At 41.4% G+C, this 71,148-nt stretch overlaps 3 protein-coding genes across 3 annotated transcripts in view; all 3 read left to right on the forward strand.

Annotated features, from left to right (window-relative positions):
- Window positions 1-13,002: 13,002 nt before the first annotated feature.
- On the forward strand, window positions 13,003-43,795 carry LOC310880918 (nuclear pore complex protein Nup153-like). Its single transcript, XM_083797458.1, has 18 exons — window positions 13,003-13,232; window positions 15,704-15,914; window positions 18,039-18,287; window positions 19,491-19,630; window positions 19,713-19,838; window positions 22,017-22,127; window positions 22,265-22,303; window positions 22,404-22,457; window positions 25,261-25,419; window positions 26,522-26,574; window positions 29,258-29,384; window positions 31,009-31,455; window positions 32,697-32,789; window positions 33,025-33,115; window positions 35,094-37,303; window positions 41,816-42,011; window positions 42,538-42,583; window positions 43,402-43,795. Exons 1-15 carry the CDS (start codon window positions 13,011-13,013, stop codon window positions 35,522-35,524), a joined length of 2,553 nt encoding a protein of 850 aa, XP_083653584.1. The 5' UTR covers window positions 13,003-13,010; the 3' UTR covers window positions 35,525-37,303; window positions 41,816-42,011; window positions 42,538-42,583; window positions 43,402-43,795.
- Window positions 43,796-64,119: 20,324 nt separating this feature from the next.
- Window positions 64,120-68,002, forward strand: LOC310880707 (uncharacterized protein; the record flags this gene model as incomplete). Its single annotated transcript, XM_083796909.1, has 4 exons — window positions 64,120-64,240; window positions 65,861-66,334; window positions 67,576-67,668; window positions 67,904-68,002. The coding sequence occupies exons 1-4, from the start codon at window positions 64,190-64,192 to the stop codon at window positions 68,000-68,002; spliced, it is 717 nt and encodes a 238-aa protein (XP_083653035.1). The 5' UTR covers window positions 64,120-64,189.
- Window positions 68,003-69,993: 1,991 nt separating this feature from the next.
- The window catches only part of LOC310880923 (tRNA selenocysteine 1-associated protein 1-like), an 8,736-nt gene continuing 7,581 nt past the window's right edge, over window positions 69,994-71,148 (forward strand). The window contains exon 1 of the mRNA XM_083797462.1: window positions 69,994-71,148. This exon is cut by the window's right edge and continues 1,053 nt beyond it. The gene's annotated coding sequence lies outside the window, so the exon portion shown is untranslated.

Genomic DNA, 71,148 nt, shown 5'->3' on the forward strand with positions numbered 1-71,148 from the left:
GGTACGGTTGATGGGTTAGCGGCTGTCTGCAGGATTGGTTTACAGGCACTTCAGAGGTCTCAGCCCAGGTTCCAGCCTGTTGCATAAATTGAACTGATTGTGAAATGTATTAGTACGGAGCTGGATCAATGCAGATACCCCCGGCTTTGCAGCTGGTGAGGGAAGATGGCTGAAGTGGGTGACTTAATTTAAAAACAACATAGTGATTTTTCACTGGCGAAAATGAGAACTCCATAGAAAGAGTTAAAAATTAGTGTTTTTCTCTTTCAAAAAATAAGTAAAAAAAATTACAGAATGTGTCCAAAATGCCTCTACTCACCGTTTGTATGTAATTGAGGGGAGATGTGAAGCCAGATTTCAAGACAGTGTAGTCTTAACTAGTCTTAAGCTAAAGCAGAGAGATGCCTATGAAGGTCAGTGGTAGGCTTCAAGAAAGCGAGTGACCCGCTGGGTAACTTCTTCAGGGCAGTACTGGGTTGTTTCCCATTGTGTGTGACCGTAATTGATTTTGAGCGTGGTTGTATTGTTTTTAAAATACGATTCTAATTCTAACTTTGACTCTAAATGTCATTTAACATGCCATTACATCGAAAAACACCTGTGCAAATATATTGTGGAAGAAACAAATTAAGATGGACTAGACCGGGCTTTTGTAATCATCCTGTGCGGTAAGACTGAAATTTCATGAGGTAAGATAATGGATTTCAGACAGAGTTGATTCTCTTGGACTTCCAACCTCTGAGCGGTCAGTCGGCATCTTTGTCTGAGGCTCTTGCCATTGCAAGGAGGAATTTTGGAAATGAGGGGTTTACTGTGACCATGGTGCAGTGAATTGCACGGTTACGTTGCACTTGTCAAGAGGAAGAGCGATGCAAGTAATACTAGGATAAAAGTTTTCTGCGTGTGCTGTGGAAGGGAAGAGCCATTCTTGTCTTTCCGGTTTTGAATTTGAAGCGTTATCTTCTGCTTCTCTCTTAAAAGGCACCTTTTTTTTAAAAGGCACCTGTCAGGCCTCTTTATGGAGGTTACACTGTGGTCAACAGCAGCAGAAGCTTGTGTGCTGAACAGAGTTGTGTGTTGTTTGGAAGCTTTGAGTTCCACTCTGGTTTTTTTGTTTGTTTGTTTGTTTCTTTGTGGGTTTTTGGTGGCTTTTATTTTTTTCAGGGGCGGGGGGGGGGGGAGTTGCGGAGTAGTTTTGAACATTTCTGTGGGATTTGACAAATCAAATTTAAAAGTTAATGTTCATTTTATAGTTCATGTTCAAACAGGATGGTTAACTGTCTTGTTTGTCTCACAGAGGGTCCAACACCTGTGACCAGTAGCAGTGCATCTGCATTTTCTGCTCCTTCTGGAGAATTTCTGGATTTAGACAAATTCAAGAAGCCTGAAGGAAGCTGGGATTGGGAGACCTGCTTGGTTCAAAACAAAGCAGAGGCCACGAAGTGTGTAGCCTGTGAAAGTGCAAAGCCAAGCACCAAAGCAGAGCTCAAAGGTAATCCTTAATGATTAAAACGAGGATGCATATTCTGTGATTTATTTTTTGGTTTGCTCTGATTTTTTTTATTTTCTTACCTGTTAAGCACAATTATTTTTTCCTTTGAGGTGTGGCAAAATTATTCGTTTTTCCTGTAGGAATATTGCCTAGATAACATCTGTTTCCACACTTTTCCCCAAGAATAAGTTTATCCTTTTTAGAGAAAAGCTTTCATTAATGACGTGCTTGTTCTTTACATGCCCTACACGTTGTTCATTTGGAGTTCAGACTAAAAACATGATCTTTCAAAGAAGTTCGTATACTTTTTAAAGCCAGGTGGTGGGCAGAAAACACAATTGTGAAAAGTTTTATGTAGAGAGGAAGCATGGGGTTTTCTTGTTTGTTTTACTGTTGGTGGGTTGTTTTTTAAACAGTTTTGACTGGAAAGATCAGGACTAGAATGTAGTTCAAACCTTCATGTACTTCAGGTAAACAGAATATCTTTTGTCTTCACTTGTGCGCTTATGTCCATCAAGTAAGACCTCTGAAACCATACTAGAAAAAATCTGCGGGATTTGATATGTTCATGTACTAGAGCTTTAGAAAAAGTTTAATTCCTATATGCAGCATGTCTTCTGTCCTGGTTATTGATACGTACGCAATTAGTAGCAATCCCTTTTTTGATCTCAACACTAGGTTTAGACAAAAAATTGCGACACCTTAAGGAACCTGTCCTGCATCTCATACAAGCACAGAAGTTGCAGTGTCTCAATGCTAGCAGTACAGTTGGTGGTAAAATCTTTAGTAGGGTGAAATAGAGGCCTCACACTTTTCAGAGAAAAAAAGAGATGAGAGAGAGTATCTTATTCCCACGTACTTGCAACTATGCTGCAGAGTGTACTGCTGTTACTCTAGTGCTACAAAGGTCCAAAAATCACTGAACAGTTATTAGCCAGTTTTGTATTCCTTTAATTTGTTGAAAGACTGCAGTAGAGGATTGAAGTTTTTATTGAGGATCACTGTGTGGAAAAATTCTGATTGTTAAATGTCATTTGTATGACTTAAGAACCGCGTTTTGGAGTACAGAATTCAGTATTAATTCCAGAAGGGGTAAGGGGAAGGACATTAGCTAGTAATCCCAAACAAAAGCAGTGTATAGAGCTATACTGATTTTAATCGCAGTATTCTTACAGTTGGTCTGTTACTGAACAGATATGTTTTGGGGAGATATGGTGGCCAGGGAGGCGTGTGTGTTTGTGTGCTTCCTCTTCTAGTTAAGGTTCTGGGGTTTGGTTTAGTCAGGAAAATTCGATGAGGCACCTTGTGTAAAAGGAAATGTTAACCAGCATTTTTCAACACGGTGTAGTCCCTTAAAAGTGTCATAGATGAAAAGAGGCCATAAACGCTGGGGGAAAAAGTTAGTGGGAAACTGAGAGCAGGATCACATTCAGTAGTGAGAGAGCAGCAGCCTAGGGAAAGCTGATGAATGACTGTAACAGATAGTTCTATTTTAAGTGTAAAACAACACTCAGTACTTTATAATGGTGGTCTTACCAGAGGGTTCTTCTCCATGGCTCCTAAAAGCACGTCTTGAAGGCATTCGAGTGCAGTGAACTTAAGCTGTAAGAGTTGGGCTGGTAAGCTTGGCCTGATTTGAAGCTGTAGGCACGGGGCTATAATTTCTGAACAGGCTACAAAAGAAACTGTACCACTGTGCTTTTCAGTGCTCCGTTTAGCAAAGCCATCAAATTGTTGCAGGCAATTGATGTTGTTCTTCTAAGAGCACCTGAAAGATATTTTTGTTTGAAGAGTTCAGAGGTACCGGTTAATACTGGTTCAGATAATTACAGCCAGCTCTTGGTGTTTGTGACCAATAAAGTTTGTGGCTCCAAAAGGAGTGGGTTAGTGCTAACTGATTAACTGCTGTATATGCAGAAATATGGAATCTGATTACTTACGCAGAGAGCACTTAAAATGTATTGTTTTGCTGGCTCTCAGTGAGTTGCATCTTAATGCTACCAAGGAATAAGCTTTTTGCTCCTGGCCCAAGTTTTTTAATTTGGTGAAAGCCTTTTCTGTGCACGTGCACATGCCAGAGAGGTTGCTTAAGTAATAGAAGCTATAGTAGCTGCTATCTTCTGTTTTTTGTAGAAGACAGAAACTGAATTCGTTAGCTTTGTAACTGTTATGCATACCAGAATTGGTTTTCTCCCTTTTGAAAATAGTAGAGGGTATGCCTATGTCAGATTTGGTGAGCAAGGTGATCAGATGAGGGCACTGCAAGACTGCCAGAACGCACCAGGTCTGGGGGGAAAAGGAATCCGGCTGAGCATAGGAATTTCTAAAAGGTAGCCAAGGAGTTGTGCATTGATACAGTTATTCTAAATAATCAGATTCTTGTAGCTCTGCCTTTGGAAAGTCTGTGGCCCTTGCTGTAGTGGCTGCACACAGGATGCAGTCTACAAAACCAGAAATGCAGAAGTCCTATGTTTTGACTCCCTGGATTCATCAACCTGCTTCAGGATGGCTGGGGGAATCCAACTGTTAAGTCTAGCCAGACAGCGCAACTTGGGCTTAGCTGCCATTGTAACCAGCCTTGTTTCTCAACAGTAGCAAAGCTGAATGCATTGGTAAATATTTTCAGGTTTGGGCCTGCATAAGGTAGAAGGGACAACAAGTGGTTTTATATGCTAGGGAGTTCTTGTTCTTAGAGCTTTCCCTCTAGTTTGAGAGAAGCACATAACTAGTTTTACAGTGGGTTGACAGGAAAGAAGTGGGGGGGAAAAATGGGAACGCAGGGAGAAAGCCAAAGGCGTTATTACTAGAACAGGTTTAGAATGCTATTCTTTGCTTTTCATGAGCTTAGGGCAATGGGGAGTTTAAAGCTTAGCACTTCCTGAGAGGGTTTCTTACTCTACCGGCTCAGTTCTATCACTTATTTAAGGCAATTCAGGTCTCTGAACGGTTAAAGAATTGATACCAAATTTGATGAACTTTGATCCAGGATACTGACAAAACAGGACTTCATATAAACAATTTCAGTATGTTCATGAGGTTAGCTTGTGTGTTCTGTTAAATAGTAAAAAATGACACTTCTGTTTCTGTTTACCTAGCATAATTCTGCAAATGTTGCCTCCTTCTGCTTTAGAATGGAAATGCTCTTCTCCAAGAGAGCACTGTCCAAACTTCTTTGCCAAAATTTTTTGATTAAATTAATATTGTTTTATTTTGAAAACAAGAATAAGCCACAAACATGTTTTCTTGCTTCGGCTATCCAGAAGAACGTCAACAGTATTTTCAGATTTTCCTTCCCTACACAACTGTATGTAGGAAGAGTGCAGTTGGAAGCAGAAGACCTAAGATGATGTATCTTCTGTTTGTTTACTACAGTAACAAGACAATGGATTACCTCTTTATTAGAACTTGTGTAGCTTTGCAGTATTGAAACAAATGTAGGTATTAAAATACACATCAGTAATACGTTTCTGAATGGCTGAGTACCGTGCTCTCTTAGCATTGAAATACCCAGCCATTGGATTAGTTTGTCCCTCATGTTTGCTTAGTTTGGAAGCTATTTCAGAATGCCTTCAGCTTGTATTCTTCCCCAAAAGCATAGAACTCACTTCTCTGCATCCCCAATTCAAGTCAGAGAAACTGGGCACTGCAACCACAGGAGGTCTGCCTGTACAGAATCAGTGAAGACAAGTCTAAACAGCGGATTTTTTTGAATATGCAGCTGGGTTATCTGAATGTTCTTTATGCAGTGTACCTCAGTTTTAGTACAGATAGCACTTGTCTTGGTTCTTGTCATTAGTCTGAAGCTGCCCCTGAGAAAATCTTGAAAGGGAAAGTAGTGAAAGCTAATCAGCTGGCCCTTTCTTCTTAAGAACCAGTGTATTTTGTAATTCTCCCACTAATAATAAGGCGTCACGCTGGAGAATCGCGATTGTGTTGTTAAGCAAGACTGACTTCACCTGAGCGGTATAGTTGGCAGCTGTTGAATGTTTAATGGACTTTAAACAAACAAAAAAACTGAGCAGGTGGAGGTAGACATGGCAAACTGACAGGCAGCGTCAGATGCTTCTTTGAAATGGATAATCTGACTCCATTCACTTCTTTCTGGAAATAAGATCTAGTAATTAACCAAACAAAAGATAGAAGGGTTAAGACTGCATCTTTAAAGCAGCTGTGCTTGATAAATGTCTCTGGTCTTAAATCAATCTTTAGCAAAGCACAGAGACTTAGCAGCAGCTTGCTTATGCCAACGCTAAAAATACTTGATGTGTACAGGTAACCATGTCAAGGCTCTGGAGTTAATCCATGAGAACAATTCCTTCTGGTATTGGCAAAGGTGAGGATGCTTGCTTCTATAGAAATGAGGTTTTGAGCTGTGACTTAAGCTGTCACTTAGGTGACTGTTTAGGAAAGCTTCCTTTTAAGTTTTGAAGTATGTAAGCTGACAAATTGTTTAAGTTCAGAACTGGGTTTACAGTTTCTGTTCTCTGACTGTATGCAACTTCTCATGTTTCAGACTGAAAGCAGAATTGCAGCGGTACCAGTCATGCAACTATAATGCTTATTGCCAAGATTACCAGAACTACCACTCGCAGAGGAGTTACGATGCTTACGCTGACTACAACTACAGCTCCTATGCTCCCTATGACAGCATGCAAGCTGTTGGAGACTGCTCTTTAGGAGATTCTTTAATGGCTCCAGCTGTTTTTGAGGTAAAGATAGTGCACGCTTGCTGTAAAGAAAATATTTCACAGATAATATGTTGTACAGATTTGTGTGAATCAGCAAAAAGAATCCGAAGTTGAAAACATGCTTTCTGCTTAGTGTGAAGTTAAAAGAGCAGATTCCATTCAGAGGTGTTTGTATTTAAGTGCTTAAATAGTAAATCCATAGAATTAGTGATTTATACACCATTATTTGTTCACGCATACCAAAGAATGGTTTTGACAGCATAATTGCGTACGCTTCTTCTGTTCCTGTTCTTCTGATTTGCTTTGCTTAAAGCAAATTAAACAGTTGTTGTAAGTGGTCTTATCGTGGTCAATGTATTAGTTGTGACCTCCGGAGGTCCCTTCCAACCTGTACTGTAATATTGGCTTTCTTCTAAAAATAAGTAGATAAAATGCCATCTATCCTTGTAGTTGTAGGAAGAAGGAATGGGTTGAGACTGCAGCACTTTGAATCTGTGATGCTTTCTGAAATGAGTTATGATTAAACTTAGCCTTTTCTGTCTTTCAGGAATCTTCAGTTATGACTGCAATCGGTGATGACCTAATTACTGACGGTAATAAGGGTTCTGTCATTGTCACTTGAGTTTAGCCATACTTGTGCCTTTTAACAATACAAGCCAACCTCTACTGGATGAAGAACATCTTGAAAATTCAGCTGAGGTCAAACCTCTGTGGGGTTGATCTGCAATCAGCTGGGGTTTTAAAGCTGATACAGCATACACTGACCGCATCAAGTAAAACGGGACACTGTCAATGCTTCGCAGCAGGTTTCTTGTACCTGTGCCTTCATTCCCATTTGAAAATGGTCTAAGACAGAATTTTGTTCTTTGTATTGGTTCCGCTAAACAGATTTTATATTAGAAACTCAGTAATATGCAAAAGCTTTGTTCTCCACCCTGAGGTAAAAGCTTATGTTGCAGATTCCAAAAGGAGGATTCAGCTTGCACTTACAAATACGGTACAAAACATATTTGTGTCCTGGAAGGTTTGCAAAGTTCCTCACGTGGAGGCATTTTGTGTTAGTGTTTAGAAACTATCCTATGTAACGTGTATTGCCGTAGAAGTGAATTAAATGACTCTTGGGAGGGTTTCATGGCTGATTATCCGTAAACGTTATCTTTACTATCTTAAACATTGTCTTTGTCTTTATCTTGAAAGACAGTTCTAGTCCCAGCCTTCTAATATACAAATTCCCAAAAGTTGGAGCTGTGAGGCTCAAAATTTTAGAGGACTAAATACCTCACTAAAATTAGTAGATCTAATAGCTTATTACACTTAGCTTAAAATACATTTTGTTAGCCATTTCACGTGAAGTTTTTTTGTGCGCATGCCTCAGATTTGATACTTGGACTTACCAGGCTTTTATTTTCAGATCCACAGCTCTACTTGGATGTTGATGAAATGAACAGACAATTCACGGAGACAAGCGAAGAACTCTACGATTCACTCATGAATTGTCACTGGCAACCTCTGGATACGGTCACTTCTGAAATCCCCTCTGCTATTTAAGCGTCTTCTAGAGCATGACCGTTAGGACCAAAGTGCTAAAACTACATTTCTTCTACATTATTCTAGCTCATAAGTTTTAAAGCACAATGATAGGTTGGGTTTTTTTTGCTATGCTTTTGACAGTTTCTGTAATCTTTTTGTTCATCACTCCCTTCTTGGAGCATCATGAAGTCATGTAAATATTCGAGAAATGTAAAGAGGTAAATGGGGTCTAAAGATAGACTTGCCTGTGTAAATAAAAAATTTGTTTCTGCAAACCTGCCAGCAAGGGATTTTACTTGTACCTGTGTGCAGCATGTTCTCTTCCGGCTTATGGAATTTAACAAGGTAGTAAGGGTATTTCATCTGTCTTTATTTTTATATGGGCATTAGGACACAAGCAAAATCTAGCTTCCCCTTGTTTTCCTGGTTCCTTAGGTAAGCGACAAGCCAAGCCTTTCATGTGCTTGCTTAGACTGGAAGTATGTATGGGAGACACTCACAGGCCTTGCTATGGAAACACCTGTGCCCACTTTTTCCTGCAGGCTGCTGGCTCTAACTGTACTACTGATACATGCTAGGTCAGCTAAAATTGGCTTATAAATAGGGTATGTTAAGCATATGGAAGTGTAGACTTCAACTGCCATAGCTACAAACATCCCGTGGAATGAGGATGATGTCTGCTGGCACTCTCTGCATCAGCATTCAGTTTTCCCTTGCCCTTCTTACTGTTAGACTTCTCAGCTGACGCTTTACAGCGAAGAAATTGCTACAACATAATCCGTGTTCTTAAACCTAAAAAAAAAAAATCTTGGAGAAAACAACTTGCTGGTTTTCCCTCCTTGCTGGCAAGGAGAAAAATAGTCCACCAGGAACAACAAAAAAATCCTAGTAACAGCTCCTTAAGTTATACCCTCTGCTACCCTCTCTGATTGCTCTGGTCTTCCTTCATTCGTGGTAATGAAGTTTTTAAAGCTCTGGGAGAAGGATGACAGCACTCAAGTCAAAGGAGATGAGAGCAATGAGGAAAGCTTTGCTTTAAGCTAGAGCAGTCTTGCGAGTTGCTGCCTTTATGCTGTTCTTATCTTGAAGGGTACAGAGTCTTTTCCAGTCATAGGGACTCCATAACCCTATGAGTATGGAGAAATAGTTGCTAATTAACAGTGTGTATAATAAGTAAGTGAGGCTGGAAACAAAAGAATATTCCTCCAAGAAAAAAAAGGAAGCAGAAATTACTGTACTTAATAGCTGGGGAAGCTGTTAAAGCTAGTTGACACAGTTCTGGTACTGCCGTGTGTGTTTTGGGGGCAACATAAACCATAATTGCTGTGATGGCAGGTAAGAATCCAATTCTTTTTTATGGCTTAGTGTAGTCAGTGAAAGCAGTGGTCCTAAGCTGCATGCTGTTCTTAAATGTAATGCAAATTCTCTTTTGTGACTCCTCAGTACTTCCAGGTTACTTGTAGCTGATCACCAGCAACTGCTTCTGTTAGCTATTAGCTGTTGGGTTTTTGCTAGGAATACTTTCAGTCCTGAATTGAAATGATGACATCCTGAAACAGAAGAGGCTCTTGGAGTATTGTAGGAAGCACATTCTTCCTGGTTCTAGTGCAGGTGTACACGTAGGAGGAGACAGAAGGCAAAGAACCTCACATAGGTGGAGGGGGTGAGGTGGCATCACAGTTAGAGCTGTTGCAGTTAACTCTTCCCAAAGCATGAAAGCAACGTGGCTGGGAACAGGGATTTGTTGGGTTGCTTCTTTGTGTGAGCCAGGGAGTCTTTTGAGGGGCAGATTAATAAGAATATGACACAAGGTAGAGGTGGAATAGATGAAGCAAAGAATTTGGGTGGGAAAAGGGTTGCTTGTACGTGTCTATGGAATTGTTTCAGGGGACTGAGCTGGGGCAAATTCAAGATAATAGATGCAGCCTCCTTGAATTTGGATGGCAGTGCTGAAGCTTCAAAACCTTACAAGGTTTGATGCCACTGCAATTGTAGTGCATAGCTGTGGTACTTGAGCTCAGAAGTGCAAACTGCACAGGATTTTTTTATCTATTTTCTTCAACGTGAGCAGCAAAACATCTTCCAGGAATGTGCCTGGGTGCTACGCTGCTTTGACACGGCTTGCTTTGCATCACCAAACACAGTAGTTAGGTTGCATCGAGTACTTTGTGGAAACATTCATTGTGTTGTCACCCAGAAATGGGATGCTACAGATATGTGTTGGCCCGGCAGTATCAGTGCTGGTTTTTGGCCTTTGAGAGGTTGGTCCATAACATGTGACCTGTGTAACGAGAGGCCCACATAGATTGGTGACTTCATTAAGTCTGATGCTGTGGTGGTGTGTGACCCAAGGCCCTGAACGTCAGAAAATCAGGCTGTGGCCACCTATTTTATGCAGACTTTGCCTATTAACAAGGTCTCTACACTGTACGTTAGAGACGTGCGCCTCCTTTTCCGGACTAGATAGCGAAAATACCAGTTTTGTAGTTCAGTGAATGAGATTGGTTGGGCTGTTTGTTCTCCAGAGCTGAAAAATGTTGGGAGTGTATTCTCTTGGAGTCCACAGAAATGAAAATGATGAGAGGAAGAGAACGTTGGTTGCAGCCCGCGTGCTGCTGTTATAAAGTAGTTCTCTGATGTCTTTTTCCCTCTGCTGAGACTTATCAGCCTATCGTCCTTTCCTGTTAGGAGCGCATACCTGGCTTGGGATGGTGTGCGCAGGGCAGATTCTTTACCGTAAGAGCACAGTGAATGCCAGACTTCTTCCTGTACTGCCGTGTTAACCGTGAGTCACAAATTCAGGAAGCAGTGATTGCATCGGAACTGCTAGAATGCTTTGCGGAGTCTTTTTACTGGGTAAACTTCACAGCTGCAGTTACAACTTCCAGCCTGTGTTAGCTGAACACATCGTACTGGTGCCCGCCATCAGTTTGACAAAGATGGGATTGCAGTAGGAACTTGCTTTCTTCCTTCTTTTTAATTAAACAAGTCTTTGAAGCAACTTTTCCAACACCGCCATACTTCACTTCTTCCAGTTATTTTCTGTTTTACTTAGCTGAAATGTTTTTTTTTCTTCCAAGCTTGAGGAAGTTTTCTACAAGAATGTCCCGTAATGATTTCATAAACTCTTTTCGTTGTACCTAGCTGCAACAGAGAGTGGGGGGAAGATTGATCAAATGGTGATGATCGCTGTCATTCTGCTGGACACGCAGATACTTGCCTTTCGTTTTGGCTCATTTCTAATACCAATTAACTTCAGTGCCTCGCGTTAATAGACACCGTTTGACTGCATCGGCAAATGTTTCTGAGTCGTGAGTGTCATTAAAGGCCTGTCACCCTATGGAAATCCTTCTAAATAAGAAAAATGGCATTCAAATAAATAAATAAAGCAGCGTTTGAACTTATGAGCAAACCTAGCGTAGCTGCCTTTGACGCTGATCTGGAGGAGAAAAATCACGTTATCACACTACTATGGTTGCCTTAATAGGTTTGGTGTACATGAGGGAGGGAAGTATTATGTGATGTTTGCCTAGCTATTACATGGCCGATGCAGGAGGGGTTTTAGTCAGTTCCCTGAGCACGTATTGTTGCAGAAGTCGGTGATTTCACTGCCCAATGTCTGTTATTAAGGGCACGATTCATGTCCCGTTATCGTTTTTATTCTTTATTTATGTGTTTATTTTCTGGGGCGGCGATCTGTCACGATGCCCATCGTTCCCCTGCCGTGGGGTAGAATTTAGCGTGACGACTGCCTCCCGGACCAACGGGGCCACGAATCCGGCCTAAAACACTGCTTGTGCGTTGGTTGTCGGCGTGGGGGCTGTTGGTTGTCGGTGCGGGGGTATCGGTTGTCGGTGCGGGGCTTTTCTGACGAGCACTGTGGGCTCGGGGCGCCGTCCCACGCCCGGCGCGGTGCTGCGGCACACCAGCGGTCGGCGCCACGGCGCGGGGAGGCTCTGGAGGTGACTCCTAGCCCCGTGCTTACGGTGGCCGGGCCGGGGTTCATTATGGCGGCCGGGTCCTGAGGGCGGGAGCGGGAGGGCGGCGGGACCGGGACGGGACCGGGGCGGGGCGAGGAACGGGAGCGGCAGCGGGAGGGGGGGGCGCGCGTTCCCGTGAGGGGAGGGGGCGCGCGAGGGAGGGAGGGGGAGGGTGTGAGAAACACTCCGTAGCCAATAACTTGGGCTCAGGCGAGGAGCTCGGCGAAGCAGGAATTTATTCGCGATCGCAGTGGCGGGCGTCCCGTCCGTGCGAGGACTACCGCACACCAAATTTCCCTGGTGTATTGCCAAGCACTTCCCCGTGCAAGGGCTTACCATACACCACATTTCCCGAGACTCTTCCTTTCTCTCCCTTATCTCACGCTTCGTCCGTCTCCGGCCGCGCCCCTCGCGGAGCTGCGGAACCGCGGATCAGGACTCCACACTCGCTCCGTACAAAAGTACGTCTCAATCACACGGCACACAGAGTCTCACCCGACCCCCAAGGCAATACTTCCTATTTCTTACCTTGGTCTGTGCACAGAGTTACCGGATCAATTCTCAAAGCCGGAGTGCCTGCCTTCTTCCCTTCCCCACTCCTTCACGGATCCTGCCTCTTTCATCAGTCTCGGGCCCTCTGTCAGCTCTCCGCAGAACCGCCGCCGTCGATGCACAGGACCGCTGAAATCAGCGGGGCATGCCTTCCTGCTGCTGCGGCGGTGGGGCTCCCCAGTAGGCGACTGGCTCCCGGACGAGCCCCCAAATTGTGAGAAACACTCCGTAGCCAATAACTTGGGCTCAGGCGAGGAGCTCAGCGAAGCAGGAATTTATTCGCGATCGCAGTGGCGGGCGTCCCACGAGCAGGAGCGCCCCTGCTGGTTCCAAAACCCAGTTTATATACTTTTTGATGACGGGACCCTCCCCTGTTTCCCCACTGAGGGGGTGATCCAGGCTCACAATCTGTCTGATGCTTCCCAGACAATGCATGGCCTTCAGTTGCCGGCCTGTTAAATTTCGAATTTCTTTCGACTTTTTTACTGGTTGAAGCGGTAATGGTTCTTCACTTACCTGACTTGACTCAACACCGTGATTTTCCCCGAATTGTTCTACGGAGTCTGGTTGTCTGCATTTTACAAGGTCGCCTGCTAAGCGTTCTTATCGCTGCAAGCACACCTCGATACCCCATTCCTTACCTTTAAACAACGTAACTCTGCAAAAACAACATTTTTATTCCCACGAGGGGCAGGGCAGGCCCCGCGGCGCGTGGCGGCGGGGGGCGGGGGGGCCCCGTGACGGCACCGAACGCGGGGGGGGGGCGGTATGGCCTCGGGCGGCGCGACCGGTAGCGGCGCGACCGGCAGCGGCATGGCCGGCGGTGGCAGGGCCGGTGGCGGCGGGGCGCCGGGCGGCAGCCCAGGAGCCCGATCAGGAGGAGGAGGAGCAGGAGGAGGAGGAGGAGGAGGAGGAGCGGCCGGCGGCAAGGTGAAGAGGCGGCGCCACCGTTTGGGCGCCGCGAAGCCCCCCTGTGCCAGGAGCAAGCGGGTGAGGAGCGGCCCCCCCACAGCGGGCCCTTCCCCCTCAGCCCGCCAGTTACCCCCTTACTTACCCCCTTACCTTACCCGCCCCTTTATCCCCTTAGTTACCCCCTACCCACCTCCTTACCCCCTTAGTTACCCCCTCGACCGCTTAGTTACCCCCTTAGTTACCCCCTCAACGGCTTAGTTACCCCCTTAGTTACCCCCTCAACCGTTTAGTTACCCCCTTAGTTACCCCCTCAGCCCCTTCCTAACCCCCTCAGTTACCCCCTCAGCCCCTTACTTACCCCCTTACCCCTCTACCCAGCCCATTACCCCCCTCCTCCCCCTCCCCTTCACCCCCAGCCCGCTGCCCTCAGGACCCCCAGTGCCACCCCCAGGGCTTTCCCCGCTCCCTGCACCCCTCCTCAGCCCATCATCAATTCTCTGAACGTTACCTGCCAGGCTTTGCTTCTCGTTTGTGCTGTAGGGTACAGCAGGTTGATGGTGAAAGCGGTCCGTCAATTCGGGGTGTGAAAATCCCCGTGCTGGAGGGGGGACGCGCCGAGATCCCTCCCAGCAGCTCTTTGCTAAGAAATGTCAGGACGCCCAGAGAGATGCTCTGGAGATGCCCTCTGCACATGTTTGTTCAGCCAAAACCTCTCCGCTATTAAATGAGCAACGTAGCTGAGGGGATTGATTATCATATGCAAAACCAAGGGAGCGCTACGCATGGATAGCTGCTCAATTAGGTTTTTATCACTTGCAGAAATGCCAAGTCCCTTATACCACATATTGACAATCAATCTTGTCCATCTAAAGCTGGCCTGGAAGGGCAATGCAAACATTCCCCACGCTTACAGAGCAACCGTTGAAACCTCTGGCTTGAACAGTGCATTAATGTTGAAAGTGCCATAGCTTGCGTGTGCCGACACTGTGTAGCTAACTGATAAACCTTACACGTGGATTGAAAATAATCAGTGGAGATGGTTTTCTAACTTTTCCATTGTCTGTTATCTCTGCGTGTTTTCCAGTAGGTTTATTTAAAGAGTGTGCCAGAGCAAACACGTGCGTGGGGATATCTGGGGGATTCTGCACAGAGAATGGCTGCTGCACATCCAGCGCAGATCAAATTAACAGTAACTTATCGGGGAAGAGTTTTAATGATTTGATAAATAGACAAACTGATAGGTGTTACATGTGTGCATTTATTATAGCAGTTAGCTTTGTAACCAGACGAATCGTGCAAATGTTCATAACGTAAAAGGACGAGCTTTGAGCAGATAGCTTGCTTAGAGCATTTGTCAATTAATTTCAGTTTATTTTCAATATCATGTCCACTCTGCAGAAGGTTCTGTGGCTTAATGTTAATTGTCTCTCAGTGATGCAGTTGGGGAGGCACGAAAGCGACCGATGCGATTTTGTGAGGTTATACCTCTGGTTCTGATCCCTACCCCGCTGTTTTTCTCATCCTTCCCCCTACAACTTTAGTCGATAAGTCGATTCTTAGAAATACTTAAATAGATGTGTTTTGTGTGCTTGTGATCGTAATTACAGCCCACCAAACCCTCTGTCTCTTACCATTAAGCTCCGAAGGTGCCTGGGCACTGTAGACAGTATAGTTAGCAGCTTCAAAGTTCCTGGGAACTAGTCCTGGATCTAATTTACCTTTTTTTTTTCCCCCTGCCTGCAGGAGGGATGATTAGCAGGATGCCTAGCTCATGATTGTCAGCTTTCTGGATATTAATTTTTATTATTAATTTTTATTATTAATTATATTCATTTATATTAATTTATCTTTTATTTAACCGTAGTTCCTGGGGCTTTCGGTCAGGTGGGAATTCTCCGATCGTACCCGATGTATGCCGCAGAGTCAGTCTTCTACAAAATACAGCAACAGCTTTAGAAGGCTCTTGCAAGAGGAGGTGCTGGTGCTATAGCTATAGCTGTGTTTCTTCCAGGACATCTTCTGGGTTAGCCTGACTGTTGAGAGCAGAACTGGTTTTTGTGCGTATAGTCACTGCAATTCAGCATTACTAAAATTGAAAATATTTAGATTCACTGATTTTAATGGGTAGTATGGTCCTGACTGTCGCAGTAGATAATTGCTGAACTTCTGGTTTAGTTGGTTTTCACGGGAGGGTGCGAAGAGGAAGAGTCCTGGAACAAGTCTGTAGGTCAGGAGCTGTTCAGGCGTAGAGTTTCCTGATAGCCTTGCAGATTGACGACCTGCTGGTGAATTTTGGCAGAGGTTTCAAAACTTTGAACCTTGCCAAGGTCACTTGGAAGTGCAGACAGTGATAGGTAGTTGTAAATCAATCTTAGGTGAATTTAGGTTTACCAGAAGTGTAGCGATCCTATGCCAGGGATCAACCTCGTCGTCGTCTTCTGAATATTTGCTGTATAATATCTGTCTTCAAGGTCCGTGGAAGGTGGTATCCCAGCATATGCTGTTGACTGCGTTTCTGTAATTAAACAAGTGTTTTTTCTTTCAAGCAGGGATTAATTAGCAGAATGACAGAAACTGTGAAAAATATTGTACCGGCCTGGCTGCAGAAGTATTTCAATAAGCGTGAGGAGGAGTGTGTAGACAGAAATGAATCTGCAAACCAGGAGGAGACTCCGGTAAACTATCACCACGATTATTCAGATGAAGATACCATAATCGATGAGAGATTCACGCCTGAACCAGCAGGAATTAGTAGACGAGGTATGTGAAAAATCATTTGGAATTCTGGCCATCTGTATTTATTCACAGATTTCTAGTTTTGAATCTGAATTTCAAAAGGAAATTGGAATGAGGGTTTTGACAGAATGAAAAAAACCCAAAAAAAGTCAAAACAACTGTTTGTGAAACCGTCTTAGCTTTAAACTGTATACACAGTTACGAAGCATACATCTTATGCTCTTGGAAGGCATCAGTTAACTTTAGGTACTCTATTAGCCAGGTGCTAAATGCTGAAAATAAGTCATTTGCAAGTGTGCTGGGTTGCATTTTCCATCTTTTAAAAGATATGGAATGAAAATCTGTCTAATTGCCTAAGGCAATTAAAAAAATTAATTTGTTTTGCAGTCTTCGAAACAAAAGACTAGATGCTAGAATGGCAGAGGAAAATTCCGTCTCGTGTCCCGACTTTGTTTGTTTTGTTTTGTTTTTTTTTTGTTTTGGGCTTTGATCAATTTAGTAAAGTTCCTCGTTAACTTGATGGTGAACTGGGGAACTTGTGCACGGATGTGGTTTATGAGATTATTATCCTTAAAATATTCAATAACTTTAAGGTCTACGCGGGGGGAGGGGGTGTCTTTGAAAAGGTATTTGGACCGTTGGCAACGAGGTTTGCAACTCCTTTACCTCATGAAAGATTAATTTGTCTTATATCCAGTGCCTCTCACTGTTCCTGTAGTCCTGTTGTATAAATTTGCATCTATTCTTATTTGAGTTTCTCTTAAATTAGCTGTTTTGGGGAAGTCAGCTTTTAATAAGTGAAGAAGTTTTGTCTGAGCGTGCGTAGGTAACCATAGATAATGTGGAAAGTCAGTTGCTTCTGTTGTTGGCAGAATCAAAAAATAAGGAGGAAATATCTTTGCCTCCAATCTCATCTAATTGTAAACAAGGAGATTGATGGCTTTCTGTGTAGCTGTAGCTTGGGAATGAGTTTGGAGAAAAGAATAGAGAAGGTCTTCGTGACTGAGGAACACATGTTGGCTTTCCTATGTAACTGCGTGAAAGGAGCTTTCAGTAAGAACAGCTGCACTGCAAGCTTGCTAACTCCAGGAGATCAGGAGCAGGTGGACACCCTGGAACCTTTTGCAGCTTATGTTGCTGTCCGTGGGTGTTGCTTACTATGCTTAAGAATAAGATTATTTTTTTTAATTATTACTACATTTTGAAACCAATGTGTTTCTTCAGTTCTGAGGTATCAGTGTGCTGGAGCCTATATTGGGTGGCCTTCCGCCTGAATACCTTTCTGTATCTCAAACGGTGCTGTCCTAAAAATCTGCTCATGGTTTGGAGAGCTAATTAGTGGTACTGCAGTGGTTATGAAGATTGAACTAACTAGTTTAAGCTTCAGTTCAAGTATCAAGAGGATAGTGGCTCAAAGTCATTTGAATTGCCCAGATTCCTGGGAGAGACAGTAGGCTTTCATCAGGCAAAATACCCATGAATAGTTCCATTCATTTAGCAAGATAGACTTCAAGGCCACCTATTCCAGGCCACTGGCATTGTTTGCAGACCCTTTGCTTCAAGAGGGAAAAATGCTCATCTGGTTACTTGGGTCAACATCCTTGTCCCTTGGGTCAAAATCCCAATAGTTAATGGGTAGGAGATGATGTTTTGCCTCTAACGTGAGCTGATATGGAAGAACTTGGGAAAAAAGTACTGCAAACGTTCATTTTCATGTTGTGTATTCAGATTAATGTAACCTTTGTTCCAATATTATGGAAGCTGCAGTGTTATCTGTAATTTACCGTGTAATCTCAAATTTTGTAAAGCTTATTGCAAGCTGTACATGGGAGAAGGAGTATATATGTTTGATTTAGTGAACGGCCAAGTCAGCGTTAGAGCATTTGAGCACGGGGTCAGAATGTGGTGTTGTAAAACCTCATAGTTAACTACTTCTGGATGCAACATTAATACTGTGTATCGCAAGCAGTGTTGTTGTTGTAGCCAGACAGTTAGATGCAACCGTATCTGGGTGAGGAAGAAGTTAAATTTGGCTTCTCTCTTTTTGCGCTTAGAACTTGGCAATAGCATGGCTGTCGATAGGAAACAGGTTTTGGCTTCTGTGAGCTTGTCTATAGCAAAGCTAATTATCTCCCTGTTCTTGTCTAGAACCATCCACAAGTAGATCAGCACTGAACTTCCCAGTTGTGTTAACAAGGCCCTCTCTTCATCGGAGCCGTCTGAATTATACCATGCTGGATTCTCCTGTCCCACCTTGTCAGCCCTCGACATCTTCTATATTTGGCATTGGCAGTCCTAGGCTGTCCTTGATAAAAGAAATAGAAGATTCTACCTCTCAACAAGACGATGATAACATCTCAACAACCAGTGATTCCTCCTCTAGAGCATCTGATGAAGGTGATTTTTGTGTTCTCTGTTTAATTGACTTTTTTTTTAATGTGAAGTACCTTGCGTTCTTTAATATTCCACATCACCTTAGTAAATAAAATAGGTGAATGTCAACTTTGGATGCGAGAATTAAATTGAATTTTTAGTGTTTTAGAAGTATATAATCCTATCACCTTTTTAATAGAAGCGTGCTTTGGAATACGTTTATGATACCCTGATGTTAGAAAGAGTCAATGCTGAAATATACACATTCAGCTAGGTTATATGTAAATTTTGAACTGGGACGGTAGGAAATCAGGCTGACTTGCCGTAACTTGACAACTAGGCTGATTGTCTAGAAGGAAGAGTGACTCAGAATATCTAACAGACAGCTGGTTAAATGTGAATAAGTGCAGGTGACAAATAGGAACACGAGATGTTTTCCTGTGTTTCAGCAAGAGAAGATAAAGAAACTACTCTGACATAAGCTATAGGCTGTTTTTTGACCTTTCTTGGTAGAAGGCTTCAGCTGTCAATACTTTCATGTCTTTTGCCAAATTCATTGAGGAAAGCACACCATTTTAAAATAAAAAATAAGCATCGTGTCGATGTAGGTTGGTACGTAGGTCTTCTCGCTGAAAGGGCGAACAGCAGGTTTGCAGCTTTTTCTAGTCCCCCATATAGACAGGGACTGACGTGTGCTCAGCAGGTTTTGCAGAGAACTTTTGTACAGCTGAGAGTAGAGTTGCTGGGCTTTAGCAATATAACCTGAGTGCACTAGAACTTTCTGGTGTGTCTTCGTAAAACATACATGGGCAGAAGATCGTTAACTCTTAGAGCAGCCTTTGGGGAATCTTCCAGGTTTAAAACCTGTGCGATTATGATCTGTGCTGGCCTCCAGCCTTTTACCAACACAGAAAAAAGCTTTGTCCGTACAAATGCACTGATGTTTATGCGGTCCTCTTTTATCTTAGCCTGAAGGAAAAAAATACCTGCATTGGAAGCACAGTATTAACTTGGTAAGATTGCTGAAAACTACTTGCAGCTCTGTGAACAGTTTTCAAGTTTGTAGGTGATACTTGGTTTTCAGTCTGTACGTGAAGTTGATCTATTTAAAGAAGCTGAAGTCATGCTTATTTTTCTGTATTGAAGAACTTGAATTAGTGTGATCTTTATTGTTAAAGTTCTGTACGTACGAGAGGCATTTACATCTAGCATACGTCATTTTGGCAGATGTTGCAGTTTTAAAAAATACTTCATCGTCACTGCTCTGGCCCACAGAAGCTGAAAGAACTCATTCCCTCTCGCAGCATTCTGCAGCTAGCTCTAAGAAACCTGCATTCAGTTTATTTGTTTTTGGAGGACTGTGTCCTGTAAGTACTGCACAGTATTTCTTTTAATCAGTTTGAATGTGTACCTGTTTTTCTATCCACTTCTCATACTGTGTTTCCGTAGGTACGTGGAAGCACGTCTGTTTTTAAGCAAAACCAGCTTGGGTTTTCTCCATTTTACCCCGGAAAGACGGCCTATGCCGGTGGTGCAGCTGTAAGATCAAGGCAGCCAAAGACGGAACCTTATCAGGTATGAGAAAAGTAGTGTAGTGGGAAATAGTGATGGAAATAAAAAAAGCAGCACTGCCAAAGGAGCTTTGAGCAGGGAGCTGAATATGTGGTAACAGTTGCTCTTCTGCCCTCTTGGTCTACAAAAATAGACGAGATTGATTTCTGTTTAAATTCTTTAATGACAGTTTTTACCACAGGTAATACTTGTCAGAAAGAACAAGAATGACAGTTTGGGCTAGTTGTTGGTAGTTGGGGTTTCCTCTGTTGTTAGGTCTTTCAAAAAATTCCATTCAAGTGCCATTGTCTGCCTCTGACTACATTACGTTAAAATAACTTGATGCAAAAAAACCAATGACAGCATAACTTTGAAAACTTGTGTTTATGGTAGCAAAAGCTACAGTAGTCAAACCTGGCTAATATTTATCTGTGGATCTTCTTTTCCAAGCATGCCTACATTCATGCTATGGATATGTTGTATAAACCTGCAGTCTTTGAAAATATCTAAAATCAACTTTGCTGATCCTTTGTTCTTCTGTTACACAGAGGCATGCAGGACTAAATGCAGTCCCAAGATAAGCAGTAACATGCTTTCTGTTTTGAATGATTCATATAGTTCTTGGAGAGAGTTATTTGCCCCCAAGAGTTCTTGGAAATAGCAAATAAAAACTGCTGACAACTCTGATTAGCTAGAGCTGAATCGAAAAGGAAAGTCAAATCAGGTTTGGTAGGAATGTATTTAAATGAAAGTGACTTTTATCGATAAATCAAAAGGAATTTTAAGAAAATGAAAACGCGGGTTTGCTGGCTCTGTTCTGACAGTCCATTTGTGCAACGGAAAAAGGGCAGTACAAGTACCTCACTTACGGGAAACCTTGAAACCTTGTGGTGCAAAGCTGGGAACCCTCTTTGGTCGGCTATTTTTGTTTTTTACAATATTACTGCATTATGGTAAAAAGAGGAACCAAAATACTAGGCTTTTAAAGGAGAGAGTAGCTTGCTTCTTGCTGCTTGCTGTGAATGACAGCAAGGTACTAGAGAGTCCAGCGAAGGGCCACCAAGAAGATCAAGGGACTGGGAGCACCTCTCCTCTGAGGAGAGGCAGGGACTGCTGGGCCTGTTTAGTATGGAGGAGATGAGGTTCAGGGGGGATCTTATTGGTGTATATAAATACCTGAATGGATGGTGCAAAGAGCATAGAGAGCCATTGTGTTTTCAGCGGTGCCCAGTGCCAGGTCAAGAGGCAACAGGCACAAACTGAAACGTGAGGCTCTGTCTGAGCATCAGGAAATGCTTTTGCACTGTGCGGCTGATGGAGCCCTGGCACGGGTTGCCCGGAGAGGCTGTGGAGTCTCCCTCTTTGGAGGTCTTCAAGAGCTGACTTGACATGGTCCTGGGCAACCTGCTCGGGGTGGCCCTGCTTGAGCGGGGGGGTAGACCAGGCGATCTCTAGAGGTCACTTCCAACCTTAACCATTCTGTGGTTCTGTGAGTCTCACTTGTGTTTTTACATGCTGCGTGGTCTGCTTCCTGTCTTCACATCGTGTGATAAGCACAGTGTGGTTATATGAGGGGTTTAACCTGGGAAGAAAAAAAGTCACACCAAAGGAAGTTTTTGACTGATATTTGAAGTTGGGTGGTGCAAATAAACAGTTTACTTTTTCAGTGTAATGTTTAGATCTGTTACAGTTTAAATCAGATCTTTATCTTTTAAGACAAAGATTTGCAGCCAACTTTAATCTTGGGGGAAGGGAGGAAGCAAGAGAGAAGTAAAACTAGTTCCTGGTTATGATTGTATACACTGATTTTAAGATGGTACACTTAGACCATCGTGAAACTCTGAGGTCTGTGTTGTTACTGAAAATGCTTTCTGTACCACAAGCCTTTTCTTGAGTTCTGTTTCCCTGATTACTGCTTCGGAGGCCTTAGCAGTCCTGGCATCATCCGTCTTGACCTTTTACAAGTACGGAGTTCTTTTATTGCTCGTGCAACAAGCACGTGCAAGATGCACTGAGGCCCAAGGTAAACTTCATTAAACTCCGAATGTATTCTCTTCTTTATGGCTTGAACTCCCAGTGACTGCATGTTTCTCTGTCATCAGAATATATTGATTGTATCATCAGTGTAGCCTTGGGACATAAAATACATGCCTCCTTAGCTGAGAATTGACCATTGTAACACTTAAAATGCTAATTTTTCAGGCACAAAAGAGAGCGAAAGCTAGACAAGAAACTGTGTGGTCCCACGCTACCTTGAGTACCTCAGCGTGGTGCATCTTGGAGGCAGTGGAGAAGCTGTCAACCGCTTTGTTGGTAAATAGCACTTCTTTTAATCTGTTTTTGCTTCATGTGTTTATAAAACTTAGTAAATGTGCCATCAAAGGATAAAGATAAAACTATTCTTCCTTACGCTGTGGCCGGTTTAATTTATTGCGCTATTTTTTCAACAGGATGCTAAAAGAATGACATCTCTTTTGCCGCTGTGTTGTGTAAGTTGACCATGAACCCCCACATTTTTGTTGCAGGGAACCCTCTCTCTCAGGAAAAAAAAATTGCCCTCTAATAGTTATGCTTTGTTTTTTCCCTTAGCCTCCGGACATAGATAAACCGGATATTACTGACTTCCAGTCCAAACGAAGAAAGGTAAGAACCAATAATGTCTTAAGCTGAGGTAGATAACTTTTTCAATGCTTTATCACTATTAGAAAAATTTTCTCAAACCTCAGTGACAACATAGACATCAAATCAAGTTAATATTGGCATGTATCCACAGTAGATGATGGGCTGTGAAGATTACTCAGGTTAAGAATTATGTTATCTTTGTAAGTTGAGAGCAACAACTCTAGAACACACCAAGTCGTTTTATCTTGTCCCCCAACTTGGGGTGAAGCTGCATATTAAAATTCCTGTTGAGGCAAGTTTGCTCTTGAAGAAATGATCACAAATAGAAAAATACTGATTGAGTGGTCATATAGACTTTGTACAGACTTCCGTGTTCATTCGGGCACAGAAAACTAGTTTTTGTGCTTTTTATCACCATTCAAAGTAAAGAGGAGGAAAATTGTTAATTTCCGACGCTATAAATCTTACGCTCCTAAATTCCTATTTGGAGGTAGCACAGAACTGGTGAGAATGCTGTGGTAAAGCATGATTTCCTTTCATTTTGTTTAAAAAATGAAAACTAGTCATCTTTTTTTGATGACTTTAGTTAGGGGTATCATTAAATTGCAAAACTGTACCAGGCACAATAGCTCTTGGTGTATTAAATGCCTAACTGGGGGAATTAATATTTTTCATTTTTACCTTTAAAACCAGCGATGAACCATCGTTGGAGTCTGATAAATTTTCCATAAAATTAAATGGGCATCTCTTTCTGCGAAAACATCTGTGTTTCCAGTATCAGTCTGAGTGTACAAATGACCACTTGTTAAGTGTATGGGCTTCTTAGGCTGGAAATCAAAGTGGACAGTAATACTGGTTGCTTATTGCTTTTAACTCTTTCAATCTCTGTATTGTTTAGCCAGCACAATCTCCATTTGGTAAAGTTCTAAAATGAATGTAGCAGCAACTGCTTAGTTTTTAGGGGGGTAGAGGTTTTTTTTTTTCTTTTTCTTTTCTGACGCTATAAATCTTAACGCTCCTAAATTCCTATTTGGAGGTAGCACAGAACTGGTGATAATGCTGTGGTAAAGCATGATTTCCTTTCATTTTCTTTAAAAAATGAAAACTAGTCATCTTTTTTTGACGACTTTAGTTAGGGGTATCCTTGGGCTTATTAAATTGCAAAACCCTTAAATGACCACTTGAAGATCAGGTGACTGAAGGAAATAACAAGATGTGCAAACTTTTCATCTTCTGTTCTAATGAGAAAAGGGACAGTGTCTCAAGAAGTTTCTGTGCCAATTCCTTGATTGGATGGATGTATAATTAAGTTTACAATCACTTCAGAGTTTACAAACATCTCAGATTTCCTGGACCATCTTTTCACCATCTGCCAAATTACAAGGGCATGGAGAAGTGAAGTATATCATAAATATTATCCAAATAACTAAAACCAAATCTGGTGTGAATTCTCAGTTATATTATAGCAATACACCTGTGATAAGGCATTAAGAAAGATCTGCCAGATTTGCAACAGAGAGCCTGAAATTGTCAGCCACTAAATGAATGTTGCACGCAGCTGTCAGTGGGTGAAAGGAGATAGATTGTCTATTCATAATACTAGAATTCATAATGGTGGCGGGAGAAGGGTAGCCCGTGATGAGAAGCAATTATTTGCTGAGGAGACGATCGTGTGTTTTCCTGCTAAAGTGAACATGCGGTTGACGGAACACTTGTGCACTCGGGCTAAACTTCTGCAGTGGGTAGCAGTGATGTGGTATTTTTCTTATTTCAAGGAACTGTACCAGGCAGAATAGCTCTTGGTGTATTGAATGCCTAACTGGGGGAATTAATATTTTTCTTTTTTACCTTTAAAACCAGCAATGAACCGTCGTTCACTCGAAGTAGATTTGTGAACTTACATAAAACATGTCTTATTCAAGGTTTCAAACTGAATGTAATATTTTTTAGAAAGATGTATTTTTATATACTTTAGAGAGAGTGTGAATCCTATTACTAAGAGCTGGGAGATACTGTGAAATTAAAGCTGCAGCGTAAACAAAAATTTCCTGTTGGTATTGATTTGAACAATAGCATGCTTCCTAAGACTGTATTTTCTGATCCTTATGACCGCAGGCGGAGCCATCGGTAAATCTTGTAGCCTTTAGGGTTTGTTTTCTGTCTGACAGTTCAGTTAAGTCAGTTTTGCAGAACACGCAGTGGTCTGTGTTAAAAATTAACTCTGGTCTGTGAAAATGCTTTGAAAAGGGAAGTCAAACCCACTACTTGAAGTGCATCTAATGCACATGTAAAGCATTGGATCATATTTTAATGAATGAGATTATTGTAAGACTGACAAGTTGGTTTTTTTGAGTGTGTTCTATTGTTTGTGTAACTTTGAAGAGGGAAAATGTAGGGAATGTGAAGCCCAGAAGCCTGTATAATTAGTTGCTTAACACTTCGAATGTTAAATTAATGAATTAAGCTACTGAAAAAAAAAAATCACAGTGTGGGCAGAGGAAAAGATAGGAGCATATTCTAGGAACATGGGTTATTTTAATTATGGTAGCATGAATTATTTTGTCTATGAAGCTAACTGCCAAATTTTGAAACGGAATTCAGTCAGACTTTGGCTACTTATATATAGCTTTATGGATTTTGTTACTGGTTTTCTGGTGATTTCCCTCTACAAGTTGAACGGTCTTCAGAATTTTCAAATCGTATTCACTGAGTGCCAAGACCGATGGGGGGAGGTTTATAGTTCTGTAATTTGTTTTCATCAATAAATATTGGAATTAATTTGGGTGGACGTAAGGATAAATTGATTGCTGTTTCCCTTTCAAAGCTGGAATCCCAGAATGCATTCCAGCCTCCACCTGTTAAGAGACTTGTGACACCAACGGTAAACCGTCAACCGATGCGTTATACGCGGTATTCTGAACCATCACCGACTTCAACTACTCAGTCCAGCAAAATTTGCCAGAGAGGAGACACAAAGTACCAAGTGAGTACATTTTTGAGTCCTTATGTGCCTGTTTTTTTTTTCCAGTCTTGGAATGTTTCTCAAACCAATTGTTATCCTATCTTTGCAAAAAGTACTGATAGTATGTTTGAGGCGAGCTTTAAGGCAGTGGGAACCATTGTGAAATAGATTGAGCTTTTATGGATTTAATTCTGTTTTTGAAACACTCAGTGTCTTGTGGTTGTTTTCACGATGTCATGATGTGCTATTGAGTCATCCTGTTCTCAGTGAAAGAATATTAAAAGACAGAAATGTTTTCCTTTTATATTCTCATGTACACAAAGCTGTCACTGATGAAACATGCTCGTGTTCTGTGTAAACTATTCCAGGTGAGCTATGTGCTCCAAGTGAGAGTTCTGACAATGTGCTGAGTTATCGGTTTTGATTGCTTTGGAGTAGATGGAGTCTGATAAATTTTCCATAAAATTAAATGGGCATCTCTTTCTGCGAAAACATCTGTGTTTCCAGTATCAGTCTGAGTGTACAAATGACCACGTGTTAAGTGTATGGGCTTTTTAGGCTGGAAATCAAAGTGGACAGTAATACTGGTTGCTTATTGCTTTTAACTCTTTCAATCTCTGTGTTGTTTAGCCAGCACAATCTCCATTTGGTAAAGTTCTAAAATGAATGTAGCAGCAACTGCTTAGTTTTTAGGGGGGTAGAGTTTTTTTTTTTCTTGTTTGTTGATAAATGATAGAAAACAGAAAAGTATGTCCCTTTTACGGGGTTGGCAAACACAAGTTTTGATGAAAACTCTCCCCCCCACACACACAATTTTTGTCATTTTGTTTAAAATAATTACTTTCTTTGTTAGAGGATTTGACAAATTTGATTTAGTGTTCTATCAGTTTGTCCTCAATGCTGAGTGAAGCAGTGATGCTTACTTTAGCCCCAAAATTTAACTGAACTGTACCCACAATGCTGAATTAGGGAACAACGTTAAGTAGGTGAGGTGTATTCAGGGCTATAAAATTAAAAATAAATAAATAAAATAAAAACCACAAAAAAACACATGAAGTGGTTGTTGGTACTTTGTGTATTCTGTACATATTCAGCTAAGTCTTGAACTAAACTTAACTTGCAGGGGATGAGAGAGAAGACTTTGCCTGCAGAACAGCGAGCAGAACCATCTGAAAGGTATGACATCTATTAATTTAAAACTTACTTGAAGAAAGAAAGAAATCTCCTTTTTCAGTACGGTCTGCACCTGAAAGGTGGTGACAGTTCTCAGTAAAAGGAATGGGAAATCCAATGAAAATTTTGTATTTTGAGGCAGCTGCAAAGTCTGGATTGTGTTTGAAGATCAATATAACTTTGAGAAAATTGTTGTTTTTATGAAAGGAAGGAAGATGAGCAAGAATAAAAGTACTGATACACCGCTTTTTATCCCAAGTTTATCTTCTGAGAAGGATACGAAGATGGGAAACGAAGCACGTTATAATGCTGTATCCACAGAAAGGATCTTTGCTATTGGAGGCCTTATTTTTTCCTTCTACAGGAAATATGGCTCATTTTGTAGTTTAACTAAATCTGTAGCGTTACAAATTTTGCTTTGACAGATATTTCATGGTTTATAACTCAGTTTACTTATAACAAAATAATTTGTCCCTCTTAATGTTCCCTAGGGGAAAAGCTATTAGTTTTAGCTATTTAATTGCTTGCAGTTTGAAAGCTCTGTCCTAATGGGATGATTCTTTCTGAAGCATTCTTTAGAAGGTGAAGTAGGCGAAGTGAGTTACAGTTCAGGAGGATGTTTATTGATGTGTTTTTTTCTTTATTTTTTAAGCAAAAACATGGAGGAAGATTTATGATTTATTATTCATTTTTTTAATACTCCTTTCATGATGAAGTTAATTGTCTGCTTTGAGTTCACATGAAGACCATGTGTTCTTTAGAATCATTTGAGGCCAAATGCTAACTCATCTCTAAAATAAAAAAAATCCAGCAGAATTAATTGAATTTCTTCTTGAGGAGACTGCTTTGTGTTATACTGCTTTCTTGGTTTAGGTCAAATGAGTTATCCTCCAGATAATATTGATGGCTTTTCCTTCTGGGCAAATGGTGTTTTGGGTAATAATGCTTGAGTTAAGGGACTTTGCACTCGGTTTTTAGGGAGTCGCTCTTTTCAAAGAACAGTAGCAGGGAATTTTGTTGACTCTATGCTCATCTGCCAAGCAATTCTTAGGTGACCATGGGCATTCTTTGGCTTGCAGAAAGAACTCAACACTTTGTTTTGGCATCTAAAAGTTGGACTTCACAACAACCACCTTTTTAGGGGTGGAAGCGACTGGCTTTAAGGTTCTGGTACAGGTGCAATCAGGTGCTGGGTTTTAATTATGTTTTTTTCAAACTGTTCTAAATTGTCTCTGTTAGAACTCCTTTCTACTTCTCCATTTAGGAAGGAGATACAGAAAACTCACACTGCTTTTGATTTCGTTCACAAAGTTTATTGCAGTGCCCTACCTTTTGTTTGTAGAGTAGGTAGTGGTGGTAGTGTTTTTTGTGATGCTGGTCTCTGTTGGGTGCCATGTTCTGGAGCAGGAGCACCACACTGATCTGCTGGCAAGAGTCCCTTTGGACAGTTGAGTTGGAATACTCAGTAAATCTCTGGCCCACCAATGCTATATATCTATGCGTGTGTGTGTATATATATATATATTTTATATCCTGAGTCCAATTGTAGATTAGACTTGCTTGAAGGCTGACAACTGTCTTTGCCCCCTTGAAGCTCACAGGTGTTAACAGAAAGAGGAATATGGGCTGTTATGGGCAAGCGATAGTTGTCTGAATGAAGATCTATTTTGATGTAAGACTTTTTTCAGAATTCTAATGGATTGACAGTTTGGATTAGAGAAAAGTCTGAGCATCTGCCTTAGGGATCTGTCTTCCTCTATGCAGTTACAGTGCTAAGCAGGCTGTTGTCAAGTATTTGACAAGTTTAGACCAGTTCTCCTCCTCAGTATTGTGGGAGTTTGACCTGGTGTCTTCCAGTGCGATCTAATGCACTTTTGTACTGACTGACTGATTGGCTGCAAGATAAGCTTTGAGGTCACGGTTTTTCCAGGCATACTTCATTTTCTTGCCATAGTACTTTTGTTAGAGTTATTCCCTATTCCACTTCTGGTTTGGGTTATTTTTTCCCCATTTGCTCTTGGATTAGGATATCTTTCTGGTTTTGAGCTAGGCTTTTTTAAGTACCAGAAAAACGCCTTTGTATGCCTTACAAAAGGGATCTGTATTCATGTCTGAAAAGACTTCTGGAATGTTGGCATACCCAAACACCTCTGCTGTTCCTGCTGATGGCCACATGAAAGCCAGAGCTGCTTCTGAAGCTTAGGCCATATTACCTTGCCACACAAGTCTAAGGCGTCCCTATTCTATCAGAGCTGTTGGCAGTGTTTCCCATGTGTATGTGTGCATATGTGCACTCTTTCTGTATTTTTGTGAGCTGTTCTTTTATATCCCTGCAAAAGATACACGTGCATCGCAGAATCAGAGAACCAGTCCTATTTAAAGGAAGCACTGGAAAATAACAATCTAAATCAGCTCTTCTATTTCAGGTCTTCTGGCTTAGTCATTGTTCCCATGTGAACGGTGCACTTATGTATGTCCTTTTCATTGCTGCTGTTAATAAAGTTTTTCCTATTTAGAACATCAAGTATTTACCAGCGTTTAGCAACTTGTGAGACAGCTTTAGTTTTTTTCTGATCAGCAGGTTTCAATTCTAGGACTAATAACAGCTCTAATATCTTGAAAAAAAATTTGGCTGGTGATTTTTTTTTCTCTTGTTTCCCCCAACTTCTGTACTGTCGTGTGCTAGCAATGTGACCAGCTACAAATTCAGTACTGCTGCGTCCAATGGTCTGTCTTCAGGAGTGAGTAGCGGAGGCGGCAAAATGAGAAGGGAAAGAGGAATACACTATTTATCAAGAGCTGTACAAGAACAGGTAAGTGACTCTTAAATTAATTGCTGTCACTGAGCTTACTGAAGTAACTAGCTAAGTGTGTCAGTTTTATTGCATCATAGTAAATTATAACAATACCGCTTTATTTTTGCATTGTTTTTGTTTTCTTGTGGGTTTCAGAGCAGGCTCCAATTGATTTCCTGTCTTTGAATACCTGAACTTTGCTTATGTAATTTTGAAATTTTTAATTCTCTTACCTTGGAGATTCTTCAAACTATAACATTTCTCGTTAGCAATTGAATGAATGAGTCCTAAGAAGAGAAGTAATGTTTTGGTGAAGGTTTGTATAGTTTTTCTACAGGAATGATACTTGAAACGAGTGCCAAGTATAAAAAGAAAAAAAAAAGCTTAATTTTTGGTTTCATATTTAAGTCATACAGAAAGATACAGGCCAAGAGTTTGAAAGAGTAGTAGAAGACAGCATTCTGCATGTCTGCTAACGATGACTCAGTTTTTGATACTCACCAAACTCATTGTGAGAGAGTTTTTTTCTCATTTTAATAGGAAAAATCTATTCCATAAAACTATGACCATGAATATTCAGATTAATTTTTCTTTTATTGGATGTTATATAAGCTGCCTGTAAGTTAATTTAAGTATTTACGTTAATATTAAGTATTTAATTAATATTAAGTTAATATTAAGTATTTAAGTTAATTTAAGTTTCAAATCATTAAATGGGACTTCAGGATGATGCAATATAAAGAAATCGTAAACACTGTTGTTTATTCCTGTAACACAAATAAAATAATGGTCCAAATATCAAAAGTTCCATAAACTTTTCAAATCAAAACTGTGAAACAGATGTAAGCTACAGGATGCACTGAATATCAGTAGTACCAACTTACATCCCTGCCTAGTCATTTCTAAGTAGATCATGATAGTACTGTACAAATTTTGGTCAGATTTCCTATGCCATTTAAAACATAACTCATCCAATCTTAGTAATCAAATAAAGTAAGTGGCAGGGATGAAAATTGAAGTTGTTAAGAGGCTGTTTTCTGATTTTTATATTTGCATCCTGATACATGGTATAGACTGTATTTACCAGAACACAATCTTCAGTGCTGCTAGTCTGACTTTCTTTGGTGCTTTTTGTGTTTAGTTTGGTTGTTGAACCTACCTGCTTCTTTAAACATTACCTTTTTCCACGTTCACTGCTGTAGTGACTTTAGAAACTTTGGCAGCTATCCTGCCTAATTTTGCAAGAGGAACACTTTCTCACTTGTCTTGAGAGTGTACTCTTAATTGAAGCCATGCGAGGGTAGTTAGAAAGGATGATGCTTCTCTAGAGCTTTGATGACTAAAGTACAGAGAAGAAAGAAAAAAAATGTGATCTGTGCATCTCTGTTCCGCACAGGTTTTGAGTTAACTTTCAGTGTTCTTGCTGTACAGTTGTTGAATAGAGTATAATGTGGAAGCAGGCCTGCCATAAATTAAAATGACGTGGTAGACAGAGGTGGGGAGATCGGGATTTCTTCTGGAAACTTGCTTTCTCTTAATTTGTATGGATTTTTGTTCTATTTAATTTTGTTAATAAATTGGGTGGGATGGGGTGAGAAAGTAGTATGTCTTGTATAAGAAAAATTAAAATTTGCAACTTTAGGAAGTGGAGGAACCAGTGCTACCGAAAATACCCCTACCCATCAGTGCTGCATCGCTGCCTCAGTTCAATTCCAGTTTCGTTGGTAGTAGCGCTGTCTCAGCGTCACCGAGCGCTGTTTCAACAGCAGCAATGAGCACGGCAACTCCAGCAGCTGCGACGGGCATGGCAAATCCATCAGAGGTGGAGGGCATGACAGATCCATCGGAGGTGGAGGACTTGACAGATCTATCAGAGGAGGAGGTGGAGGACATGATATATACAACGGCGACGTCAGGCATAACGTGTTCAACAGTGCCCTCAGGCTTGACATATCCAATAATGGCGGCGGGCATGCCATACCTGCTGATGACAAAGGACATATCAAGGTCAACAGCGGCAACGACAAGCGTGGCAAATTCAACGGAGGCGGCAGGCATGGCAGATGCAGCAGCGACGGCGGCGGGCAAGGTAAATCTTTATGCTATAAATAATGTTTACAATGAGTATACTGCTTTATTGCGAGTTGACTTTTTCTGTGGTGCTCATGAAACTAACAAATATTAGTTTCTACGCAGCTGAATGAATTGGGGTTGTATGCCAGTTTGGGGAAAAAGGCATAAATGTTTTGATTCTGCTTCTCTCAGTCTTAGAGCCTGCCAACTCCCATTTAACGTGATTGTATAACTGCTTCAAATGCTGTGGAAGTCTGCGGGGGAAGGGGGGTGTGGACTTTATGCCAAGTTATTTATAGTGGTTTTGGCAGGGGTAGAGTTAATTTTCTTCGTAGTAGATGATGCTGTGTTGCAGATTTGTGAGCAAAACAGTGTTGGTAAGGCACTGGTGTTTTAGCTGTTGCTGAGCAGTGCTTACACAGTGACAAGTCCTTTTCTGTTTCTCACGCTGCCCTGCCAGCGAGGAGGTCGGGGATGCACAAGAGGCTGGGAGGGCACTCAGCCAGGACAGCGGGGCCCAGAGGACCGAAGGGATATTCCACACCATTTAGCATCGTGCTCAGCAATAAATGCTGGGGGAAAGAAGGGGAAGGAGTGGGGAGTATGTACAGGGTTATGGCATTTGTCTTTCCAGGTAGCCATTACATGCGATGAGTCATTAATGCTACCTCAAATTTAACAACTTTACTTCTTTACTTCCGGTTCTTTTCCCTGTTCCACTTGGAGGGAGTGAGCGAGTGGCTGTGTGGTGCTTAGTTGCCTGCAATGGTTAAACCACAACTTTATTTAAGTTATTAAATTAGAGGTAACGTGGTCATATGAGCCTCACATAGAATGAGCCTAGGGTGCAATAATTGGCATATTATTGCAATAAAATAAACATTAATCTGTTCCAGAGTACTTGAAATATTTTTTGTACGGTTTGAAGTAGACAGCTGCTTTAACATGTTGAGGTGTTTGCTGAAGTTCTTGGAGTATCATTGGGCTGAGTTTGCCGTTCTTCAGCTTCCTGGCTTGCTTTTCCGTGCATTTAGACCTAAGTAGCATCTCCAGCTTTTCCTCTCAGTTTCTGGAATTTGGTTTTGAAGATATTGTCCTATACCCACTTGGAAACTTCCCTGTGTTTTATTATTACTTTTATCTGCAAAATAACTCAAACATCAGGTTTTTCGACGTCACTGCGGGACTTCTGTTGGGTAGTGAATTCAGGTAGTTGTTGCTCTTAAATATAAACCTTTAATTCTTTTGAAAATACAGATACAACCAACAAGTACTGTTAGCAGTCCTGAGTTTGCGTTTTCATCTCCAGTTGTGAAATCTACTGAGGCAGAAGTGCTACCTACGTCTTCTGTAAGTAAAATAATAAAGGAGCTTGACTTTTTTTCTTAGGCATTTAGTAGGCTGTTGCAGAACACTAAAGCAGAATCTGCCTTGATGGAGAAAAGTATGTAGGCTTCTGGCTTATAATTTGTCATTCAGCATGCGTGCTACAAATGTGAAGAGCAGCTTTCAGATTTGGTTTTGTGTGTGCATTCGATTGGAGTTCCTGTGGCTTGAGAATCTGAAAAACCTCTCTTGTTCATAGCAGATTGGGTTTACATTTAGTGTTCCCGTTGTAAAATCGGCAGAACTTTCTGGACCCAGTGGTACTCCAGTGACGCCCTTTCTTACCCTAGGTAACTGAAACTTTAGCACTTCAGATCTGAAGTGCTGATTTTCCTTTTTTTCTTTATTAAATCTTCAATCTGTCCTGTCTGCGCATGCTAGCAATTCCAGGCAGTGTTGGACTTCTGCAGTATTTTTCCAGTGACAGATCTGCTTTTATAATTTTTGTTTTGTTTTGTTGCTTTTTGTTTTGCTTGTAATCATAAAGCATTGCAAAGTAAGTAGAATTTGTGAAGATTCTTATGTGAGAAGCATGAAAGCTGGAAATTCTTGTTTCTAACAAAAGTGAGTATAATCTGCTCTAACTAGGTCACATTGTGAAAGCTGTTTTTGTTTTCTTTTGTTTCAAAAGACACCACCACCTCAACCAACATCAACACACAGAAAGAGGAGGTCAAAGATTTTGCTGGTGGTCCCTTCACCACTGCCCACGTATTAAAGGAAGGAAGCGTCTTAGACGTTCTAAAAAATCCTGGTGAGATAATGAACTCCTTTTAAAAAGATGCTGCAAAAAATACGCTAGCATTTTTTATTAAAAAAAAACCAACACACGACTTATGGTTAATAGAGTATCTGCTATAAATATGAATGTAGGAGAGCATTACATTAAGCGCTGCGTTTGTTAGGGTGCATCTGCCCCCTTCTATTCTAAGTGGTGTTTGTTGCTGGAAGTAAAACTGCAAGATGAAAAGCAGATGGGTTGCATCTCCTTTACGTGTTAGGATGTAATTGTAAATGAGGTACTAAGAGAATTAGCCAGATAATCGGTGTTTCATTTTAAGTAAATACAATTTGTGGAATTGAAAAGGAAATGTTTGTAAAGCTCAACACTCCTGTCCCACCTTCAGCCCAGGTGAAGAAAGAATAGGAAAGAGCTTCAGTTCCAAATACATGGCGAAAGCTGCGAATCTTTGGGCCTTAGCTTACAATGGCTCCTGTGGATTAAAATTTAAACTGCAAACAGAAGTGGAGTGTTTTACGTTAAAAACCCTTTTCTGAATTTTGTTTTTAAGCAATTGCAATTGTTTTCAACAGTTTCATAAAGTGTGTCTGTGGAAAAGATATCTTTTAAGAAAAAGGGCTTTATTGAATTTGATCTTTTCCCAAAAGTCTTCTTCTAACTTACATACTTGTTAAGAAGGCAGCACATTTCTCTGTTGGAAAGAGCTAAGTGAGAGAAAATACATTGTGCATTTTGTTTAAGGAAAGACCTCTGAGTGAAGTGACATTCACTTTCTTTATCGGTTTAAAAGAAGCAGAATCTAAATCCACATTGTTCAAAGACTTCATTTTTGATTAAAAAAAACCAACAAACAAACCACAAAACAACTATGTTCAAGGTAGATTTACAAGCAACTTGAGCTGCTGTTTAAGATGCATTTCCTTTAGTCTTTCTGTATTAGTAGCTTGTCTTTTCTGTTAAAATTGCCACCTTTTAAATAAGGAGTTGTCCTAATTATAGAAAATTAGACAGTTGTTCAATTGTCTTGAGTTTTTATTATTTAATTAATATTCAGCATCTGTGGGAAAATACCGTATGGATTGCTGCTCCGAGTACAAACTTCTGTACAGTTACTGGAGTAGATTTGAGTCATCTGCTACGGAAGGAGGAGCTTTAGAAATCTGATTCGATTGGGCATCGCGTCTTAATCAAATTGTATTATTTCCATTCCACGTTGGACTGTCAGATTTCAGTCAGCTACTGTCTGTTTGTACTTGTATCGACCAGTGAAAATGTTGATTTAAAGCTTGCTTGGAAACAAAGAGTTAAATGAAGCTTTAACGAAATGTTCTGTTGTGACCCAGTGCAGCAGATGAAATTTCATCCGTTTAGATAAGATTTCTGGGGACTTCCTGTTGCGCTCGGTCTGAATGTCTAGTTGTAACCATTGGCACCTGGGTTGAAATTTTTGCCCTCTAGTAAAGTCACTTAGTTACATGTAGTGAGGTGCTGCGCTAACAGGAAGACTTTTTTTTCTTGCTTCCTAGACTTTGGATTGTTGAAAACACGCTCTTCTACGTCTGCGCAACCTACAACAAGCACAGTGGTTTATACTAGGCCTGCAATAACAACTTTTTCTGCAGGTAAAGAGACTTCTAAACAAGCATCGTACTGGCAATCTGATACATGTGACCCTTTTCTGCAAAACAAAGACATGAAGGACAAATGTGTAACTTGTCAAGCTACTAAAGCGTCAACAGTTGAGAGTATGAAACAGACAGTAAGTTCAAGTCAATGCGACACCTCAAAGCCAGCAGCGCCCCCAGCAGGGATGCTGGGCTTTGGAGACAAATTCAAAACAGTACCTGGAACGTGGGATTGTGATACATGTCTTGTCCAAAACAAACCGGAAGCTACAAAATGTATAGCATGTGAGACACCAAAACCTGGAACGGGAGTAATGCCTGCTCTGACATGACCAGTGGTCACAGACAGCTCGGTGACAGTGACATCCTCCTCGAGCAGCACTGACACAACAGCCACTCTGGGCTTTGGAGACAAATTTAAGAAGGACAAAGGCTCTTGGGACTGTGGAATATGCCTTGTACCAAATAAGACGGAAGATAACAAATGTGTAGCCTGTCAGTCTGAGAAACCAGGTATGGTCCTTTTTTTCCTGTTGTTTCCATCCTAGCCTCTGTGAATCTTGTACAGAATAAAAGTACGTTGCATATATGGAATATTTTAAGCAACACGATTCCCAGGTACGGTTGATGGGTTAGCGGCTGTCTGCAGGATTGGTTTACAGGCACTTCAGAGGTCTCAGCCCAGGTTCCAGCCTGTCGCATAAATTGAACTGATTGTGAAATGTATTAGTACGGAGCTGGATCAATGCAGATACCCCCGGCTTTGCAGCTGGTGAGGGAAGATGGCTGAAGTGGGTGACTTAATTTAAAAACAACATAGTGATTTTTCACTGGCGAAAATGAGAACTCCATAGAAAGAGTTAAAAATTAGTGTTTTTCTCTTTCAAAAAATAAGTAAAAAAAATTACAGAATGTGTCCAAAATGCCTCTACTCACCGTTTGTATGTAATTGAGGGGAGATGTGAAGCCAGATTTCAAGACAGTGTAGTCTTAACTAGTCTTAAGCTAAAGCAGAGAGATGCCTATGAAGGTCAGTGGTAGGCTTCAAGAAAGCGAGTGACCCGCTGGGTAACTTCTTCAGGGCAGTACTGGGTTGTTTCCCATTGTGTGTGACCGTAATTGATTTTGAGCGTGGTTGTATTGTTTTTAAAATACGATTCTAATTCTAACTTTGACTCTAAATGTCATTTAACATGCCATTACATCGAAAAACACCTGTGCAAATATATCGTGGAAGAAACAAATTAAGATGGACTAGACCGGGCTTTTGTAATCATCCTGTGCGGTAAGACTGAAATTTCATGAGGTAAGATAATGGATTTCAGACAGAGTTGATTCTCTTGGACTTCCAACCTCTGAGCGGTCAGTCGGCATCTTTGTCTGAGGCTCTTGCCATTGCAAGGAGGAATTTTGGAAATGAGGGGTTTACTGTGACCATGGTGCAGTGAATTGCACGGTTACGTTGCACTTGTCAAGAGGAAGAGCGATGCAAGTAATACTAGGATAAAAGTTTTCTGCGTGTGCTGTGGAAGGGAAGAGCCATTCTTGTCTTTCCGGTTTTGAATTTGAAGCGTTATCTTCTGCTTCTCTCTTAAAAGGCACCTTTTTTTTAAAAGGCACCTGTCAGGCCTCTTTATGGAGGTTACACTGTGGTCAACAGCAGCAGAAGCTTGTGTGCTGAACAGAGTTGTGTGTTGTTTGGAAGCTTTGAGTTCCACTCTGGTTTTTTTGTTTGTTTGTTTGTTTCTTTGTGGGTTTTTGGTGGCTTTTATTTTTTTCAGGGGCGGGGGGGGGGGGGGAGTTGCGGAGTAGTTTTGAACATTTCTGTGGGATTTGACAAATCAAATTTAAAAGTTAATGTTCATTTTATAGTTCATGTTCAAACAGGATGGTTAACTGTCTTGTTTGTCTCACAGAGGGTCCAACACCTGTGACCAGTAGCAGTGCATCTGCATTTTCTGCTCCTTCTGGAGAATTTCTGGATTTAGACAAATTCAAGAAGCCTGAAGGAAGCTGGGATTGGGAGACCTGCTTGGTTCAAAACAAAGCAGAGGCCACGAAGTGTGTAGCCTGTGAAAGTGCAAAGCCAAGCACCAAAGCAGAGCTCAAAGGTAATCCTTAATGATTAAAACGAGGATGCATATTCTGTGATTTATTTTTTGGTTTGCTCTGATTTTTTTTATTTTCTTACCTGTTAAGCACAATTATTTTTTCCTTTGAGGTGTGGCAAAATTATTCGTTTTTCCTGTAGGAATATTGCCTAGATAACATCTGTTTCCACACTTTTCCCCAAGAATAAGTTTATCCTTTTTAGAGAAAAGCTTTCATTAATGACGTGCTTGTTCTTTACATGCCCTACACGTTGTTCATTTGGAGTTCAGACTAAAAACATGATCTTTCAAAGAAGTTCGTATACTTTTTAAAGCCAGGTGGTGGGCAGAAAACACAATTGTGAAAAGTTTTATGTAGAGAGGAAGCATGGGGTTTTCTTGTTTGTTTTACTGTTGGTGGGTTGTTTTTTAAACAGTTTTGACTGGAAAGATCAGGACTAGAATGTAGTTCAAACCTTCATGTACTTCAGGTAAACAGAATATCTTTTGTCTTCACTTGTGCGCTTATGTCCATCAAGTAAGACCTCTGAAACCATACTAGAAAAAATCTGCGGGATTTGATATGTTCATGTACTAGAGCTTTAGAAAAAGTTTAATTCCTATATGCAGCATGTCTTCTGTCCTGGTTATTGATACGTACGCAATTAGTAGCAATCCCTTTTTTGATCTCAACACTAGGTTTAGACAAAAAATTGCGACACCTTAAGGAACCTGTCCTGCATCTCATACAAGCACAGAAGTTGCAGTGTCTCAATGCTAGCAGTACAGTTGGTGGTAAAATCTTTAGTAGGGTGAAATAGAGGCCTCACACTTTTCAGAGAAAAAACGAGATGAGAGAGAGTATCTTATTCCCACGTACTTGCAACTATGCTGCAGAGTGTACTGCTGTTACTCTAGTGCTACAAAGGTCCAAAAATCACTGAACAGTTATTAGCCAGTTTTGTATTCCTTTAATTTGTTGAAAGACTGCAGTAGAGGATTGAAGTTTTTATTGAGGATCACTGTGTGGAAAAATTCTGATTGTTAAATGTCTTTGTATGACTTAAGAACCGCGTTTTGGAGTACAGAATTCAGTATTAATTCCAGAAGGGGTAAGGGGAAGGACATTAGCTAGTAATCCCAAACAAAAGCAGTGTATAGAGCTATAATGATTTTAATCGCAGTATTCTTACAGTTGGTCTGTTACTGAACAGATATGTTTTGGGGAGATATGGTGGCCAGGGAGGCGTGTGTGTTTGTGTGCTTCCTCTTCTAGTTAAGGTTCTGGGGTTTGGTTTAGTCAGGAAAATTCGATGAGGCACCTTGTGTAAAAGGAAATGTTAACCAGCATTTTTCAACACGGTGTAGTCCCTTAAAAGTGTCATAGATGAAAAGAGGCCATAAACGCTGGGGGAAAAAGTTAGTGGGAAACTGAGAGCAGGATCACATTCAGTAGTGAGAGAGCAGCAGCCTAGGGAAAGCTGATGAATGACTGTAACAGATAGTTCTATTTTAAGTGTAAAACAACACTCAGTACTTTATAATGGTGGTCTTACCAGAGGGTTCTTCTCCATGGCTCCTAAAAGCACGTCTTGAAGGCATTCGAGTGCAGTGAACTTAAGCTGTAAGAGTTGGGCTGGTAAGCTTGGCCTGATTTGAAGCTGTAGGCACGGGGCTATAATTTCTGAACAGGCTACAAAAGAAACTGTACCACTGTGCTTTTCAGTGCTCCGTTTAGCAAAGCCATCAAATTGTTGCAGGCAATTGATGTTGTTCTTCTAAGAGCACCTGAAAGATATTTTTGTTTGAAGAGTTCAGAGGTACCAGTTAATACTGGTTCAGATAATTACAGCCAGCTCTTGGTGTTTGTGACCAATAAAGTTTGTGGCTCCAAAAGGAGTGGGTTAGTGCTAACTGATTAACTGCTGTATATGCAGAAATATGGAATCTGATTACTTACGCAGAGAGCACTTAAAATGTATTGTTTTGCTGGCTCTCAGTGAGTTGCATCTTAATGCTACCAAGGAATAAGCTTTTTGCTTCTGGCCCAAGTTTTTTAATTTGGTGAAAGCCTTTTCTGTGCACGTGCACATGCCAGAGAGGTTGCTTAAGTAATAGAAGCTATAGTAGCTGCTATCTTCTGTTTTTTGTAGAAGACAGAAACTGAATTCGTTAGCTTTGTAACTGTTATGCATACCAGAATTGGTTTTCTCCCTTTTGAAAATAGTAGAGGGTATGCCTATGACAGATTTGGTGAGCAAGGTGATCAGATGAGGGCACTGCAAGACTGCCAGAACGCACCAGGTCTGGGGGGAAAAGGAATCCGGCTGAGCATAGGAATTTCTAAAAGGTAACCAAGGAGTTGTGCATTGATACAGTTATTCTAAATAATCAGATTCTTGTAGCTCTGCCTTTGGAAAGTCTGTGGCCCTTGCTGTAGTGGCTGCACACAGGATGCAGTCTACAAAACCAGAAATGCAGAAGTCCTATGTTTTGACTCCCTGGATTCATCAACCTGCTTCAGGATGGCTGGGGGAATCCAACTGTTAAGTCTAGCCAGACAGCGCAACTTGGGCTTAGCTGCCATTGTAACCAGCCTTGTTTCTCAACAGTAGCAAAGCTGAATGCATTGGTAAATATTTTCAGGTTTGGGCCTGCATAAGGTAGAAGGGACAACAAGTGGTTTTATATGCTAGGGAGTTCTTGTTCTTAGAGCTTTCCCTCTAGTTTGAGAGAAGCACATAACTAGTTTTACAGTGGGTTGACAGGAAAGAAGTGGGGGGGAAAAATGGGAACGCAGGGAGAAAGCCAAAGGCGTTATTACTAGAACAGGTTTAGAATGCTATTCTTTGCTTTTCATGAGCTTAGGGCAATGGGGAGTTTAAAGCTTAGCACTTCCTGAGAGGGTTTCTTACTCTACCGGCTCAGTTCTATCACTTATTTAAGGCAATTCAGGTCTCTGAACGGTTAAAGAATTGATACCAAATTTGATGAACTTTGATCCAGGATACTGACAAAACAGGACTTCATATAAACAATTTCAGTATGTTCATGAGGTTAGCTTGTGTGTTCTGTTAAATAGTAAAAAATGACACTTCTGTTTCTGTTTACCTAGCATAATTCTGCAAATGTTGCCTCCTTCTGCTTTAGAATGGAAATGCTCTTCTCCAAGAGAGCACTGTCCAAACTTCTTTGCCAAAATTTTTTGATTAAATTAATATTGTTTTATTTTGAAAACAAGAATAAGCCACAAACATGTTTTCTTGCTTCGGCTATCCAGAAGAACGTCAACAGTATTTTCAGATTTTCCTTCCCTACACAACTGTATGTAGGAAGAGTGCAGTTGGAAGCAGAAGACCTAAGATGATGTATCTTCTGTTTGTTTACTACAGTAACAAGACAATGGATTACCTCTTTATTAGAACTTGTGTAGCTTTGCAGTATTGAAACAAATGTAGGTATTAAAATACACATCAGTAATACGTTTCTGAATGGCTGAGTACCGTGCTCTCTTAGCATTGAAATACCCAGCCATTGGATTAGTTTGTCCCTCATGTTTGCTTAGTTTGGAAGCTATTTCAGAATGCCTTCAGCTTGTATTCTTCCCCAAAAGCATAGAACTCACTTCTCTGCATCCCCAATTCAAGTCAGAGAAACTGGGCACTGCAACCACAGGAGGTCTGCCTGTACAGAATCAGTGAAGACAAGTCTAAACAGCGGATTTTTTTGAATATGCAGCTGGGTTATCTGAATGTTCTTTATGCAGTGTACCTCAGTTTTAGTACAGATAGCACTTGTCTTGGTTCTTGTCATTAGTCTGAAGCTGCCCCTGAGAAAATCTTGAAAGGGAAAGTAGTGAAAGCTAATCAGCTGGCCCTTTCTTCTTAAGAACCAGTGTATTTTGTAATTCTTCCACTAATAATAAGGCGTCACGCTGGAGAATCGCGATTGTGTTGTTAAGCAAGACTGACTTCACCTGAGCGGTATAGTTGGCAGCTGTTGAATGTTTAATGGACTTTAAACAAACAAAAAAACTGAGCAGGTGGAGGTAGACATGGCAAACTGACAGGCAGCGTCAGATGCTTCTTTGAAATGGATAATCTGACTCCATTCACTTCTTTCTGGAAATAAGATCTAGTAATTAACCAAACAAAAGATAGAAGGGTTAAGACTGCATCTTTAAAGCAGCTGTGCTTGATAAATGTCTCTGGTCTTAAATCAATCTTTAGCAAAGCACAGAGACTTAGCAGCAGCTTGCTTATGCCAACGCTAAAAATACTTGATGTGTACAGGTAACCATGTCAAGGCTCTGGAGTTAATCCATGAGAACAATTCCTTCTGGTATTGGCAAAGGTGAGGATGCTTGCTTCTATAGAAATGAGGTTTTGAGCTGTGACTTAAGCTGTCACTTAGGTGACTGTTTAGGAAAGCTTCCTTTTAAGTTTTGAAGTATGTAAGCTGACAAATTGTTTAAGTTCAGAACTGGGTTTACAGTTTCTGTTCTCTGACTGTATGCAACTTCTCATGTTTCAGACTGAAAGCAGAATTGCAGCGGTACCAGTCATACAACTATAATGCTTATTGCCAAGATTACCAGAACTACCACTCGCAGAGGAGTTACGATGCTTACGCTGACTACAACTACAGCTCCTATGCTCCCTATGACAGCATGCAAGCTGTTGGAGACTGCTCTTTAGGAGATTCTTTAATGGCTCCAGCTGTTTTTGAGGTAAAGATAGTGCACGCTTGCTGTAAAGAAAATATTTCACAGATAATATGTTGTACAGATTTGTGTGAATCAGCAAAAAGAATCCGAAGTTGAAAACATGCTTTCTGCTTAGTGTGAAGTTAAAAGAGCAGATTCCATTCAGAGGTGTTTGTATTTAAGTGCTTAAATAGTAAATCCATAGAATTAGTGATTTATACACCATTATTTGTTCACGCATACCAAAGAATGGTTTTGACAGCATAATTGCGTACGCTTCTTCTGTTCCTGTTCTTCTGATTTGCTTTGCTTAAAGCAAATTAAACAGTTGTTGTAAGTGGTCTTATCGTGGTCAATGTATTAGTTGTGACCTCCGGAGGTCCCTTCCAACCTGTACTGTAATATTGGCTTTCTTCTAAAAATAAGTAGATAAAATGCCATCTATCCTTGTAGTTGTAGGAAGAAGGAATGGGTTGAGACTGCAGCACTTTGAATCTGTGATGCTTTCTGAAATGAGTTATGATTAAACTTAGCCTTTTCTGTCTTTCAGGAATCTTCAGTTATGACTGCAATCGGTGATGACCTAATTACTGACGGTAATAAGGGTTCTGTCATTGTCACTTGAGTTTAGCCATACTTGTGCCTTTTAACAATACAAGCCAACCTCTACTGGATGAAGAACATCTTGAAAATTCAGCTGAGGTCAAACCTCTGTGGGGTTGATCTGCAATCAGCTGGGGTTTTAAAGCTGATACAGCATACACTGACCGCATCAAGTAAAACGGGACACTGTCAATGCTTCGCAGCAGGTTTCTTGTACCTGTGCCTTCATTCCCATTTGAAAATGGTCTAAGACAGAATTTTGTTCTTTGTATTGGTTCCGCTAAACAGATTTTATATTAGAAACTCAGTAATATGCAAAAGCTTTGTTCTCCACCCTGAGGTAAAAGCTTATGTTGCAGATTCCAAAAGGAGGATTCAGCTTGCACTTACAAATACGGTACAAAACATATTTGTGTCCTGGAAGGTTTGCAAAGTTCCTCACGTGGAGGCATTTTGTGTTAGTGTTTAGAAACTATCCTATGTAACGTGTATTGCCGTAGAAGTGAATTAAATGACTCTTGGGAGGGTTTCATGGCTGATTATCCGTAAACGTTATCTTTACTATCTTAAACATTGTCTTTGTCTTTATCTTGAAAGACAGTTCTAGTCCCAGCCTTCTAATATACAAATTCCCAAAAGTTGGAGTTGTGAGGCTCAAAATTTTAGAGGACTAAATACCTCACTAAAATTAGTAGATCTAATAGCTTATTACACTTAGCTTAAAATACATTTTGTTAGCCATTTCACGTGAAGTTTTTTTGTGCGCATGCCTCAGATTTGATACTTGGACTTACCAGGCTTTTATTTTCAGATCCACAGCTCTACTTGGATGTTGATGAAATGAACAGACAATTCACGGAGACAAGCGAAGAACTCTACGATTCACTCATGAATTGTCACTGGCAACCTCTGGATACGGTCACTTCTGAAATCCCCTCTGCTATTTAAGCGTCTTCTAGAGCATGACCGTTAGGACCAAAGTGCTAAAACTACATTTCTTCTACATTATTCTAGCTCATAAGTTTTAAAGCACAATGATAGGTTGGGTTTTTTTTGCTATGCTTTTGACAGTTTCTGTAATCTTTTTGTTCATCACTCCCTTCTTGGAGCATCATGAAGTCATGTAAATATTCGAGAAATGTAAAGAGGTAAATGGGGTCTAAAGATAGACTTGCCTGTGTAAATAAAAAATTTGTTTCTGCAAACCTGCCAGCAAGGGATTTTACTTGTACCTGTGTGCAGCACGTTCTCTTCCGGCTTATGGAATTTAACAAGGTAGTAAGGGTATTTCATCTGTCTTTATTTTTATATGGGCATTAGGACACAAGCAAAATCTAGCTTCCCCTTGTTTTCCTGGTTCCTTAGGTAAGCGACAAGCCAAGCCTTTCATGTGCTTGCTTAGACTGGAAGTATGTATGGGAGACACTCACAGGCCTTGCTATGGAAACACCTGTGCCCACTTTTTCCTGCAGGCTGCTGGCTCTAACTGTACTACTGATACATGCTAGGTCAGCTAAAATTGGCTTATAAATAGGGTATGTTAAGCATATGGAAGTGTAGACTTCAACTGCCATAGCTACAAACATCCCGTGGAATGAGGATGATGTCTGCTGGCACTCTCTGCATCAGCATTCAGTTTTCCCTTGCCCTTCTTACTGTTAGACTTCTCAGCTGACGCTTTACAGCGAAGAAATTGCTACAACATAATCCGTGTTCTTAAACCTAAAAAAAAAAAATCTTGGAGAAAACAACTTGCTGGTTTTCCCTCCTTGCTGGCAAGGAGAAAAATAGTCCACCAGGAACAACAAAAAAATCCTAGTAACAGCTCCTTAAGTTATACCCTCTGCTACCCTCTCTGATTGCTCTGGTCTTCCTTCATTCGTGGTAATGAAGTTTTTAAAGCTCTGGGAGAAGGATGACAGCACTCAAGTCAAAGGAGATGAGAGCAATGAGGAAAGCTTTGCTTTAAGCTAGAGCAGTCTTGCGAGTTGCTGCCTTTATGCTGTTCTTATCTTGAAGGGTACAGAGTCTTTTCCAGTCATAGGGACTCCATAACCCTATGAGTATGGAGAAATAGTTGCTAATTAACAGTGTGTATAATAAGTAAGTGAGGCTGGAAACAAAAGAATATTCCTCCAAGAAAAAAAAGGAAGCAGAAATTACTGTACTTAATAGCTGGGGAAGCTGTTAAAGCTAGTTGACACAGTTCTGGTACTGCCGTGTGTGTTTTGGGGGCAACATAAACCATAATTGCTGTGATGGCAGGTAAGAATCCAATTCTTTTTTATGGCTTAGTGTAGTCAGTGAAAGCAGTGGTCCTAAGCTGCATGCTGTTCTTAAATGTAATGCAAATTCTCTTTTGTGACTCCTCAGTACTTCCAGGTTACTTGTAGCTGATCACCAGCAACTGCTTCTGTTAGCTATTAGCTGTTGGGTTTTTGCTAGGAATACTTTCAGTCCTGAATTGAAATGATGACATCCTGAAACAGAAGAGGCTCTTGGAGTATTGTAGGAAGCACATTCTTCCTGGTTCTAGTGCAGGTGTACACGTAGGAGGAGACAGAAGGCAAAGAACCTCACATAGGTGGAGGGGGTGAGGTGGCATCACAGTTAGAGCTGTTGCAGTTAACTCTTCCCAAAGCATGAAAGCAACGTGGCTGGGAACAGGGATTTGTTGGGTTGCTTCTTTGTGTGAGCCAGGGAGTCTTTTGAGGGGCAGATTAATAAGAATATGACACAAGGTAGAGGTGGAATAGATGAAGCAAAGAATTTGGGTGGGAAAAGGGTTGCTTGTACGTGTCTATGGAATTGTTTCAGGGGACTGAGCTGGGGCAAATTCAAGATAATAGATGCAGCCTCCTTGAATTTGGATGGCAGTGCTGAAGCTTCAAAACCTTACAAGGTTTGATGCCACTGCAATTGTAGTGCATAGCTGTGGTACTTGAGCTCAGAAGTGCAAACTGCACAGGATTTTTTTATCTATTTTCTTCAACGTGAGCAGCAAAACATCTTCCAGGAATGTGCCTGGGTGCTACGCTGCTTTGACACGGCTTGCTTTGCATCACCAAACACAGTAGTTAGGTTGCATCGAGTACTTTGTGGAAACATTCATTGTGTTGTCACCCAGAAATGGGATGCTACAGATATGTGTTGGCCCGGCAGTATCAGTGCTGGTTTTTGGCCTTTGAGAGGTTGGTCCATAACATGTGACCTGTGTAACGAGAGGCCCACATAGATTGGTGACTTCATTAAGTCTGATGCTGTGGTGGTGTGTGACCCAAGGCCCTGAACGTCAGAAAATCAGGCTGTGGCCACCTATTTTATGCAGACTTTGCCTATTAACAAGGTCTCTACACTGTACGTTAGAGACGTGCGCCTCCTTTTCCGGACTAGATAGCGAAAATACCAGTTTTGTAGTTCAGTGAATGAGATTGGTTGGGCTGTTTGTTCTCCAGAGCTGAAAAATGTTGGGAGTGTATTCTCTTGGAGTCCACAGAAATGAAAATGATGAGAGGAAGAGAACGTTGGTTGCAGCCCGCGTGCTGCTGTTATAAAGTAGTTCTCTGATGTCTTTTTCCCTCTGCTGAGACTTATCAGCCTATCGTCCTTTCCTGTTAGGAGCGCATACCTGGCTTGGGATGGTGTGCGCAGGGCAGATTCTTTACCGTAAGAGCACAGTGAATGCCAGACTTCTTCCTGTACTGCCGTGTTAACCGTGAGTCACAAATTCAGGAAGCAGTGATTGCATCGGAACTGCTAGAATGCTTTGCGGAGTCTTTTTACTGGGTAAACTTCACAGCTGCAGTTACAACTTCCAGCCTGTGTTAGCTGAACACATCGTACTGGTGCCCGCCATCAGTTTGACAAAGATGGGATTGCAGTAGGAACTTGCTTTTTTCCTTCTTTTTAATTAAACAAGTCTTTGAAGCAACTTTTCCAACACCGCCATACTTCACTTCTTCCAGTTATTTTCTGTTTTACTTAGCTGAAATGTTTTTTTTTCTTCCAAGCTTGAGGAAGTTTTCTACAAGAATGTCCCGTAATGATTTCATAAACTCTTTTCGTTGTACCTAGCTGCAACAGAGAGTGGGGGGAAGATTGATCAAATGGTGATGATCGCTGTCATTCTGCTGGACACGCAGATACTTGCCTTTCGTTTTGGCTCATTTCTAATACCAATTAACTTCAGTGCCTCGCGTTAATAGACACCGTTTGACTGCATCGGCAAATGTTTCTGAGTCGTGAGTGTCATTAAAGGCCTGTCACCCTATGGAAATCCTTCTAAATAAGAAAAATGGCATTCAAATAAATAAATAAAGCAGCGTTTGAACTTATGAGCAAACCTAGCGTAGCTGCCTTTGACGCTGATCTGGAGGAGAAAAATCACGTTATCACACTACTATGGTTGCCTTAATAGGTTTGGTGTACATGAGGGAGGGAAGTATTATGTGATGTTTGCCTAGCTATTACATGGCCGATGCAGGAGGGGTTTTAGTCAGTTCCCTGAGCACGTATTGTTGCAGAAGTCGGTGATTTCACTGCCCAATGTCTGTTATTAAGGGCACGATTCATGTCCCGTTATCGTTTTTATTCTTTATTTATGTGTTTATTTTCTGGGGCGGCGATCTGTCACGATGCCCATCGTTCCCCTGCCGTGGGGTAGAATTTAGCGTGACGACTGCCTCCCGGACCAACGGGGCCACGAATCCGGCCTAAAACACTGCTTGTGCGTTGGTTGTCGGCGTGGGGGCTGTTGGTTGTCGGTGCGGGGGTATCGGTTGTCGGTGCGGGGCTTTTCTGACGAGCACTGTGGGCTCGGGGCGCCGTCCCACGCCCGGCGCGGTGCTGCGGCACACCAGCGGTCGGCGCCACGGCGCGGGGAGGCTCTGGAGGTGACTCCTAGCCCCGTGCTTACGGTGGCCGGGCCGGGGTTCATTATGGCGGCCGGGTCCTGAGGGCGGGAGCGGGAGGGCGGCGGGACCGGGACGGGACCGGGGCGGGGCGAGGAACGGGAGCGGCAGCGGGAGGGGGGGGCGCGCGTTCCCGTGAGGGGAGGGGGCGCGCGAGGGAGGGAGGGGGAGGGTGTGAGAAACACTCCGTAGCCAATAACTTGGGCTCAGGCGAGGAGCTCGGCGAAGCAGGAATTTATTCGCGATCGCAGTGGCGGGCGTCCCGTCCGTGCGAGGACTACCGCACACCAAATTTCCCTGGTGTATTGCCAAGCACTTCCCCGTGCAAGGGCTTACCATACACCACATTTCCCGAGACTCTTCCTTTCTCTCCCTTATCTCACGCTTCGTCCGTCTCCGGCCGCGCCCCTCGCGGAGCTGCGGAACCGCGGATCAGGACTCCACACTCGCTCCGTACAAAAGTACGTCTCAATCACACGGCACACAGAGTCTCACCCGACCCCCAAGGCAATACTTCCTATTTCTTACCTTGGTCTGTGCACAGAGTTACCGGATCAATTCTCAAAGCCGGAGTGCCTGCCTTCTTCCCTTCCCCACTCCTTCACGGATCCTGCCTCTTTCATCAGTCTCGGGCCCTCTGTCAGCTCTCCGCAGAACCGCCGCCGTCGATGCACAGGACCGCTGAAATCAGCGGGGCATGCCTTCCTGCTGCTGCGGCGGTGGGGCTCCCCAGTAGGCGACTGGCTCCCGGACGAGCCCCCAAATTGTGAGAAACACTCCGTAGCCAATAACTTGGGCTCAGGCGAGGAGCTCAGCGAAGCAGGAATTTATTCGCGATCGCAGTGGCGGGCGTCCCACGAGCAGGAGCGCCCCTGCTGGTTCCAAAACCCAGTTTATATACTTTTTGATGACGGGACCCTCCCCTGTTTCCCCACTGAGGGGGTGATCCAGGCTCACAATCTGTCTGATGCTTCCCAGACAATGCATGGCCTTCAGTTGCCGGCCTGTTAAATTTCGAATTTCTTTCGACTTTTTTACTGGTTGAAGCGGTAATGGTTCTTCACTTACCTGACTTGACTCAACACCGTGATTTTCCCCGAATTGTTCTACGGAGTCTGGTTGTCTGCATTTTACAAGGTCGCCTGCTAAGCGTTCTTATCGCTGCAAGCACACCTCGATACCCCATTCCTTACCTTTAAACAACGTAACTCTGCAAAAACAACATTTTTATTCCCACGAGGGGCAGGGCAGGCCCCGCGGCGCGTGGCGGCGGGGGGCGGGGGGGCCCCGTGACGGCACCGAACGCGGGGGGGGGGCGGTATGGCCTCGGGCGGCGCGACCGGTAGCGGCGCGACCGGCAGCGGCATGGCCGGCGGTGGCAGGGCCGGTGGCGGCGGGGCGCCGGGCGGCAGCCCAGGAGCCCGATCAGGAGGAGGAGGAGCAGGAGGAGGAGGAGGAGGAGGAGGAGCGGCCGGCGGCAAGGTGAAGAGGCGGCGCCACCGTTTGGGCGCCGCGAAGCCCCCCTGTGCCAGGAGCAAGCGGGTGAGGAGCGGCCCCCCCACAGCGGGCCCTTCCCCCTCAGCCCGCCAGTTACCCCCTTACTTACCCCCTTACCTTACCCGCCCCTTTATCCCCTTAGTTACCCCCTACCCACCTCCTTACCCCCTTAGTTACCCCCTCGACCGCTTAGTTACCCCCTTAGTTACCCCCTCAACGGCTTAGTTACCCCCTTAGTTACCCCCTCAACCGTTTAGTTACCCCCTTAGTTACCCCCTCAGCCCCTTCCTAACCCCCTCAGTTACCCCCTCAGCCCCTTACTTACCCCCTTACCCCTCTACCCAGCCCATTACCCCCCTCCTCCCCCTCCCCTTCACCCCCAGCCCGCTGCCCTCAGGACCCCCAGTGCCACCCCCAGGGCTTTCCCCGCTCCCTGCACCCCTCCTCAGCCCATCATCAATTCTCTGAACGTTACCTGCCAGGCTTTGCTTCTCGTTTGTGCTGTAGGGTACAGCAGGTTGATGGTGAAAGCGGTCCGTCAATTCGGGGTGTGAAAATCCCCGTGCTGGAGGGGGGACGCGCCGAGATCCCTCCCAGCAGCTCTTTGCTAAGAAATGTCAGGACGCCCAGAGAGATGCTCTGGAGATGCCCTCTGCACATGTTTGTTCAGCCAAAACCTCTCCGCTATTAAATGAGCAACGTAGCTGAGGGGATTGATTATCATATGCAAAACCAAGGGAGCGCTACGCATGGATAGCTGCTCAATTAGGTTTTTATCACTTGCAGAAATGCCAAGTCCCTTATACCACATATTGACAATCAATCTTGTCCATCTAAAGCTGGCCTGGAAGGGCAATGCAAACATTCCCCACGCTTACAGAGCAACCGTTGAAACCTCTGGCTTGAACAGTGCATTAATGTTGAAAGTGCCATAGCTTGCGTGTGCCGACACTGTGTAGCTAACTGATAAACCTTACACGTGGATTGAAAATAATCAGTGGAGATGGTTTTCTAACTTTTCCATTGTCTGTTATCTCTGCGTGTTTTCCAGTAGGTTTATTTAAAGAGTGTGCCAGAGCAAACACGTGCGTGGGGATATCTGGGGGATTCTGCACAGAGAATGGCTGCTGCACATCCAGCGCAGATCAAATTAACAGTAACTTATCGGGGAAGAGTTTTAATGATTTGATAAATAGACAAACTGATAGGTGTTACATGTGTGCATTTATTATAGCAGTTAGCTTTGTAACCAGACGAATCGTGCAAATGTTCATAACGTAAAAGGACGAGCTTTGAGCAGATAGCTTGCTTAGAGCATTTGTCAATTAATTTCAGTTTATTTTCAATATCATGTCCACTCTGCAGAAGGTTCTGTGGCTTAATGTTAATTGTCTCTCAGTGATGCAGTTGGGGAGGCACGAAAGCGACCGATGCGATTTTGTGAGGTTATACCTCTGGTTCTGATCCCTACCCCGCTGTTTTTCTCATCCTTCCCCCTACAACTTTAGTCGATAAGTCGATTCTTAGAAATACTTAAATAGATGTGTTTTGTGTGCTTGTGATCGTAATTACAGCCCACCAAACCCTCTGTCTCTTACCATTAAGCTCTGAAGGTGCCTGGGCACTGTAGACAGTATAGTTAGCAGCTTCAAAGTTCCTGGGAACTAGTCCTGGATCTAATTTACCTTTTTTTTTTCCCCCTGCCTGCAGGAGGGATGATTAGCAGGATGCCTAGCTCATGATTGTCAGCTTTCTGGATATTAATTTTTATTATTAATTTTTATTATTAATTATATTCATTTATATTAATGTATCTTTTATTTAACCGTAGTTCCTGGGGCTTTCGGTCAGGTGGGAATTCTCCGATCGTACCCGATGTATGCCGCAGAGTCAGTCTTCTACAAAATACAGCAACAGCTTTAGAAGGCTCTTGCAAGAGGAGGTGCTGGTGCTATAGCTATAGCTGTGTTTCTTCCAGGACATCTTCTGGGTTAGCCTGACTGTTGAGAGCAGAACTGGTTTTTGTGCGTATAGTCACTGCAATTCAGCATTACTAAAATTGAAAATATTTAGATTCACTGATTTTAATGGGTAGTATGGTCCTGACTGTCGCAGTAGATAATTGCTGAACTTCTGGTTTAGTTGGTTTTCACGGGAGGGTGCGAAGAGGAAGAGTCCTGGAACAAGTCTGTAGGTCAGGAGCTGTTCAGGCGTAGAGTTTCCTGATAGCCTTGCAGATTGACGACCTGCTGGTGAATTTTGGCAGAGGTTTCAAAACTTTGAACCTTGCCAAGGTCACTTGGAAGTGCAGACAGTGATAGGTAGTTGTAAATCAATCTTAGGTGAATTTAGGTTTACCAGAAGTGTAGCGATCCTATGCCAGGGATCAACCTCGTCGTCGTCTTCTGAATATTTGCTGTATAATATCTGTCTTCAAGGTCCGTGGAAGGTGGTATCCCAGCATATGCTGTTGACTGCGTTTCTGTAATTAAACAAGTGTTTTTTCTTTCAAGCAGGGATTAATTAGCAGAATGACAGAAACTGTGAAAAATATTGTACCGGCCTGGCTGCAGAAGTATTTCAATAAGCGTGAGGAGGAGTGTGTAGACAGAAATGAATCTGCAAACCAGGAGGAGACTCCGGTAAACTATCACCACGATTATTCAGATGAAGATACCATAATCGATGAGAGATTCACGCCTGAACCAGCAGGAATTAGTAGACGAGGTATGTGAAAAATCATTTGGAATTCTGGCCATCTGTATTTATTCACAGATTTCTAGTTTTGAATCTGAATTTCAAAAGGAAATTGGAATGAGGGTTTTGACAGAATGAAAAAAAAAAACAAACAATCAAAAAAGTCGAAACAACTGTTTGTGAAACCGTCTTAGCTTTAAACTGTATACACAGTTACGAAGCATACATCTTATGCTCTTGGAAGGCATCAGTTAACTTTAGGTACTCTATTAGCCAGGTGCTAAATGCTGAAAATAAGTCATTTGCAAGTGTGCTGGGTTGCATTTTCCATCTTTTAAAAGATATGGGATGAAAATCTGTCTAATTGCCTAAGGCAATTAAAAAAATTAATTTGTTTTGCAGTCTTCGAAACAAAAGACTAGATGCTAGAATGGCAGAGGAAAATTCCGTCTCGTGTCCTGAGTTTGTTTGTTTTGTTTTGTTTTTTTTTGTTCTGGGCTTTGATCAATTTAGTAAAGTTCCTTGTTAACTTGATGGTGAACTGGGGAACTTGTGCACGGATGTGGTTTATGAGATTATTATCCTTAAAATATTCAATAATTTTAAGGTCTACGCGGGGGGAGGGGGTGTCTTTGAAAAGGTATTTGACCGTTGGCAACGAGGTTTGCAACTCCTTTACCTCATGAAAGATTAATTTGTCTTATATCCAGTGCCTCTCACTGTTCCTGTAGTCCTGTTGTATAAATTTGCATCTATTCTTATTTGAGTTTCTCTTAAATTAGCTGTTTTGGGGAAGTCAGCTTTTAATAAGTAAAGAAGTTTTGTCTGAGCGTGCGTAGGTAACCATAGATAATGTGGAAAGTCAGTTGCTTCTGTTGTTGGCAGAATCAAAAAATAAGGAGGAAATATCTTTGCCTCCAATCTCATCTAATTGTAAACAAGGAGATTGATGGCTTTCTGTGTAGCTGTAGCTTGGGAATGAGTTTGGAGAAAAGAATAGAGAAGGTCTTCGTGACTGAGGAACACATGTTGGCTTTCCTATGTAACTGCGTGAAAGGAGCTTTCATTAAGAACAGCTGCACTGCAAGCTTGCTAACTCCAGGAGATCAGGAGCAGGTGGACACCCTGGAACCTTTTGCAGCTTATGTTGCTGTCCGTGGGTGTCGCTTACTATGCTTAAGAATAAGATTTTTTTTTTTAATTATTACTACATTTTGAAACCAATGTGTTTCTTCAGTTCTGAGGTATCAGTGTGCTGGAGCCTATATTGGGTGGCCTTCCGCCTGAAGAACTTTCTGTATCTCAAACGGTGCTGTCCTAAAAATCTGCTCATGGTTTGGAGAGCTAATTAGTGGTACTGCAGTGGTTATGAAGATTGAACTAACTAGTTTAAGCTTCAGTTCAAGTATCAAGAGGATAGTGGCTCAAAGTCATTTGAATTGCCCAGATTCCTGGGAGAGACAGTAGGCTTTCATCAGGCAAAATACCCATGAATAGTTCCATTCATTTAGCAAGATAGACTTCAAGGCCACCTATTCCAGGCCACTGGCATTGTTTGCAGACCCTTTGCTTCAAGAGGGAAAAATGCTCATCTGGTTACTTGGGTCAACATCCTTGTCCCTTGGGTCAAAATCCCAATAGTTAATGGGTAGGAGATGATGTTTTGCCTCTAACGTGAGCTGATATGGAAGAACTTGGGAAAAAAGTACTGCAAACGTTCATTTTCATGTTGTGTATTCAGATTAATGTAACCTTTGTTCCAATATTATGGAAGCTGCAGTGTTATCTGTAATTTACCGTGTAATCTCAAATTTTGTAAAGCTTATTGCAAGCTGTACATGGGAGAAGGAGTATATATGTTTGATTTAGTGAACGGCCAAGTCAGCGTTAGAGCATTTGAGCACGGGGTCAGAATGTGGTGTTGTAAAACCTCATAGTTAACTACTTCTGGATGCAACATTAATACTGTGTATCGCAAGCAGTGTTGTTGTTGTAGCCAGACAGTTAGATGCAACCGTATCTGGGTGAGGAAGAAGTTAAATTTGGCTTCTCTCTTTTTGCGCTTAGAACTTGGCAATAGCATGGCTGTCGATAGGAAACAGGTTTTGGCTTCTGTGAGCTTGTCTATAGCAAAGCTAATTATCTCCCTGTTCTTGTCTAGAACCATCCACAAGTAGATCAGCACTGAACTTCCCAGTTGTGTTAACAAGGCCCTCTCTTCATCGGAGCCGTCTGAATTATACCATGCTGGATTCTCCTGTCCCACCTTGTCAGCCCTCGACATCTTCTGTATTTGGCATTGGCAGTCCTAGGCTGTCCTTGATAAAAGAAATAGAAGATTCTACCTCTCAACAAGACGATGATAACATCTCAACAACCAGTGATTCCTCCTCTAGAGCATCTGATGAAGGTGATTTTTGTGTTCTCTGTTTAATTGACTTTTTTTTTAATGTGAAGTACCTTGCGTTCTTTAATATTCCACATCACCTTAGTAAATAAAATAGGTGAATGTCAACTTTGGATGCGAGAATTAAATTGAATTTTTAGTGTTTTAGAAGTATATAATCCTATCACCTTTTTAATAGAAGCGTGCTTTGGAATACGTTTATGATACCCTGATGTTAGAAAGAGTCAATGCTGAAATATACACGTTCAGCTAGGTTATATGTAAATTTTGAACTGGGACGGTAGGAAATCAGGCTGACTTGCCGTAGCTTGACAACTAGGCTGATTGTCTAGAAGGAAGAGTGACTCAGAATATCTAACAGACAGCTGGTTAAATGTGAATAAGTGCAGGTGACAAATAGGAACACGAGATGTTTTCCTGTGTTTCAGCAAGAGAAGATAAAGAAACTACTCTGTCATAAGCTATAGGCTGTTTTTTGACCTTTCTTGGTAGAAGGCTTCAGCTGTCAATACTTTCATGTCTTTTGCCAAATTCATTGAGGAAAGCACACCATTTTAAAATAAAAAATAAGCATCGTGTCGATGTAGGTTGGTACGTAGGTCTTCTCGCTGAAAGGGCGAACAGCAGGTTTGCAGCTTTTTCTAGTCCCCCATATAGACAGGGACTGACGTGTGCTCAGCAGGTTTTGCAGAGAACTTTTGTACAGCTGAGAGTAGAGTTGCTGGGCTTTAGCAATATAACCTGAGTGCACTAGAACTTTCTGGTGTGTCTTCGTAAAACATACATGGGCAGAAGATCGTTAACTCTTAGAGCAGCCTTTGGGGAATCTTCCAGGTTTAAAACCTGTGCGATTATGATCTGTGCTGGCCTCCAGCCTTTTACCAACACAGAAAAAAGCTTTGTCCGTACAAATGCACTGATGTTTATGCGGTCCTCTTTTATCTTAGCCTGAAGGAAAAAAATATCTGCATTGGAAGCACAGTATTAACTTGGTAAGATTGCTGAAAACTACTTGCAGCTCTGTGAACAGTTTTCAAGTTTGTAGGTGATACTTGGTTTTCAGTCTGTACGTGAAGTTGATCTATTTAAAGAAGCTGAAGTCATGCTTATTTTTCTGTATTGAAGAACTTGAATTAGTGTGATCTTTATTGTTAAAGTTCTGTACGTACGAGAGGCATTTACATCTAGCATACGTCATTTTGGCAGATGTTGCAGTTTTAAAAAATACTTCATCGTCACTGCTCTGGCCCACAGAAGCTGAAAGAACTCATTCCCTCTCGCAGCATTCTGCAGCTAGCTCTAAGAAACCTGCATTCAGTTTATTTGTTTTTGGAGGACTGTGTCCTGTAAGTACTGCACAGTATTTCTTTTAATCAGTTTGAATGTGTACCTGTTTTTCTATCCACTTCTCATACTGTGTTTCCGTAGGTACGTGGAAGCACGTCTGTTTTTAAGCAAAACCAGCTTGGGTTTTCTCCATTTTACCCCGGAAAGACGGCCTATGCCGGTGGTGCAGCTGTAAGATCAAGGCAGCCAAAGACGGAACCTTATCAGGTATGAGAAAAGTAGTGTAGTGGGAAATAGTGATGGAAATAATAAAAGGAGCACTGCCGAAGGGGAAAAGTTTTGCCAAACAGTTGCTCTTCTGCCCTCTTGGTCTACAAAAATAGACGAGATTGATTTCTGTTTAAATTCTTTAATGACAGTTTTTACCACAGGTAATACTTGTCAGAAAGAACAAGAATGACAGTTTGGGCTAGTTGTTGGTAGTTGGGGTTTCCTCTGTTGTTAGGTCTTTCAAAAAATTCCATTTAAGTGCCATTGTCTGCCTCTGACTACATTACGTTAAAATAACTTGATGCAAAAAAGCCAATGACAGCATAACTTTGAAAACTTGTGTTTATGGTAGCAAAAGCTACAGTAGTCAAACCTGGCTAATATTTATCTGTGGATCTTCTTTTCCAAGCATGCCTACATTCATGCTATGGATATGTTGTATAAACCTGCAGTCTTTGAAAATATCTAAAATCAACTTTGCTGATCCTTTGTTCTTCTGTTACACGGAGGCATGCAGGACTAAATGCAGTCCCAAGATAAGCAGTAACATGCTTTCTGTTTTGAACGATTCATATAGTTCTTGGAGAGAGTTATTTGCCCCCAAGAGTTCTTGAGTTCGAAGGGCCACCAAGATGATCAAGGGACTGGGAGCACCTCTCCTCTGAGGAGAGGCAGAGACTGCTGGGCCCGTTTAGCATGGAGGAGAGGAGGTTTGGGGGGATCTTATTGGTGTATATAAATACCTGAATGGATGGTGCAAAGAGCATAGAGAGCCATTGTGTTTTCAGCGGTGCCCAGTGCCAGGTCAAGAGGCAACAGGCACAAACTGAAACGTGAGGCTCTGTCTGAGCATCAGGAAATGCTTTTGCACTGTGCGGGTGATGGAGCCCTGGCACAGGTTGCCCGGAGAGGCTGTGGAGTCTCCCTCTTTGGAGGTCTTCAAGAGCTGACTTGACATGGTCCTGGGCAACCTGCTCGGGGTGGCCCTGCTTGAGCGGGGGGGTAGACCAGGCGATCTCTAGAGGTCACTTCCAACCTTAACCATTCTGTGGTTCTGTGAGTCTCACTTGTGTTTTTACACGCTGCGTGGTCTGCTTCCTGTCTTCACATCGTGTGATAAGCACAGTGTGGTTATTTGAGGGGTTTAACCTGGGAAGAAAAAAAGTCACACCAAAGGAAGTTTTTGACTGATATTTGAAGTTGGGTGGTGCAAATAAACAGTTTACTTTTTCAGTGTAATGTTTAGATCTGTTACAGTTTAAATCAGATCTTTATCTTTTAAGACAAAGATTTGCAGCCAACTTTAATCTTGGGGGAAGGGAGGAAGCAAGAGAGAAGTAAAACTAGTTCCTGGTTATGATTGTATACACTGATTTTAAGATGGTACACTTAGACCATCGTGAAACTCTGAGGTCTGTGTTGTTACTGAAAATGCTTTCTGTACCACAAGCCTTTTCTTGAGTTCTGTTTCCCTGATTACTGCTTCGGAGGCCTTAGCAGTCCTAGCATCATCCGTCTTGACCTTTTACAAGTACGGAGTTCTTTTATTGCTCGTGCAACAAGCACGTGCAAGATGCACTGAGGCCCAAGGTAAACTTCATTAAACTCCGAACGTATTCTCTTCTTTATGGCTTGAACTCCCAGTGACTGCATGTTTCTCTGTCATCAGAATATATTGATTGTATCATCAGTGTAGCCTTGGGACGTAAAAAACATGCCTCCTTAGCTGAGAATTGACCATTGTAACACTTAAAATGCTAATTTTTCAGGCACAAAAGAGAGCGAAAGCTAGAGAAGAAACTGTGCGGTCCCACGCTACCTTGAGTACCTCAGCGTGGTGCATCTTGGAGGCAGTGGAGAAGCTGTCAAGCCCTTTGTTGGTAAATAGCACTTCTTTTAATCTGTTTTTGCTTCATGTGTTTATAAAACTTAGTAAATGTGCCATCAAAGGATAAAGATAAAACTATTCTTCCTTACGTTGTGGCCGGTTTAATTTATTGCGCTGTTTTTACAACAGGATGCTAAAAGAATGACATCTCTTTTGCCGCTGTGTTGTGTAAGTTGACCATGAACCCCCACATTTTTGTTGCAGGGAACCCTCTCTCTCAGGAGAAAAAAATTGCCCTCTAATATTTATGCTTTGTTTTTTCCCTCAGCCTCCGGACATAGATAAACCGGATATTACTGACTTCCAGTCCAAACGAAGAAAGGTAAGAACCAATAATGTCTTAAGCTGAGGTAGATAACTTTTTCAATGCTTTATCACTATTAGAAAAATTATCTCAAACCTCAGTGACAACATAGACATCAAATCAAGTTAATATTGGCATGTATCCACAATAGATGATGGGCTGTGAAGATTACTCAGGTTAAGAATTATGTTATCTTTGTAAGTTGAGAGCAACAGCTCTAGAACACACCAAGTCGTTTTATCTTGTCCCCCAACTTGGGGTGAAGCTGCATATTAAAATTCCTCTTGAGGCAAGTTTTCTCTTGAAGAAATGATCACAAATAGAAAAATACTGCTTGAGTGGTCATATAGACTTTGTACAGACTTCCGTGTTCATTCGGGCACAGAAAACTAATTTTTCTGCTTTTTATCACCATTCAAAGTAAAGAGGAGGAAAATTGTTAATTTCCGACGCTATAAATCTTACGCTCCTAAATTCCTATTTGGAGGTAGCACAGAACTGGTGATAATGCTGTGGTAAAGCATGATTTCCTTTCATTTTCTTTAAAAAATGAAAACTAGTCATCTTTTTTTGATGACTTTAGTTAGGGGTATTCTTGGGCTTATTAAATTGCAAAACCCTTAAATGACCACTTGAAGATCAGGTGACTGAAGGAAATAACAAGATGTGCAAACTTTTCATCTTCTGTTCTAATGAGAAAAGGGACAGTGTCTCAAGAAGTTTCTGTGCCAATTCCTTGATTGGATGGATGTATAATTAAGTTTACAATCACTTCAGAGTTTACAAACATCTCAGATTTCCTGGACCATCTTTTCACCATCTGCCAAATTACAAGGGCATGGAGAAGTGAAGTATATCATAAATATTATCCAAATAACTAAAACCAAATCTGGTGTGAATTCTCAGTTATATTATAGCAATACACCTGTGATAAGGCATTAAGAAAGATCTGCCAGATTTGCAACAGAGAGCCTGAAATTGTCAGCCACTAAATGAATGTTGCACGCAGCTGTCAGTGGGTGAAAGGAGATAGATTGTCTATTCATAATACTAGAATTCATAATGGTGGCGGGAGAAGGGTAGCCCGTGATGAGAAGCAATTATTTGCTGAGGAGACGATCGTGTGTTTTCCTGCTAAAGTGAACATGCGGTTGACGGAACACTTGTGCACTCGGGCTAAACTTCTGCAGTGGGTAGCAGTGATGTGGTATTTTTCTTATTTCAAGGAACTGTACCAGGCAGAATAGCTCTTGGTGTATTGAATGCCTAACTGGGGGAATTAATATTTTTCTTTTTTACCTTTAAAACCAGCAATGAACCGTCGTTCACTCGAAGTAGATTTGTGAACTTACATAAAACATGTCTTATTCAAGGTTTCAAACTGAATGTAATATTTTTTAGAAAGATGTATTTTTGTATACTTTAGAGAGAGTGTGAATCCTATTACTAAGAGCTGGGAGATACTGTGAAATTAAAGCTGCGGTGTAAACGATTTCCTGTTGGTATTGATTTGAACAATAGCATGCTTCCTAAGACTGTATTTTCTGATCCTTAAGACCGCAGGCGGAGCCATCGGTAAATCTTGTAGCCTTTAGGGTTTGTATTCTGTCTGACAGTTCAGTTAAGTCAGTTTTGCAGAACACGCAGTGGTCTGTGTTAAAAATTAACTCTGGTCTGTGAAAATGCTTTGAAAAGGGAAGTCAAACCCACTACTTGAAGTGCATCTAATGCACATGTAAAGCATTGGATCATATTTTAATGAATGAGATTATTGTAAGATTGACAAGTTGTTTTTTTTGAGTGTGTTCTATTGTTTGTGTAACTTTGAAGGGGGAAAATGTAGGGGATGTGAAGCCCAGAAGCCTGTATAATTAGTTGCTTAACACTTCAAATGTTAAATTAATGAATTAAGCTACTAAAAAAAAAAAATCACAGTGTGGGCAGAGGAAAAGATAGGAGCATATTCTAGGAACATGGATTATTTTAATTATGGTAGCATGAATTATTTTGTCTATGAAGCTAACTGCCAAATTTTGAAACGGAATTCAGTCAGACTTTGGCTACTTATATATAGCTTTATGGATTTCGTTACTGGTTTTCTGGTGATTTCCCTCTACAAGTTGAACGGTCTTCAGAATTTTCAAATTGTATTCACTGAGTGCCAAGACCGATGGGGGGAGGTTTATAGTTCTGTAATTTGTTTTCATCAATAAATATTGGAATTAATTTGGGTGGACATAAGGATAAATTGATTGCTGTTTCCCTTTCAAAGCTGGAATCCCAGAATGCATTCCAGCCTCCACCTGTTAAGAGACTTGTGACACCAACAGTAAACCGTCAGCCGATGCGTTATACGCGGTATTCTGAACCATCACCGACTTCAACTACTCAGTCCAGCAAAATTTGCCAGAGAGGAGGCACAAAGTTCCAAGTGAGTACATTTTTGAGTCTTTATGTGCCTGTTTTTTTTTTCCAGTCTTGGAATGTTTCTCAAACCAATTGTTATCCTATCTTTGCAAAAAGTACTGATAGTATGTTTGAGGCGAGCTTTAAGGCAGTGGGAACCATTGTGAAATAGATTGAGCTTTTATGGATTTAATTCTGTTTTTGGAACACTCAGTGTCTTGTGGTTGTTTTCACGATGTCATGATGTGCTATTGAGTCATCCTGTTGTCAGTGAAAGAATATTAAAAGACAGAAATGTTTTCCTTTTATATTCTCATGTACACAAAGCTGTCACTGATGAAACATGCTCGTGTTCTGTGTAAACTATTCCAGGTGAGCTATGTGCTCCAAGTGAGAGTTCTGACAATGTGCTGAGTTATCGGTTTTGATTGCTTTGGAGTAGATGGAGTCTGATAAATTTTCCATAAAATTAAATGGGCATCTCTTTCTGCGAAAACATCTGTGTTTCCAGTATCAGTCTGAGTGTACAAATGACCACTTGTTAAGTGTATGGGCTTCTTAGGCTGGAAATCAAAGTGGACAGTAATACTGGTTGCTTATTGCTTTTAACTCTTTCAATCTCTGTATTGTTTAGCCAGCACAATCTCCATTTGGTAAAGTTCTAAAATGAATGTAGCAGCAACTGCTTAGTTTTTAGGGGGGTAGAGGTTTTTTTTTTCTTGTTTGTTGATAAATGACAGAAAACAGAAAAGTATGTCCCTTTTACGGGGTTGGCAAACACAAGTTTTGATGAAAACTCTCCCCCACACACACAATTTTTGTCATTTTGTTTAAAGTAATTACTTTCTTTGTTAGAGGATTTGACAAATTTGATTTAGTGTTCTATCAGTTTGTCCTCAATGCTGAGTGAAGCAGTGATGCTTACTTTAGCCCCAAAATTTAACTGAACTGTACCCACAATGCTGAATTAGGGAACAACGTTAAGTAGGTGAGGTGTATTCAGGGCTATAAAATTAAATATAAATAAATAAAAACCACAAAAAACCACATGAAGTGGTTGTTGGTACTTTGTGTATTCTGAACATATTCAGCTAAGTCTTGAACTAAACTTAACTTGCAGGGGATGAGAGAGAAGACTTTGCCTGCAGAACAGCGAGCAGAACCATCTGAAAGGTATGACATCTATTAATTTAAAACTTACTTGAAGGAAGAAAGACATCTCCTTTTTCAGTACGGTCTGCACCTGAAAGGTGGTGACAGTTCTCAGTAAAAGGAATGGGAAATCCAATGAAAATTTTGTATTTTGAGGGAGCTGCAAAGTCTGGATTGTGTTTGAAGATCAATATAACTTTGAGAAAATTGTTGTTTTTATGAAAGGAAGGAAGATGAGCAAGAATAAAAGTACTGATACACCACTTTTTATCCCAAGTTTATCTTCTGAGTAGGATACGAAGATGGGAAACGAGGCACGTTATAATGCTGTATCCACAGAAAGGATCTTTGCTATTGGAGGCCTAATTTTTTCCTTCTACAGGAAATATGGCTCATTTTGTAGTTTAACTAAATCTGTAGCGTTACAAATTTTGCTTTGACAGATATTTCATGGTTTATAACTCAGTTTACTTATAACAAAATAATTTGTCCCTCCTAATGTTCCCTAGGGGAAAAGCTATTAGTTTTAGCTATTTAATTGCTTGCAGTTTGAAAGCTCTGTCCTAATGGGATGATTCTTTCTGAAGTATTCTTTAGAAGGTGAAGTAGGGGAAGTGAGTTACAGTTCAGGAGGATGTTTATTGATGTGTTTTTTTCTTTATTTTTTAAGCAAAAACATGGAGGAAGATTTATGATTTATTATTCTTTTTTTTAATACTCCTTTCATGATGAAGTTAATTGTCTGCTTTGAGTTCACATGAAGACCATGTGTTCTTTAGAATCACTTGAGGCCAAATGCTAACTCATCTCTAAAATAAAAAAAATCCAGCAGAATTAATTGAATTTCTTCTTGAGGAGACTGCTTTGTGTTATACTGCTTTCTTGGTTTAGGTCAAATGAGTTATCCTCCAGATAATATTGATGGCTTTTCCTTCTGGGCAAATGGTGTTTTGGGTAATAATGCTTGAGTTAAGAGACTTTGCACTCGGTTTTTAGGGGGTCGCTCTTTTCAAAGAACAGTAGCAGGGAATTTTGTTGACTCTATGCTCATCTGCCAAGCAATTCTTATGTGACCATGGGCATTCTTTGGCTTGCAGAAAGAACTCAACACTTTGTTTTGGCATCTAAAAGTTGGACTTCACAACAACCACCTTTTTAGGGGTGGAAGCGACTGGCTTTAAGGTTCTGGTACAGGTGCAATCAGGTGCTGGGTTTTAATTATGTTTTTTTCAAACTGTTCTAAATTGTCTTTGCTAGAACTCCTTTCTACTTCTCCATTTAGGAAGGAGATACAGCAAACTCACACTGCTTTTGATTTCGTTCACAAAGTTTATTGCAGTGCCCTACCTTTTGTTTGTAGAGTAGGTAGTGGTGGTAGTGTTTTTTGTGATGCTGGTCTCTGTTGGGTGCCATGTTCTGGAGCAGGAGCACCACACTGATCTGCTGGCAAGAGTCCCTTTGGACAGTTGAGTTGGAATACTCAGTAAATCTCTGGCCCACCAATGCTATATATCTATGCGTGTGTGTGTATATATATATATATTTTATATCCTGAGTCCAATTGTAGATTAGACTTGCTTGAAGGCTGACAACTGTCTTTGCCCCCTTGAAGCTCACAGGTGTTAACAGAAAGAGGAATATGGGCTGTTAGGGGCAAGCGATAGTTGTCTGAATGAAGATCTATTTTGATGTAAGACTTTTTTCAGAATTCTAATGGATTGACAGTTTGGATTAGAGAAAAGTCTGAGCATCTGCCTTAGGGATCTGTCTTCCTCTATGCAGTTACAGTGCTAAGCAGGCTGTTGTCAAGTATTTGACAAGTTTAGACCAGTTCTCCTCCTCAGTATTGTGGGAGTTTGACCTGGTGTCTTCCAGTGCGATCTAATGCACTTTTGTACTGACTGACTGATTGGCTGCAAGATAAGCTTTGATGTCACGGTTTTTCCAGGCATACTTCATTTTCTTGCCATAGTACTTTTGTTAGAGTTATTCCCTATTCCACTTCTGGTTTGGGTTATTTTTTCCCCATTTGCTCTTGGATTAGGATATCTTTCTGGTTTTGAGCTAGGCTTTTTTAAGTACCAGAAAAACGCCTTTGTATGCCTTACAAAAGGGATCTGTATTCATGTCTGAAAAGACTTCTGGAATGTTGGCATACCCAAACACCTCTGCTGTTCCTGCTGATGGCCACACGAAAGCCAGAGCTGCTTCTGAAGCTTAGGCCATATTACCTTGCCACACAAGTCTAAGGCGTCCCTATTCTATCAGAGCTGTTGGCAGTGTTTCCCATGTGTATGTGTGCATATGTGCACTCTTTCTGTATTTTTGTGAGCTGTTCTTTTATATCCCTGCAAAAGATACACGTGCATCGCAGAATCAGAGAACCAGTCCTATTTAAAGGAAGCACTGGAAAATAACAATCTAAATCAGCTCTTCTATTTCAGGTCTTCTGGCTTAGTCATTGTTCCCGTGTGAACGGTGCACTTATGTATGTCCTTTTCATTGCTGCTGTTAATAAAGTTTTTCCTATTTAGAACATCAAGTATTTACCAGCGTTTAGCAACTTGTGAGACAGCTTTAGTTTTTTTCTGATCAGCAGGTTTCAATTCTAGGACTAATAACAGCTCTAATATCTTGAAAAAAAAATTTGGCTGGTAATTTTTTTTTCTCTTGTTTCCCCCAACTTCTGTACTGTCGTGTGCTAGCAATGTGACCAGCTACAAATTCAGTACTGCTGCGTCCAGTGGTCTGTCTTCAGGAGTGAGTAGCGGAGGCGGCAAAATGAGAAGGGAAAGAGGAATACACTATTTATCAAGAGCTGTACAAGAACAGGTAAGTGACTCTTAAATTAATTGCTGTCACTGAGCTTACTGAAGTAACTAGCTAAGTGTGTCAGTTTTATTGCATCATAGTAAATTATAACAATACCGCTTTATTTTTGCATTGTTTTTGTTTTCTTGTGGGTTTCAGAGCAGGCTCCAATTGATTTCCTGTCTTTGAATACCTGAACTTTGCTTATGTAATTTTGAAATTTTTAATTCTCTTACCTTGGAGATTCTTCAAACTATAACATTTCTCGTTAGCAATTGAATGAATGAGTCCTAAGAAGAGAAGTTTTGGTGAAGGTGTGTATAGTTTTTCTACAGGAATGATACTTGAAACGAGTGCCAAGTATAAAAAGAAAAAAAAAGCTTAATTTTTGGTTTCATATTTAAGTCGTACAGAAAGATACAGGCCAAGAGTGTGAAAAAGAGTAGTAGAAGAGAGCATTCTGCATGTCTGCTAACGATGACTCAGTTTTTGATACTCACCAAACTCATTGTGAGAGAGTTTTTTTCTCATTTTAATAGGAAAAATCTATTCCATAAAACTATGACCATGAATATTCAGATTATTTTTTCTTTTATTGGATGTTATATAAGCTGCCTGTAAGTTAATTTAAGTATTTACGTTAACATTAAGTATTTAATTAATATTAAGTTAATATTAAGTATTTAAGTTAATTTAAGTTTCAAATCATTAAATGGGACTTCTGGATGATGCAATATAAAGAAATCGTAAACACTGTTGTTTATTCCTGTAACGCAAATAAAATAATGGTCCAAATATCAAAAGTTCCATAAACTTTTCAAATCAAAACTGTGAAACAGATGTAAGCTACAGGATGCACTGAATATCAGTAGTACCAACTTACATCCCTTCCTAGTCATTTCTAAGTAGATCATGATAGTACTGTACAAATTTTGGTCAGATTTCCTATGCCATTTAAAACATAACTCATCCAATCTTAGTAATCGAATAAAGTAAGTGGCAGGGATGAAAATTGAAGTTGTTAAGAGGCTGTTTTCTGATTTTTATATTTGCATCCTGATACATGGTATAGACTGTATTTACCAGAACACAATCTTCAGTGCTGCTAGTCTGACTTTCTTTGGTGCTTTTTGTGTTTAGTTTGGTTGTTGAACCTACCTGCTTCTTTAAACATTACCTTTTTCCACGTTCACTGCTGTAGTGACTTTAGAAACTTTGGCAGCTATCCTGCCTAATTTTGCAAGAGGAACACTTTCTCACTTGTCTTGAGAGTGTACTCTTAATTGAGGCCATGCGAGGGTAGTTAGAAAGGATGATGCTTCTCCAGAGCTTTGATGACTAAAGTATAGAAAAGAAAGAAAAAAAATGTGATCTGTGCGTCTCTGTTCTGCACAGGTTTTGAGTTAACTTTCAGTGTTCTTGCTGTACAGTTGTTGAATAGAGTATAATGTGGAAGCAGGCCTGCCATAAATTAAAATGACGTGGTAGACAGAGGTGGGGAGATCGGGATTTCTTCTGGAAACTTGCTTTCTCTTAATTTGTATGGATTTTTGTTCTATTTAATTTTGTTAATAAATTGGGTGGGATGGGGTGAGAAAGTAGTATGTCTTGTATAAGAAAAATTAAAATTTGCAACTTTAGGAAGTGGAGGAACCAGTGCTACCGAACATACCCCTACCCATCAGTGCTGCATCGCTGCCTCAGTTCAATTCTAGTTTCGTTGGTAGTAGCGCTGTCTCAGCGTCACCAAGCGCTGTTTCAACAGCAGCAATGAGCACGGCAACTCCAGCAGCTGCGACGGGCATGGCAAATCCATCAGAGGTGGAGGGCATGACAGATCCATCAGAGGTGGAGGGCATGACAGATCCATCAGAGGTGGAGGACTTGACAGATCTATCAGAGGAGGAGGTGGAGGACATGATATATACAACGGCGACGTCGGGCATAACGTGTTCAACAGTGCCCTCAGGCTTGACATATCCAATAATGGCGGCGGGCATGCCATATCTACTGATGACAAAGGACATATCAAGGTCAACAGCGGCAACGACAAGCGTGGCAAATTCAACGGAGGCGGCAGGCATGGCAGATGCAGCAGCGACGGCGGCGGGCAAGGTAAATCTTTATGCTATAAATAATGTTTACAATGAGTATACTGCTTTATTGCGAGTTGACTTTTTCTGTGGTGCTCATGAAACTAACAAATATTAGTTTCTACGCAGCTGAATGAATTGGGGTTGTATGCCAGTTTGGGGAAAAAGGCATAAATGTTTTGATTCTGCTTCTCTCAGTCTTAGAGCCTGCCAACTCCCATTTAACGTGATTGTATAACTGCTTCAAATGCTGTGGAAGTCTGCGGGGGAAGGGGGGTGTGGACTTTATGCCACGTTATTTATAGTGGTTTTGGCAGGGGTAGAGTTAATTTTCTTCGTAGTAGATGATGCTGTGTTGCAGATTTGTGAGCAAAACAGTGTTGGTAAGGCACTGGTGTTTTAGCTGTTGCTGAGCAGTGCTTACACAGTGAGAAGTCCTTTTCTGTTTCTCACGCTGCCCTGCCAGCGAGGAGGTCGGGGATGCACAAGAGGCTGGGAGGGCACTCAGCCAGGACAGCGGAGCCCAGAGGACCGAAGGGATATTCCACACCATTTAGCATCGTGCTCAGCAATAAATGCTGGGGGAAAGAAGGGGAAGGAGTGGGGAGTATGTACAGGGTTATGGCATTTGTCTTTCCAGGTAGCCATTACATGCGATGAGTCATTAATGCTACCTCAAATTTAACAACTTTACTTCTTTATTTCCGGTTCTTTTCCCTGTTCCATTTGGAGGGAGTGAGCGAGTGGCTGTGTGGTGCTTAGTTGCCTGCAATGGTTAAACCACAACTTTATTTAAGTTATTAAATTAGAGGTAACGTGGTCATATAAGCCTCACATAGAATGAGCCTAGGGTGCAATAATTGGCATATTATTGCAATAAAATAAACATTAATCTGTTCCAGAGTACTTGAAATATTTTTTGTACGATTTGAAGTAGACAGCTGCTTTAACATGTTGAGGTGTTTGCTGAAGTTCTTGGAGTATCATTGGGCTGAGTTTGCCGTTCTTCAGCTTCCTGGCTTGCTTTTCCGTGCATTTAGACCTAAGTAGCATCTCCAGCTTTTCCTCTCAGTTTCTGGAATTTGGTTTTGAAGATATTGTCCTATACCCACTTGGAAACTTCCCTGTGTTTTATTATTACTTTTATCTGCAAAATAACTCAAACATCAGGTTTTTCGACGTCACTGCGGGACTTCTGTTGGGTAGTGAATTCAGGTAGTTGTTGCTCTTAAATATAAACCTTTAATTCTTTTGAAAATACAGATACAACCAACAAGTACTGTTAGCAGTCCTGAGTTTGCGTTTTCATCTCCAGTTGTGAAATCTACTGAGGCAGAAGTGCTACCTACGTCTTCTGTAAGTAAAATAATAAAGGAGCTTGACTTTTTTTCTTAGGCATTTAGTAGGCTGTTGCAGAACACTAAAGCAGAATCTGCCTTGATGGAGAAAAGTATGTAGGCTTCTGGCTTATAATTTGTCATTCAGCATGCGTGCTACAAATGTGAAGAGCAGCTTTCAGATTTGGTTTTGTGTGTGCATTCGATTGGAGTTCCTGTGGCTTGAGAATCTGAAAAACCTCTCTTGTTCATAGCAGATTGGGTTTACATTTAGTGTTCCCGTTGTAAAATCGGCAGAACTTTCTGGACCCAGTGGTACTCCAGTGACGCCCTTTCTTACCCTAGGTAACTGAAACTTTAGCACTTCAGATCTGAAGTGCTGATTTTCCTTTTTTTCTTTATTAAATCTTCAATCTGTCCTGTCTGCGCATGCTAGCAATTCCAGGCAGTGTTGGACTTCTGCAGTATTTTTCCAGTGACAGATCTGCTTTTATATTTTTTTTTTGTTTTGTTGCTTTTTGTTTTGCTTGTAATCATAAAGCATTGCAAAGTAAGTAGAATTTGTGAAGATTCTTATGTGAGAAGCATGAAAGCTGGAAATTCTTGTTTCTAACAAAAGTGAGTATAATCTGCTCTAACTAGGTCACATTGTGAAAGCTGTTTTTGTTTTCTTTTGTTTCAAAAGACACCACCACCTCAACCAACATCAACACACAGAAAGAGGAGGTCAAAGATTTTGCTGGTGGTCCCTTCACCACTGCCCACGTCTTAAAGGAAGGAAGCGTCTTAGACGTTCTAAAAAATCCTGGTGAGATAATGAACTCCTTTTAAAAAGATGCTGCAAAAAATACGCTAGCATTTTTTATTAAAAAAAAACCAACACACGACTTATGGTTAATAGAGTATCTGCTATAAATATGAATGTAGGAGAGCATTACATTAAGCGCTGCGTTTGTTAGGGTGCATCTGCCCCCTTCTGTTCTAAGTGGTGTTTGTTGCTGGAAGTAAAACTGCAAGATGAAAAGCAGATGGGTTGCATCTCCTTTACGTGTTAGGATGTAATTGTAAATGAGGTACTAAGAGAATTAGCCAGATAATCGGTGTTTCATTTTAAGTAAATACAATTTGTGGAATTGAAAAGGAAATGTTTGTAAAGCTCAACACTCCTGTCCCACCTTCAGCCCAGGTGAAGAAAGAATAGGAAAGAGCTTCAGTTCCAAATACATGGCGAAAGCTGCGAATCTTTGGGCCTTAGCTTACAATGGCTCCTGTGGATTAAAATTTAAACTGCAAACAGAAGTGGAGTGTTTTACGTTAAAAACCCTTTTCTGAATTTTGTTTTTAAGCAATTGCAATTGTTTTCAACAGTTTCATAAAGTGTGTCTGTGGAAAAGATATCTTTTAAGAAAAAGGGCTTTATTGAATTTGATCTTTTCCCAAAAGTCTTCTTCTAACTTACATACTTGTTAAGAAGGCAGCACATTTCTCTGTTGGAAAGAGCTAAGTGAGAGAAAATACATTGTGCATTTTGTTTAAGGAAAGACCTCTGAGTGAAGTGACATTCACTTTCTTTATCGGTTTAAAAGAAGCAGAATCTAAATCCACATTGTTCAAAGACTTCATTTTTGATTAAAAAAAACCAACAAACAAACCACAAAACAACTATGTTCAAGGTAGATTTACAAGCAACTTGAGCTGCTGTTTAAGATGCATTTCCTTTAGTCTTTCTGTATTAGTAGCTTGTCTTTCCTGTTAAAATTGCCACCTTTTAAATAAGGAGTTGTCCTGTGTCCGATGCATTTTGAAAAAGATTATAGAAAATTAGACAGTTGTTCAATTGTCTTGAGTTTTTATTATTTAATTAATATTCAGCATCTGTGGGAAAATACCGTATGGATTGCTGCTCCGAGTACAAACTTCTGTACAGTTACTGGAGTAGATTTGAGTCATCTGCTACGGAAGGAGGAGCTTTAGAAATTTGATTCGATTGGGCATCGCGTCTTAATCAAATTGTATTATTTCCATTCCACGTTGGACTGTCAGATTTCAGTCAGCTACTGTCTGTTTGTACTTGTATCGACCAGTGAAAATGTTGATTTAAAGCTTGCTTGGAAACAAAGAGTTAAATGAAGCTTTAACGAAATGTTCTGTTGTGACCCAGTGCAGCAGATGAAATTTCATCCGTTTAGATAAGATTTCTGGGGACTTCCTGTTGCGCTCGGTCTGAATGTCTAGTTGTAACCATTGGCACCTGAGTTGAAATTTTTGCCCTCTAGTAAAGTCACTTAGTTACATGTAGTGAGGTGCTGCGCTAACAGGAAGACTTTTTTTTCTTGCTTCCTAGACTTTGGATTGTTGAAAACACGCTCTTCTACGTCTGCACAACCTACAACAAGCACAGTGGTTTATACTAGGCCTGCAATAACAACTTTTTCTGCAGGTAAAGAGACTTCTAAACAAGCATCGTACTGGCAATCTGATACATGTGACCCTTTTCTGCAAAACAAAGACATGAAGGACAAATGTGTAACTTGTCAAGCTACTAAAGCGTCAACAGTTGAGAGTATGAAACAGACAGTAAGTTCAAGTCAATGCGACACCTCAAAGCCAGCAGCGCCCCCAGCAGGGATGCTGGGCTTTGGAGACAAATTCAAAACAGTACCTGGAACGTGGGATTGTGATACATGTCTTGTCCAAAACAAACCGGAAGCTACAAAATGTATAGCATGTGAGACACCAAAACCTGGAACGGGAGTAATGCCTGCTCTGACATGACCAGTGGTCACAGACAGCTCGGTGACAGTGACATCCTCCTCGAGCAGCACTGACACAACAGCCACTCTGGGCTTTGGAGACAAATTTAAGAAGGCGAAAGGCTCTTGGGACTGTGGAATATGCCTTGTACCAAATAAGACGGAAGATAACAAATGTGTAGCCTGTCAGTCTGAGAAACCAGGTATGGTCCTTTTTTTCCTGTTGTTTCCATCCTAGCCTCTGTGAATCTTGTACAGAATAAAAGTACGTTGCATATATGGAATATTTTAAGCAACACGATTCCCAGGTACGGTTGATGGGTTAGCGGCTGTCTGCAGGATTGGTTTACAGGCACTTCAGAGGTCTCAGCCCAGGTTCCAGCCTGTCGCATAAATTGAACTGATTGTGAAATGTATTAGTACGGAGCTGGATCAATGCAGATACCCCCGGCTTTGCAGCTGGTGAGGGAAGATGGCTGAAGTGAGTGACTTAATTTAAAAACAACATAGTGATTTTTCACTGGCGAAAATGAGAACTCCATAGAAAGAGTTAAAAATGACTGCGTTTTTCTCTTTCAAAAAATAAGTAAAAAAAATTACAGAATGTGGCCAAAATGCCTCTACTCACCGTTTGTATGTAATTGAGGGGAGATGTGAAGCCAGATTTCAAGACAGTGTAGTCTTAACTAGTCTTAAGCTAAAGCAGAGAGATGCCTATGAAGGTCAGTGGTAGGCTTCAAGAAAGC

This window comes from Anser anser (genome assembly GCF_964211835.1).
Source record: "Anser anser genome assembly, chromosome: 13".
NCBI classification, from domain to species: domain Eukaryota; kingdom Metazoa; phylum Chordata; class Aves; order Anseriformes; family Anatidae; genus Anser; species Anser anser.

Bases quoted from the DNA above. Each gene is read 5' to 3' on its own strand.
- LOC310880918 (XM_083797458.1), top strand. From the start codon at position 13,011: ATGGCCTCGGGCGGCGCGACCGGTAGCGGCGCGACCGGCAGCGGCATG. The intron at 22,458-25,260 runs GTAAGAACCAAT...TCCCTTTCAAAG, and splicing joins TCCAGTCCAAACGAAGAAAG to CTGGAATCCCAGAATGCATT. The intron at 26,575-29,257 runs GTATGACATCTA...GTCGTGTGCTAG, and splicing joins CGAGCAGAACCATCTGAAAG to CAATGTGACCAGCTACAAAT.